Below are 68,851 nucleotides of genomic sequence, written 5' to 3'. Positions count from 1 at the left end.
TTTTAGCTCTGAAAAGCAGGGAGAAACCCATGTGAATACTTCTACTCCAATAACTATTAAACTGGTTAAAGCTGAGTAATACTATAGTGAAACCAAATACAGTATATCTTTAACTGCAGCAAGGCATTCTGGGTAAGTGCTATTTCTACTTACTATTGACAAAGAATGGGTGACCGTGACAGCTGAAAAATTCTCCTCACTCTCAATGATGTCTGGAGGTTCTAGAAAGTCTTGCATGGCTTTCTGGGGAAGAGCTGTTTGTGATACCAAAGTTACTTTCCGTCTTGTTAGTTAAAAGTAATTTAGAGGGTAATGAGCTTTTCTGGATGCTGCTACGAGACAACAGTAAAGCTGTCCTCGGGCCACAAGCAGCATTATCAGTGAGCAGTTATGGGGCAGACATGCTACAAATTTGGTTGTGGAAGCACTGGAAGAGAGTAATGTGGTGTGGCAGTATTCTTTACAGAAGAAAGATGGTCAAACAAAAGCTTCATACTTATTTTGTTTATGATTTATGAATAAAACCAGACATGTGCATTCACTTCTGCTCCATATGTAGTATGCAGCAGAACATTTATCAAATAAGCCATAATTTCATTTGAGATTAAGATGGTCCTTTTGTGAAATATGCAGCATTTACTCTGATTGTATGTACACCACTAGTATGATACTTAACTGTTCTGGAGAGACTGGAGGAGTCAATGGTTTTCTTGTCCATGTATTTATTTTCTCATTGTTCATGTTTATTCGAAAATCTGGCATTTTCACCATTCTCTACAAAGTCCCTTAGGCATAACAAAATGAAGCCATCCATCCATCCATCCATCCATCATCTGCCGCTTGTCCGGGGTTCGGGTCGCGGGGGTAGCAGCTTCAGTAGAGGCACCCAGACCTCCCTCTCCCCAGCTAACCCCACCAGCTCCTCGGGGGGTACACCGAGGTGTTCCCAGGCCAGCCGAGAGATATAATCCCTCCAGCGAGTCCTGGGCCTGCCCCGGGGCCTCCTCCCTGTAGGACAGGCACGGAAAACCTCTCCGGGTAGCCGCCCAGGAGGCATCCGCACCAGATGTCCAAACCACCTCAACTGGCTCCTTTCGACGTGAAGAAGCAGCGGTTCTACTCTGAGGCCCTCCCGGATATCCGAACTTCTCACCCTATCCCTAAGGGAGAGCCCAGACACCCTGCGGAGAAACCTCATTTCGGCCGCTTGTATTCGCGATCTCGTTCTTTCGGTCATTACCCATAACTCATGACCATAGGTGAGGGTAGGGACAAAGATGGACCAATAGATCGAGAGCTTGGCTTTTTGGCTCAGTTCTTTCTTAGCCACGACGGACCGGTTAAGCGCCTGCAGAACTGCAGACGCCGCTCCGATCCGTCTATCCAGCTCCCGATCTCGCCTACCCTCACTCGAGAACAAGACCCCGAGATACTTAAACTCCTCCACTTGAGGCAGTACGTCTTCCCCAACCCGAAGAGGGCAAACCACCCGTTTCCGGCTGAGAACCATGGTCTCGGACTTGGAGGTGCTAATCCTCATCCCTGCCGCTTCGCACTCGGCTGCGAACCGCCCCAGTGCCTGCTGGAGATCCCCAGCAGATGAAGCCAGCAGGACGACATCGTCTGCAAAAAGCAGCGAAATGAAGCCACAATTGTTTTTTCAAATGAAATAACACAGATTAGCTCTTCATTTTATTTGAACACAACCACCTGATTAGATCTGAAATTCAAATCAAACCACAAATGGATTCTCTATAGACAAAATAAATAAAAGGCTTGAATCAAATGAAAACACTGGCTGTATACCTAGTACATACATGCCATTGCTTTCTTCATTGTAGTGTTGCTCTTGTTTTCAAAAGATGGACACAACCAGAAATATATGTGTATACATAAGACTGCAGCAGAAGGGACTACGTGGTCATATTCCATATTCTGTTTGGAACTTCTAACAATTATAGTGGTGGAGTTGGGAAAACAACTGAACGAAAGAATAAATGGTAACGCTTTACATTAACTGCCCCTTCATAATGCCTTTATAATGCATTCATAGAACATTCAGCTCACCTTCATAATGCATTCATAATCCATTCATAAAATGTATTCATAGAACCTTCATAAGAAACATTATAATCGTATAATCATATAAGGTTTGTCATTAATTTCATGTATAATATACCTGTTACTTATGAATGTTCCATGAATGCAATATGAAGGTGATCTTAATGTTCTACAAATGCATTTTAAAAGCATTATGAATGTGCAGTTAATGTAAAGCATTACTGAATATACAGTCCGTGAGGTGCCCAGAACAAAGAATGGATAGAAATGAACTCTTAGAAGAAATCCATCCTTCAATCCATTTCCATACCCGCTTGTCATTTGCAGGGTCGTGGTTCTCCTCAGCTCTTCCCAGAAGTAATGGGCACAAGGCAGGAAATAATCTTAGAAAACATTCACCAGCAAATTAGAAAACATTCACCAATGAATTAACTTTTCACACCTATGAACCACTAACAGTGACTAGCTCGTATTAGAAATTGCTTGCATCAATGTCAGGTGTACAGTTGTGCTTAGATCACTGTTTTCCTCATTATTAAAGGTCCACTTTGTGTTACCCAATAAATGTTTTCAGAGAAGCGCCAAGTCAGTGTTAATGTTAGCTCACCTTGGCCTGACTTTTATATCTGCGCTTTTCTATTAATCTGAACTGAAACAAACAACCAGGGAATAATGCCTCCCTATCGCAAGATGGGACTAGGCTCAGCTGAAGGTACCACCTCGCCTTTAACGGTGGAAGTCCAGCGAAATGAGGAAATCGCCAACACTGATGTCAAAAGGGGGAGGCATGGTGGTGCAGTGCTTAACGCTGCTACCTCACATTCCTAGGACTCGGGTTTGAGTCTCTGCTCTAGCTCCATGTGTGATAGTGTTTGTTGCTTCCTGTGTCATTGTGGGGTTCCCCCCCCCCACAGTGAACTGGAGTTACCAAATTACCCAAAGGTGTGTGTGTGTGTGTGGGGGGGGGGTGCCCCCCATCCTGGGTTGTTCCCTGCCTTAAGCCCACAGCCTCTGAGTTCAGCTCCAGACTCCAAATGACCCTGAATAAGACAAGCAGTGATAGAAGATGGATGGATGAACTTTACCTGGATAGAAAAGACTGGATAAGTTTCAACATTACATGAAATGAAGCTTGTGTGCATAGTAGGTTGCAGTTTGTCAGACTCTCTTTGCCAGTGTTCACGTCTGGCACTGGAACTGCCGCCAGTGTGTTTTTCAGTGTGTTTTCCCTCCCTCTTCAGTTTTAGATAACAGCAGCAGAGAGGAGAGAGGAGAGAGGAGAGCCCAAGGAGGCGGAAGCATCGACGGGGCCGATGTTCATGGACCGCTGGAAGGAGGTAATCAATATCCCTCAAACGATGAGAAGTGCAGCCTGGGTAGCGCTGAAGTGTCTCACCCCCCCCCCCCTGCAATCTCCTGGTGTGTCACTCAGGCAACCTGCCTTCCCAGTACACCATACTATTTATATCTGGCCTTCTGGAAAGAGACGAAGGCAGATGAACAAGAGGGTCATTCCTCTTAGGGCAAAACCAGAGGTTTTCATTCTCCTGAAGGCTGTATCGTGGGGGCGTAATTAACTGGAGCTGTGGTATGCATGCAGGAGGGAAAATAAACGAAAATGAAATCATGTGGCCGGGACGAAGTGAGAGTAACATTGCTTCAGCTGCCCTAGAACTGCCATTTGACAGCATAGGTAGAGCTACACTTGGTTGTTCCCCATAAGCACATGAAACAATAGTTGCATATCTCTATATGGTTATTTTGGGCCATGATCCGCCACTGCAGTTATACCTACTGGTGGGACATCTACATGCTTTGGACACAAACTATATTCTGCATTTTTAATGAATCTCCATTTTACCACGCACACCGAGAGGTCTGAAGATGGTATATAATTTTATATGTAGACGTATATACAGTACATGCACATTTTTTTCCACTTTTACAATGATCATCAATAAAAGAAACAGTATTTTATAAAACTCACCATTTTTATTTCTGTGTACTGGAGCTCCGCCATTGCCAGTTGTTCTGAGAACATCTTATGGAAGGTTACAGAAATAGACATATTCTAGGTCTATGCACACTGGCAGGATGCAAACTCATGACTTTTGCAACTAACTGAAGGACTTTAAACACTACAGTCAGTGTTACTCTCAAAGCAGACTAGCAGTCTGCATAGCTTTAGTTAAAGAGGATGACACATGCAAGATCTATTTTAAGTAGGAAACTTAGATGCATTGAAATTTCTCTTAATAACCAGATTTCTATCAGACATATTAACACATTACTTATAGCAGTCATCATAATAATTATAGACACATTCATAATGCACAATAATGCATTCATAAAGTATTATGAACACAGCTATAACTATTTTTAATTTTATAACTATTTTTATAGATACATTCATAATGCACAATAATGCATTCATAAAGTATTATGAACACAGCTATAACTATTTTTAATTTTATAACTATTTTTATAGATACATTCATAATGCACAATAATGCATTCATAAAGTATTATGAACACAGCTATAACTATTTTTAATTTTATAACTATTTTTATAGATACATTCATAATGCACAATAATGCATTCATAAAGTATTATGAACACAGCTATAACTATTGTTAATTTTATAACTATTTTTATAGATACATTCATAATGCACAATAATGCATTCATAAAGTATTATGAACACAGCTATAACTATTGTTAATTTTATAACTATTTTTATAACTGTTTAGAAAAAGGCATAACACATTATAGCCGTGTTTATTATGCAGTATAAATGTTCTATGAAGCACTCATCTATGGTGCACTATAGATACCTTCATAATGCATTATCATGGTCAGTATAAGCCATTATATTGCATTATGAGGGTATCTATAGTGCATTATATATTAGAGCCTCATATAGCATTTATACTGTATAATAAACATGTCCATGATGTGTTATGGCTTTTTATAAATAGTTATAGCCGTGTTTATAATAAATTATGGATTATAATGCATTATGCAGGTGCTTTAAGTGTTACTGAAATATTTAAGGAAAATGTACTAAAAAAGAATCCCGCAAACCAACTCAGCACAAATGAGTCTTTGCAACTTGTCATTTTTGTGAATAAAAAGGAAACAGATTTGATTTCATACAACTGCTAAAATGAGACAGTATTGGGGAACAATGAGGGCATGCATTCTCATTGGTACAACTTGTGAAGAGAGTTGACCATATGGCCAGTATGCTCCTTCTGCCCTTCTATATCCAATAGTGCGTGATCACAGCATTTCCTGGAGAACACCCAAAACCTTTAAAATTCAGTCCTTGAGTCGGCACAGGACTCTGGAACCTTGACAATCAATGCAGGCGACTGTCAAATACATCTTCTGTCATGCGCTGGAAATATTTTCTCAGCCTTAATGCCCTGCAGAAAGGGACATTACTATCTGGCTGGGACAGGGGAGAGAATGCAGAGGAATTCGCAGAGCTTTACATCACTCCCGCTCGCGTAGATTCTTGTGTGCATGATATGTACAGTCTGAGATCCAGTGTTAGCTTTTGAGGAGGGGGGGGGGGCTGTAAAACCATAATGCTCCCCCAAAATTGGGCCACTCTGTTTGTAATGCATCAGTCAGTTCTCACATACCATATAAAATATTCCTAGAGACAGAAGAAAAACATATTCCCCTGGGGACAAGATTGAAAAAAAAATAACAAATTAAAAAACTGATTCCTGAGCTGCCTGGCTGTTGTATTGTGGTGGGAGTTAAAGCTCATAACTAGTCCCAATGCAACATAAATGAATGTATATTTGGCCCTTGGCTTGTGTGTTTATTTCATGCAGTGGTGCCTGGTGTCCCTAAGTCCTGATTTCGATTTGAAATCGATAAATCGTCCAGCCCTAGTATAGGTTATATCTGGGCTATTCAGATCCGAGCCCTGCTGGTTTTCCAGCCTTCCTTTACCAGTGAACTAGGTGTGAAGCCTCTGACCAATCAGAATCAGTAATTATTAAACTAACTACCTGGGAGAACTGAAAACACGGCCTGGATTTGGAACTGAGGGCCAGATTTGAACAGCCCTGGGGATGGAGAGAAAGGCCGGGTATACCATGATATGTGTTGGTAACAAGAAGGAGTCTGCAGACTAAAGGGAAATGATGGGGTTTCACCCAACCCCGGCTTGGTCTGGTGTGCTCCGTTAGACTGATTACTCACTTAATCTAGTGGGTGGTAAAGCAGGGGTGGTATGGTGGCACAGGGCTTAGCACTGTCGCCTTATACTTCTGGGAGCAGCGTTTGAGTGTTGGCCATGGCTCTGTGGGTGTAGAGTTTGTTTGGAGTTTGCATGTTCCCCCTGGGTACCCTGATTTCCTTACACAGTTCAAAAACATGCTGAGGTTCATTGGTGCTGCCACACTGAATAGGTGTGTGTGAGCGAGCCCTGTGAGGGGATGGTGTGTGAGCGCGCCCTGTGAGGGGATGGTGTGTGAGCGCGCCCTGTGAGGGGATGGTGTGTGAGCACGCCCTGTGAGGGGATGGTGTGTGAGCGAGCCCTGTGAGGGGATGGTGTGTGAGCGAGCCCTGTGAGGGGATGGTGTGTGAGCGAGCCCTGTGAGGGGATGGTGTGTGAGCGCGCCCTGTGAGGTGATGGTGTGTGAGCGCGCCCTGTGAGGGGATGGTGTGTGAGCAAGCCCTGTGAGGGGATGGTGTGTGAGCGAGCCCTGTGAGGTGATGGTGTGTGAGCGCGCCCTGTGAGGGGATGGTGCCCCATCCTGGGTTACACCTACAGCCCCTGGGAGAGGCTCCTTGTCCCGAGTAGGACAAGTGGCTACAGAAAATGGATGGATGGGTCTTAAAACAAGAGCCACCTGTGAATCATACCTTCCTTTACATAAAAGGAAAATGATACGAACAGATACCCCATTTGTTAAGCTGCTTCTTCAATGGGCTAATCTTTGCAGCTGTGAACGATTCTGATCACAACTCCTTTCGACATGTTGCAATTCTGCCCAGGATCATTTAACTGCTCCCTAAATAAAGGCTTAGAGGAAAAGCTGTTCAAATCTAAGATGTATTCTCTCTCGCTGCTCCCACAAGAGCATCGCTTAATGGCGCCGGTTTTGAGGTTTTCCGTCTGTTGCTGGCTATTTTTCTGACCATCATGGGAGTGACTCCTCAGAAACGTTGGAAAGCAGCAATATAACTCTCAGGTCGTTTTTAAACACTGCCGAAAGTGACGGGAAGCACAGCTCCACGGCTGTCACAGGGTAAATACTCACTTTCTGACCCGTGTCTCCTTATCAGACTAGCACAGCTGCATATTTCATGCATTAGTGAGGGCTACACCACCGTGACAACACAAAGAAAAAGTAATGGAATAAAGTAGCAGTCCAGACACTGTCCAGAAGCCTTCAGATACTGCATGTCAAATTTTATTGTTTAAAACAGTTATAAATTGTCATGTACGCTTCCTTTCAGGATCTGACCAGTTTGCATAGAAAAAGGATTCTTTACGAAGCTCAATTAAACCAAAATTGCTTTAATGGAGAGCAGAATCAAGTTGTGGCGTCCTACTTATTTAATCTTCTCAGCTAATGCACATTCATTATTATAGTTTTTTATGTCCTTAAAGCAGTTAAACTATGATCTTTGTCTCTCTGAAACTGACTAGCCGGGCTGTAGACAAGCTTTTTTAAATACCAGGGTCAGAAGTGTTGCTCCTTCCTATAAGTGTGCTCTGTAATGGATACTGGTTCTTGGACTTGCAAAGGAAATACTGAGGACTTGAGCTTGATGTCCTCAATTGTAGATATGGGCATGCTGACCAGGATAAGTGATTAGAAGAAGGATGAATGATGGATAATCCTTTCATGTTTACTACTGGATTTCCTTAGCAAAATGGCTTTTGCGGTCTGAGAAAATTTTTAACCAAAAATTTGTATTAGGTATAGTGTTTAATAGGGTAATGAAAGCAAGTACATTTCCATTTTAATATCCAGCCAATCTAACATGTCTTTTCATCTATTATCATGCTTTGTCATGATGCTTGAAAGGCCAAATTCTTGGGGTTTTTCCAACTGTGTTTGAGTAACCAGTTATACTAATAACAATTGATACTTTACTGATCCCTGTTGGGGTAATTGTCTTTATGCCTCCATCAACTTGCTCTTTTTTTTTTTTGTAGAGTAAGTTGTCCATGAAGGGCACCCACCTGTTGGGGTGCCCAGGGAGCTGAGGGTTAAAGGCTTTGCTGAAGGACCCACAGATATGCTGAGGCTGGGTTTAAACCAGCAACCTTCTGATTACAGACACACAGGCTTAGCCCACTGAGCCACACGCTGCCCCCTAATGGTGATACAGCACACCACTGGCGTCATTAGGTCCAATCACTCGGGGCTATAGCCCTAAGTATTTTAGCCGTGATGCCAATCCCCAAGCCCCAGGTAAACTTGACTGGTCCCTGAACGTTTCAATAGCTAGAAACTCCCCTGCGGTTTACCCCTATGAGTCCAGGCCCCAAACTCAAGCGGAGACCTTCACCTGGTCTGTTTGGTTAAATGCAATGACATAATAACAGTCCTGCTGGTTTGGCCAAGATGAAGCCCAGAGTTGCATGAACTTAAATGATTTCAAACTATTGTGCATAGGGTCAAAATATTTGCCTGATAAGCGTTTGGGGGTTAAACAGCTAATGACAACGGAAAAGCTGCAACAAACAGTCATTACGATAAAGGACTATATCAGTAACACTGAGCTGATGCCTCTCTGTCCTGTGAGGGAGGTGGCCACCTTCTGTGTTACCTAATCGCTATGCATTCAAAGCCCGGTGCCTTTGACCATGTTCCTAACTGACACAGTTGAGGTATAACAGCTTAAACATACAGTAACATAAACCCATTTAACCTGTTGCCTACGAATTCAATAACATTAGGGTAATTTTTCCAAATCTGCAGGCCCAACAGCCCATTTTACTGCAACTCAAAGATGCTGAGGCATCATTAACTAATTGGACTTTCAGGGCAGCACTTTCCATCCACAGCAACATTAAAAGGAAGGGTTAGCTGATTAGCTCTGCCTGAATGTATCTCATATTGGAAACTATATTTAGATGTTCTGGAAAATGACAATATAGACCCCATGTACAAAAACATATATTAAAGGTTTATATTAAATGCATGCTGAAGGTTAGGGCTGGGTAGGGGGTAAGGTCGTCATGTTGGGATTAGAGTTTTCCCCATAGAAATGAATGGAGAGTCCCCACAAAGATATAATTACAAGCCTGTGTGTGTGTGTGTGTGTGTGAGAGAGAGAGAGAGAGAGAGAGAGAGAGAGAGAGTATGTATTGGTGCTTATCAGTGAGTTGCAGTAGCCTTTTAATTGCCATTCCTGGCAGCACCAATCTCAGGTTATAAAATAATTACAAGAACAGCACTGACATCATTATTATTGTGCGCATTTTCTGGTTGTTTACATTTCCTATTTTGCGGCTGTAATAAAAGCAGTCAGTGTGGTAATCAGAGGAATAGCAGCTGTGTGCGCAATTCGGCGCTGATCTTCCGCCCTGTCCAATTAAACATCTGCTGTGCTGATGATCGGTTTAGTTTGTCTGGTTATTGATCATCCCACTCAATGATCTTTAAACAAAACGCGTATTAGTTCAGATCTTACAGCATACCAGCTACACAGGGCCAGATTAGGGGTGCCCCTCCGCAACAGCACACATGACGTCACATCAGAAGGAAACTGAGCTGGTTGGTGGGTCACAAAATTCAGAAATGCATCCAACACAGGGAAAATGTCACCTAGACCTTTCAGTGAGTGCCATATATAACATTAAATAAAGAATCCACTCTGGTTGATGCCCTTGAGGATGTGGTGCCCCTGGGCATGAGCCCAAATGCCCATATGGTTAATCCAGGCCAACAGATATAACATGCTCAGTTTCCGGCTCTCTGTAACTCTCTGCCACTCTTTCGCATATTTCGCCCACTTAGTCCCCATCATTGTTAGCAAACTAGCTAAAGAAACTCCATCAATCAGGCGATCAATGGATTTGTTTTGATCTGTATGGGGAAGCAGAGGGGTGGAGGGAACGGAAACCAGAAACAGGACAAACTTGGCGATTTCGCTTTATTAGACAGGTATAGTGGAGTGAGACAGGTGATAGGGAGTGAGACAGGCGATAGGGAGTGAGACAGGCAATAGGGAGTGAGACAGGCGATCGTGGAGTGAGACAGGCGATAGGGAGCGATTTCAAATAAGCAAATAAGTAAAAAAAAACTGCAACCTGCAGCTGCCAATATTTGCCCCCCCCTGTGGAGGCAGCCCCGACAGCACGTGTTACTGATACAGATGTAAACAAAAAAAGGCATCATGGAAGTGAAGAGAATGACCGGAACTTCAGTGAAATGAAAAGAGGGAGTGAGACGGATGATGCATCCAGCCCACAGTGTGTACGGCACATTAGGCTGGCTGACACTCAGTAACCATCAGAGCATAACCATCAAAACATGCCTGCTGCAGACGATACACTGGTCTGCAGCGCTTACTGACCCCATCTACCCATTGTGACACCTGGATTTAGCCCAGCACATGGGTGTTTGGCGAATTAGGAGTGTGAGACCAACACAAATGGAATATGAAAGCAGTGGCAGTTTAGGGAGCTGCTTGCATACACCAACAAACAAACAAATACATGCATACATATTGAAAATAAGGTGTGATATTTCGAAGAAACCAGAAAACATTACAATATAATATAATGAGGTTATAACGCAGTTGCCTGAAGGCCAAATACAGTGATGCAAACTGTCATTGTCATTTGCATTTTCACTGGGGACTTTGTGTGGAAAGAGGTGTCGCTTCAACCATCATTACCATATATGTAAAAGCGGCTTTACCCAACTAGTAAATTGGTTTTCTTTTTTCCCCAATGCTGTTTATCGTTTCAAATTGTGTTTCTCCTTACAGAAATCAAAAACATACCACCGTTCTGGGTGCAGTAACATGCCACTTGACGTCTGAAGTCCGATTTATACTTTTTTCCATTGGTAGCCACGTAGCGGGGCACCCTTGCCTTACCCTATGCTGTAACCCGACGTCTGTAATTACATCTCTGCAGAGGTCATGCTATAGCGTAGGCTAAGGCACAGGGTACGCAGCTACGCTGTACTGACGGCGTAGACTCTACACAGGACTATAAATTGGGCTTGAATTTACAGCCTCCTGCATCCAGTTTGACCTATGCTGCAGGGTACCGTGGCAAGAGCGATGGAACATTAACTTCTTCTCATAAGTGTCTAATTATCTGTAACACACAAATGTATAAGTGCACCAGTGTCAACTAGAAAAGGCAATACAATAAACAGGTGTGCTAACTCACTGTCTGCGATTTCCCACTTAATTCTTCACTGATCATCTGAGCATGAAACAGGACTTGGAAGTACATCACCCTCTTTGCTTAAGCAGTATACTCTGTTCCCTTGGTGAATTATTAAATTAGCGCAAATTCTTCAGACAGATGCACTATGTGGTTTTGGTGACTTATTATTATGGCACTGAAACTGACTCATCACCTGGGGAAAAAAACAAGCCTTTCATATATCTCATGGTGCAGGAAAGGATGTCAGACAGATTAGCTTTAGAAATGCCAGTGTGTTATAGGATCGTCTTGCTGGCATTTGTAATTATGGAGCTGCTGGACGCGCCTCGCACTGGCCAGGGTCAGACCTAAGAATGGGCACCTGCGGCTGGGCAACAGCCGTGGCGATGAAAAGGCTCAGCCGACACATCCTAATTAAAAGAGCTTGTTTATATAATAACACATCCCAGAGCTCATATGAGACACATCAAATGAGGAACATTAAATGTGAATGTGAATATAAAATTTGCATGAGAGTAAGGCGATATCCAGTAGCCAGTAACATCCATCCATCCAGCCATTGTCCAACCCGCTTATCCTACTGGGTCGCGGGGGGTCCGGAGCCTATCCCGGAAACAACGGGCACGAGGCAGGGAACAACCCTGGATGGGGGGCCAGCCCATCGCATGGCACACTCACACACCAGCCACCCACACATAGCCAGTAACGTCTTTTTTAAAAAAAAAAAAAAAAAACTATACAAATATACTGCATAAATCTGTTTTTTTTTTTCCATAGGGAAGCAGTGAAAAGCATACAGTTCATTTTACAGTAAATGCAGGTGTGGTGCGTCCAAGTCGCACATAACCAATTAACAAGAAACAAAAGGGCAGACAGTCGGCCATCAGAGCTCTCTAACTGCGGACTCTTGGGTGCCAGGCAGGCTAGTTGGCATGGAAACCATTCTCCTGCAGCTCCTAGACGGTTAGTCTGTGCACTGCAAGCTCTCTTGGCTCTTAATTATATGATATTATCAACAGTGGAGACCTTGAGCTCTTAGCAGTGACAGGCTTCACCTGAAGCTACTGAACTCTGTCACCGAAGCTTAACTAATTCACACTCTGTGCTTACATATGAAAGCCTCTCCTTGCCCATATTATCAGTACCGAAAGGAAAATTTAGCATGAAAGTGTGCTCATGGGAGTTTTACTTACACAATAATGTTCTGAGGGCAGAAAGAAAAATGATTGGTTTAGACAGGTAACCAGTCAGATTGTAGAGGAGGCGGGACCAAACAATGGGATGTCTTGGTCCCGCCTCCTCCAGTTGCTTGGACCCACCTCCTCTAAAATCTGACTGGTTATCTCTCTGATCCAGTCATTTTTTGTTCTGTCCTCAGAATATTTTTCTGTAAGTGAAACTCCCATGAGCTGAAAATGCACAAATTGCCATGGAATTTAAACCTTACCCTGTGACTTACTTTTTCTCTGCACATGACACAGTTTGATAATGGGGGGGGTACAAGTTAATCATTGAAATACAAAGGTCAGTTTATTCGGATGAATGAAGCCAAATTAAATATTGGGGGGGGGGGGCATCCCCTCGGTTCCTGTGCCATTTTGTAGGCCTCTTTGCCAGTTGCAGAACTTTTCTCTTCATTATCACTGTGCTCGTAAGGTTGTTTAAAAATAAATGTGATTTAGAGAAATAAGAAGTGACATTTCCACAGCACACTGGGGCTGTCGGCCCGCATGATTTCATAGTGATAGTTGGATGGCGGGGTACAGTGAGACAAATGTATTCAGACAGTCATCTGGTGCAAAGAGGCACGATCTGTGTTATTTGGCAGGAATCACACCTCTGCTGTGAGTGCTAAGACCTGAGGAATACCAAGTACTTTCATTCGTTCTTCACTTTCTGACAGAGAACTTCAACTCTAGTCGATTTTCAATTATAAATTTAGTAATTCTCCTTTTAGTCTGGACTCTCTCACAAAATAAGTTATTGACTGAAACATGGCGTATCTGTTCCAACTAGGAAAGCACATTTGCTAAATGTTCTAGGTTAGAGCTTGCAAACAATTTCAAGCAGCATCAGTCATTTCCTGCATCATCTGGGTGTTCAAATCAAGCTTACAGTGATGGATAAATGTGCTTTAAAGGACTGAATAAAATGTACAAATTTTCAGAAATCTATACACTAATGTTGATTTTGCCAATCATCCTCCAACCTCTTATCCTGCTCAGGCTTGGGGGGGGGGGGGGGGACTTAGGGAGCACAGGGCACAAGGATACACCTTGCATGGGGATGTCAGACTGATGCTGTTTTTTTCCACCATATTATTGACGTATCGGAAATGTTCGCTGGTTATTATGAAACCATTAATAAGTAACCATGAGGCTGCAAGAGTGGAACAATGTACAAGATGCTGATACAGGGAAGGGAAGGACAGGCTCATTTGGGGAGACCCCTTTAGGAGAACTGGGAACAGGGCAAGTAAGGGGTCATGACAGTGTGAAAAAATGTAACGAAAACAGTTAGGGAACACACTGTTAATACCTTGCAACATCTTACCATTTATTATTATGATTTTTAAAAAACACAGTTTACGTCAGTAACTCCCAACCCATGAGGACCAACCTAAACTTGTACAGTCTGTCTCTGACTGGATTATTTTAGACTGACGAACTCAAAACAGCCCAAACTCAGAAATAAAGAGTAACAGGCATGACCTCGTATGGAACTTGACGGTCTGATGGTCACTTTATGATGCTTGTATTCAATGAAGGTTGAATATTAGAGACAAGATCTGATTACATTATTTTCCTCTTTTTGATTCGGGAGTAGGTTCTCTAGGCATAACTGTCTCCAGTCAAACAGGGTCACCAGGAAGCATATGTTCTAGCTTACAGTCACATGGGTACACATCAGCTCACAAATTAGACCCTCTGAACACTGGTTTCTGATTTCTGATACAGATTCTCTGTTTTTAATAACACAGTGTTCAATATAATTTAATCTTTGGCTTTTCCCATCCATTTTCTAGCTGCTTATCCAGTACTAGGTCGCAAAAGCCCTGCAGCCTTTCACTTACAAAATAAGGCACCAGGCTGGGGGACACCCTTGATGGGATGCCAGTCCATCACAGGACACACACACAATCACACACTATGGACAATTTAGAGATGCCAATTCAGTGTGAGGAAACCAGGAGGACTTGATTGGAATAATTCCAAAGCTCCTATGAAAGTTGCAGTGAAATCCATATCTGATATCAAGGCATCTGACCTTGAAGTATAATTAAATTCCATCCAAGTCAATGGATTTTCTTGCCTGTAGTTTTGTCTATACTGACCATAATTATAATAGGTTTTGAAATAATGAATATGAGTTTTATGTCAACCAAGAAAGTCAAAAAATAGTTGTTAAAAGCTCCAAGAACTGTTGCTCCAGGATCTTTTCCGATGCCCTACCGGGGGCGCACTACCCAGGTGAGCAATTGGGGGTCACGTATTACCAGTGTGATGTCTCCCAACTAAGTGGTGGATAGTTAATCTTTCACAGCACCACCTGTGTCCTTGGCTTAATCTTAAACTTCAAAGTTATCTACTTTTCACCAACCAAGTCATTTCTGCACTGGTTTCCATGTCAGGAGGTTCCAGATGACAGATATCTAGACTGAAATATATGCACTTTTGTGTCATTATAAAATTGTCAGCGCTAAACGGCTTCAGGAAATAAAGCCATTCTGTTAATGACATACCAGAAGGCCCAAAACGAGACCTCTGCCCACAAAAGGAAACACGAGATTCACCCTAATGACTTTCCCCTGTCTTTCAGAATGTCTCACAGCCATATATAATGACAGATTTATTTTATATTAATAAAAACTGTATGGCTAGAGTCCAAAGCTCTAGGCAAATTTGACTCCCTTTAAAGGGATACACATATAAATACGGATAAATGTGATGTGAAATGCTGGCATTCAAGGTCACATTCAAACCTTCAGCACCATAGTTTCAGCTGCTTTCAGTTTCCTTCCTTCTGACCCGTGACTGGAATAAACCACTGTGCATGTAGCTGACCAAACTGTAGGGTAACAGTAAGGTCAGTTATAGGGTAATAACTAACCATGTTATAGTTGAGGTGATATTCAAGATACGATCTTCCGTCTATTGGTTACATTTGATCCACTACTGACACATCAAATAGTTGTGTTACTTCAAACATTATTAATTATCTGAGGTACTCAATAGTTCTGGGCAATTATAGATTAGCTCACAGACACCCGAAGGTTATTATGAACTTGAATTAGATTCTCTCAGTATCTAATGGAAAGTTAGCATGAAAATAGTATCCAGTGTGGATTTCAAAATTCCATTCCAAAGTCTAACTGCAACCCACTGCAACTTTCCACTGAACTGTACTTCATCTAGTTAGAGAAATTGGACACGTTATTACAAAAGCCTGGTTTCTGATTCAAAACTTGCTGCTGCCAGGCTGGATCCTAAAAGCGTCACACCAATTTCAGATGCACTCATCAGTCAGACAGCCGATGTCAACAGCCTTCCTAAAAGAGGAAAAAAGCTGAATCTAATGATAAATATACTGTTGTCAGCTCATCTTTGGACGTACAAGGGATCAAAGGGTCTGTACTCGCTAATCAAAACTGAAATGATAGAAGTGGCCAAGATGGACAATGTGGACACGTTGCTTTCTAATGGAAGGAAACATTGTAAATAAATCAATGAGTGGCCTCCTTTTGGAGGAGTCCTGATCTAATGGGACGTTCTGAGATGCCCTCTCAATGGCCCTCAAAGCCTTCACATTCACGGCGTGCTGATTTGGTCTTGCTTATCATGGTTTAATTGGCTGTAGTGAATGATGTCATCTCTATATCAGACAGTCTGTTTGTACTTCTGCACTAACCTTGCTGTCTTTTTGGTTTCTGCGCCCTCTTCATTTCATGTGACCCAGAAGCCTTGGAAGCAGTGCTGGTCCAGATGGCAGGTGCAGCATCACCACCAGCTAATCTGCTGGACGTCACTGCCTTAGCTAACAAGGGGGGGGGGGGGTGTTCCCTACTGTAGACATGTATGTAACATCTTTATATTTATGCTCTTTATTGCCATTTATATAATATGCGCATCTCTGGAAGTGTGAGGTGCCATTGTGCCACTGTCTGAACTTTGTTTACTTGCAAATTTACTTCTGCACAATGTGTACTGTCTTTGTGCTTTGTTTTGCATAATGCATTTGTTTATGTACACTTTATGCTGTATACACAAGAATTTCTTCCAGGGATCAATAAAGCTCGCTTATCTCATCTCATCTCATCTCATCTTAATTGTGGTGCTGCTGGTGAGTCATTTGTTGAATACTTCATGCAGACAAAAATTATTTTCTAAATGTTTCTGCACAATTGCAGAAAGAATTAAAATGTGATTATACGATCTTATCTTTTGGTTATCAGCCTATTTTTTCGTTAAGCACAAAACATTATCTCCAGAGGCACAATTAATCAATAAAGAGATTACTTTTGTTTTGAATTTTGCAGTAGGGATCAGATTTTTAACACTGCAAAGCAGTTCAAAGTGGCTTCCTCTAACTGCATCTAACAGCTTTTCACGGTTTCTGGCACATTTCTGGCAGGTTTAGATTTTGATTTATTATGCTGTATACTGCTATTTATTCTGCCTGTGACCGTCACCAGAATGAGTGGTTGGAATATGAATGAATTGATAGATGTTTTCTTCTGTTACAGCTTTCCTCCTGCAAACTTTGTACTGGGACACCTGGCCATCACACCTACAGAAACTTCTGTAACATCCCATTCTAAATCCACAGGCATCAATATGGAGCTGGTCTCCCCTTTGCAGCTATAACAGCTGCCACTCTTCTGGGAAGGTTTTCTACGAGATGTTGGAGTGTGTCTGTGGGAATATTTGCTCATTAATCCAGAGGAGCATTTGTGAGGTCAGGCACTGGTGTTGGACATGAAGGCCTGGTTCACAATCCCCATTTTTGTTCGATGGGGTTGAGGTCAGGGCTCTGTGTGGGCCAGTCAAGTCCTTCCACACCAAAATCACCTAACCATCTTTTTATGGAGTGTTGTTTTTGCATGTTAAAAGAATTGTTTTTTTTTGATGTGAGGCCTTCATGCAGTCGCTAGACCATGGAAGCCCGTTCCATGAAATTCCTAGTGCTCAGTTTTTGTGCTGGGATTAATGCCAGAGGATGTTTGGAACTCTGCAGTCATTGAGCCAACAGAGCGCGGCGACTTTTACGAACTGTGCACCTCAGCACTCGACGACCCGGCTCTGTTACTTTACGTGGTCTGCCACTTCATGGCTGAGTTTCTGTTGTTCCTAAACTCTTCTGTTTTGCAGTAATACCACTTACAGTTGACTGTGCAATATATAGCAGGGAAGATATTTCAAAATCTGACTTATTGCAATGGTGGCATCCTATGACAGTGCCAAGCTTGATTTCGCTAAACTCATCCGAATCACCAAGTTCTTTCACAAATGTTTGTAAACCTGACTGCATGGTTAAGTGCTTGATTTTATTCACCTGTGGCAATAGGTCTGAATGAAACACCTAAATTCAATGATTAATAGGTGTGTCCCAGTACTTTTCTCTACATAGTGTACATCATAATGAGGAACAAATTCCAGAAACATTCAAGAAAGACATATAAAATGAAGACAAAAATATTAAATATATCTTTTTCGTTTGATCTTGACAGCCTGCGTTGTGTGCAGGATTTGATTATAATGGAATTCATAATTCCATAACTCCAATCACTTTATTTATTCAATAAATACAGTGATACAATACAAATCACTGTATTTATTTGAAATGACCAGAAAATGTGCACTGAGCCGGCAAGAGTAAAGATGTATCAAGTACCAAATTAACTCACTAGCACCGATGAATGCAGGTGTCACCTCTTTCAAAAATTGAATTCATTTATTTTAAACCATTTTATTGCGGTAGAGACCATGATAACAATCCAAAGCAGGAGGTAAAAACAGTCCTGAGAGTCTGCATAGTGGAACAAGATCATACACTCCCTTTCTGTTTTGAAGATTAATTTAGTATATTTCTGATCACAGCTCGGCATAGTAATGTTATTCATAGCCTCGGCTGTCATTTTCGATGTGCGATGCGCCGTGGAACGGCGCGTACCCTACGTGCTGCAAATTGACTGGGGCATTTCTGTCACGGTGAGCATCACAGAAACCCACGCTTGTAAGATATAATGGCTTTTCTGCTGTGTAAATGTCCCATTGGGTGCTATATTATGATGATTAACAAGGCGAGGTGCCACAGGAAAACAGTAAATCATCAGGGGACTTAGCTAATGCACTATTAATGTTTATACAGAAGGTTGTTTGCAGTGGTCGAGTTGTAAAAATATTTGAAGGGAGGTGATGGGGGGCAAATCTCTGTGGGGGGGGGGGGCAGCCACATTGCTGGTGATAAAATTTGCTGGGGGGAGTTGTCTTGACATATTTGGCCATGAGTCTCACGTACTACAGCAGAAAAACTAGCTGGTCAAACGTGTTTAAACGTGTTTTGGTCGCATCCATCCCTTTACATTCCTGAGGCTCTGGCTACATCGGGGTTAAGCTTCTGCAGATTAGATCAGCAGATGAACATAATGTTTTAGAAGCAACATCAGCACCACCAGCAGTCGAGTTGTAAAATCACTGATGATAGAATTTGCTCAATGGGGGGGGGGGGGGGGGGGGATCGTGTGGTTCTCTAGTTGGGCGCTCCTGATACAGGGGAGTGAAATTATGCATAACAATATAGGGTGAATGGTGTATTTTCAAACATCACATTATATATAACTCAAGCCCTAGTTGTGTGACTGAATATAGAGCATCTGACTACAACATGACATATAGAACAAATAGAGTTATTCTGGTGTAATAATTCACATGGTGGATGAGAGAAAGTCAGATGGAGCACAACCCAGTGTGAGGCAGCCCTTCTCCTCTTTGATTTATCTGACCTCTCATCTCTGTCCTATACAGCGAGAGCCCAAGGGCTTATTTATTTTGGGAAAACACTGAGGATGTGTAAAATCCGTTCTATTATTAATGGAACAAGTCCTACGAGGATTCCTGGAACACTCTGTATGGTTAAATGTAGGGAGGCAGGGCTATTATGATGGGGGGGGGGGGGGGGGCGGGGGAGGGATGGGAACAGTGACAGTCTCCAAGGGTCTAATGAACAGAGATGGAAAAAACTTCTCTCACCAGTAGTATCTCCACCCATAAGCATTAAATAAAAATGAGAGAGAATAAGTGGCTGAGTATTTGGTAGCACTGTCACTTACATCTTTATGATTGGAGTTTGAAGGTTCTCACTGAACCCCTGTACTTGATAAGTGCTGGGAAGATGAATGGATACACTTGAAGGTTCCAGGGAAGCAAAAAAATAAGACAAAATCTCATCTTCTGAGGAGTACTGATTATATTACAATAAAATATTATTTTTCACTGTTTACACACATAAGCCACAAATCCTCCATTGTCACCTACATGATGCAGACATGTCTTAGAATACAAATAAATGGATATTCACGCACTTTCCTGCAGTATAAATTGATCCACTTCAATCAGGGCATCTCAAATATTTTTTTTAAATGCTACAGCCAAGATGTCTCAGCTACAATTTTCACTTCTCACATATCCAGTGGGATGACGAACAGCTTCCTCTTGTGAAAGTGGAAAATAGTGTCATCTTCTGGCTGAAACAGGTGTGCACAATTAGTATTTTTTGTCTGAATATATCGCATCACTCATCGATGTTAGCCAGTATTTGAAATCCATCCATCCATCCATCCATCCATCCATCATATGACCGCATATCCTGTCAATGGTAACTACAGCTTACCCTAGACAACATGGGGCAGTATCCATTCCTGAAACATAGATTGATTCAAACGTATAATTTTTAATTTTATATCAAATATAGTTTGCATGTTCTCCCCATGTTGTTGTGGGGTTTCCTCCAGGTTCTCATGCCCCCCTCCCCACTCCAAAAAACATGGTAAGGTGAATTGAAGTTACCAAATTCTCCATAGGTGTGAGTGTGTGTGCCTTGTGATGGGTTGGTGCCCCATCCTGGGTTATTCCTGGCCTTGCACCCATGGTTTCTGGGATAGGCTGCAGGTCCCCGAAACCCTGCATAGGATAATCTGGCATAGAGGATGGATGGATGGATGGATATAAAAATATCAACAGGTAATCAGCTATATTACACAAAATAAATTGCTAGCAAGCTTTCTAAGATCTTTTTTGTTTGATTATTTTATGATGGCCCATAGCCCTTTGGTAAGGACAGTGAAAAATCTCTTAAGTGATTCATTTTAGAAATCAAATGGAAAACACTAGTAATCTACTCCAAGAGGAAGGTAGCGATTGTCTGCAGCTTAGTTCTACAGGTGGAATAAGTAGCTAATTTCTATGAAGACGTAGATTTTACCAAAGGTCTGATTTTTAAAAGAAAAAAAAAAACAAAATAAGGAAGTACATCAGCCTGTATAGCAAATCCATGTGTCAAATTCATAATTAACAAATACATATATTTAGTAGCTAGCTGAGTGTCGGTGATATCTGTGATCTCTGTCTGGTGGAGTTTCTCATCTAGTTTTGCAGTGGTTTTGAAACTTCTCAAAATGCAGTGAGCTTATCTGAGCAAACTGCGAAGCGGCGGCAGCAGCACAGTAGCCACTGGGACTCGCATGCTCCTGTTTGTTAATGTTTTTATGAATGGTTTTACTTGTGGAAACTTTTGCTGGAAAGTCCCCTGTGAATTTCATATGTGTAAACACAAAGAAAAAGAACCTTCAGCCTGCTTCGTGATGTTAAATCATTTCAGAATGAGGTGGTAATAAGAAGACAATGAAACCAGTTTCACAAATGAAAAACAGTATAACCAAAATATTACCTGAACTATTATTAGATAAACAGTGAATGTCTTGTACTGATCCACTGAAATATACTGTGGTCACCTCACGGTTAGGAAACGTAATCTGGTTTTCCTAGCTATGTATTTTCCTGTAGCCTCTTGTCATAGTTACCCTTTGCTGACACTGTTCTGTTGAAAATAGCAACATAAATTACACTAGAATGAGGTAGATTTAAATTAGATTGTACTTTCAATGCAGAACCAAACAGAGAACTTTTCATCGAGCCTAAATTTATACCGCCACCTCACCTTGAACTGTGATCATTTGAGTTATCAGCGTTATGAGAACCGTACCAGAATATTATGTCATTGCCTAAACCAGGGGTGTCAAACTCATTTTAGGGTGAGGGCCGGATGAGAAGAAAATGTGACCATGTGCGGGCCGAATTTATTATTATTTTTTTTTAATCATAGTGCATCAAATTACAACAAATGCACTATATTCTGTAAAACTGCATTTAACAAGTCCTCAGGAACTGTTCATTAACACTCATTCCTTTTTAATACTACTACTACTAATAATAATGATGATAATAAAAAAGATTTGATATTTAATACTATTGTTCAAATCATCCCGCGGGCCGTATTGGACACCATAGTGGGCCGTATTCGGCCCGCGGGCCGTATGTTTGACACCCCTGGCCTAAACTAAGCTGCTGTGATTTTTACAATGATTGTGTGAAGTACTGTACTTCACCAACAGACTAAAGAAAAGCATTTTTTTCAGACCAATATGCAGCCCAGTTAACTGCAGTTAGGTCTATAATGATGTTTCAATGGACTGTATTGAAAGTAATGATTGATCTGTACTGACACTAAAGCCACATATTGGTGTCTGTTTTCAGTATGTAGAAGTCAGTCCTGCTACAATGCCACTGATGTGTTCCTGAAAAGGTCACATTCTCTACAATCGCGCACTAAAATACATATAGCCAATGGGAAAAATAGGGTGGGGGAATGCAACTCGAATGGAACAAAATTAATTAATAAAATCAGTGATACCGTTTGTCAATTAGGTAAGCTAATATATGAATTTTAAATAGGAAATAATAATAATAATAATAATAATGCTGCTTTAGTAAATTATATCACAAACATCTCCTATGGGTCTTGTGATTCACAGGAGAATTGCCTAGCAACGGGTGCCGAACTCGCCAACTTGTGATTGCCGAGACTCAGGAGTACTGATGGCCAAAACGACACTGAATCATTTGCTGTATATGACCACACTAGATGATGCTCTAGCTTTCCTTTGGGGGCATGCTTTAAGCATTTTTTAAACAGAGAGCACCATCTAGTGGGGTCAAAAAATACAGCAAATGGTTCACAAAGCGTCATTCGACCATCATGAGTCGGGAATAGTGCGCCACAGCCACCATGCAGTCGGGCATGCACGTAGCACAAATGCACTGGATTACGATATAACGTAGGGTCACTAAAGGTAAAATGGCTACAGACGGCCTATGAAAAGCAAATGTAAGTTAATTAAAAACGTTCCTGTGTTTCTGTATGATAATTTGTCATGTGCAATGCGTGGATGTATGAAAAGTTAGATCCTTTTAGATTTGGGAACAGGTTCCACTGATTCACTGTAAAGAAGTGGTTCAAAAGAAGAATTCATTCACAAATCGGACATCACTAGCCTATTCCTCACTTGCATAGCTGTTTCTGTGTGCAAGTACTGTTTCTCACTAACACCATAACGCCTTGTAGTTTGTGATGTGCTCTTCTCCGCCTGAAAATCGCGCAAGTACTGCTTTTTTTTTTGCGATTCTGCGTTATATTGGACTTGGGCACTAAATTCGCTGTGTAATACAATGCATTGTAGCAGGACTGGCTATACAAAGTGTTCAGCAAGCCAAGGAGTTTGATTTGAGTTTTCTGTACTAACATAACTGTAAGCACATCATTTTAAAAATCCCCAAATTTGTATTGGTTGCCTTTGTGTTGCGTAACATTAAACTGAGTCAAATCATGCAACATTTTAATATGCATTTGACGTCATTGCTGCCTTTTGCACAGAATTGTCCATGTTTATATATGACTTTTTGTAAATGTTTCAAAACTAAACCTAAGGAACGAGACAAAGGAAATTAATCAGTGCAAGTGATAAGCTTTGGTAAGCTAAAAAGAGAGGTATTTTTTTTCTTGATGGAGTTCATTGTGATTGTTCTTAGGCTGGTTTTCCCACTATGGGCAGTATTTCAGCTAACTTTTCTACATGCACAAAAACAGCGGTTCCATATATTATTTCCATTCATTTTAGTACCTTTTGCTTGAAAACAAGCTACAAAGTACATACATACTGCAACTTTGGCCAGATTTTTGGACCAGTGTTGCATTTTGCTACATTGTAAGGGCTTAAACTTATCTAGGATTAGTGTACTGAAGTAATCTCAGGGGAAGGTTTGCGTTTGATTAGTCGTTTTACTCTGATGAACTTGAGAATGCAGCTTATCTCGAAACATTTAGTTGCTGAAATGCCTTCTTCACACAGAGATTGGGACTTTTATATTACCAGAAGTTATCTTCACCAATTAAAATTTCCATCCATCTATCTTCTATCCTCTTTTCCTTTGCAGGGTCATGGGCCAATTCTTTTTTTTTCAGTCTAATTATCTGGACAACCATTTGTACTTCAGGACTGTGGAAAATGGGATGTCTGGTTACCTCTGTGTCACAATCAAAGATTTGTATTATCAAAGAGCTACCATCTTAGCACACATATTATAAGCTAAATGAGTCCCAAGAAGCCCTCAGAATCTGGCCCGTTGTCCCCAGTTTGCCTGTTGCAGGAAGTCTGCATTGTACTCAGGGTCAGGTGAATGGGTGACTCCAAACTATATGTCTATCCAGGGTCTGTCCCCACTTTACACACAACAAGACTAGCTCCGCGTGTCACAGTGACACTGTTCAGAGAAGCAGATGTTACATAGCTTATCATGGTTTGCTGGGACATGTGCAGTTACAGACGCTCCTCTACTTACGAACGAGTTCCGAACGGCCGATCGTAGCTTGAAATGTCCATAAGTCGTTATTCAACATCATTTTAAGGGTATATGCAAGTACAAAGAACTAGGATGCTGGGAGTACGCACGCTACGCTGCTGTGTGGCGGGAGTAGCGGCCAGAAGTCTTACTAGGCGGAATTGGCGCACAGAAAAAAAAATTGATGTTGTGGACAGGAAACGGGAGCCCAATGAACACAATCTGGACTTACAGTCCTCTTCGTTTGTATGTCTGAAAGTTCATAAGTTAAAAGTTTGTAAGTAGAGGAGCGTCTGTATTCTCATTTTTATGTATACTAAAAGACGGGCTTGTTGAACTAAAATGGTTACATTGGGTTTTATACATTTTATTTTAATTTTGTACAAAAATACACAAGTTTTTTTTCTATTGTAGACTGAATACAATACATGTAATCTGTGAATTTACTAAATTTATAACATAAACCGTAAACTGTCAAACAAGCAAATGCAAGTCATTTTGCTGGAAGACTTTTATGATATGCTGGATTCATTCATTCATGCTGATGTATACATCTTTCAGAACATCTCTTCAGTAATAACCCCATTTTTGCAACATCGCAACATAGGGTAATAATTTGCATAGTCAAAGGCAGATGAACTTCTGTGAGGTCAATCTATGTGTAATACTCGCTGTTGCCACAGAGGGGAGCCCTAACCAGGACACCGCTATTCATATTCCCTCTGATGTCTACGTCACAGGGTATGCTGAAAGTTCTAAATTTCCACTCCCACATTCACAAACACTTTTCACTGAGACCAAATGGCAGCAGTACCTATTTTAGAGATATTCCAAAACAAGGTAATTCAAAAAACAAACAACAACATAACTTTGTCGCATCTAGCTAAGAGTTGAAACAAAGCCATAAATACAAGAGCTAATATCATAGGTAACCATGACATTTGGCAGTTCAGTGAAGAGTGTCTACAGAAACTTCCAATACATGATCTCCACAATGCACCTATTTTTGACATGAATGAGTTGTGCAGTCATATATGGGGAGCAGAGTACTTTATCCATTGCTGAAAATTTTCATGCAAAACCTTTCATGCATTAGGTAATCTATATTTCCAAGTTAACTCATTGTACATCAGAAACACATCCAATGTCTAAATGGAAGCAATTTTTCAGCTAACAGTTTAAATTAAAATTTCATTTTTTGGAAACAGGGAGTATAAATTCATATTATTTTCTCACAGCCGCTCTCCATTGTTTCGCACTATGAAATGTAGTCCAATAATCCATTACGCAGAAAACAGTCCTGCTGTAGTGTATAGAGTTTGCAAGGATGAAATCATTTTTGTATTGTTCATATGATAACAAAGGTCATTGGAGACAATAGGAGACCTCATAAACAACACTAACATGGTCCTAATTCAACCAGTCATGTGCTTATGAGAGACATACTGGCCTACTGGATTAAAAAAAGGTGTAATTAATCAACAGTTCTTGCTATTATGAATAATTAGATGCTTATTTTGGCAAAAAGAGCTGCTCATTCACAATTTTCAAGTGTCCACTTCCCATATACTACATTGCATGTGTTCTCCAACTCTGAACACTGGTAAGAGGAATTCAGATCCTGAGTGAAATACTAATCTAAAACATTTGAGAATGTAACCACTGGAGATTATCTTGCAATGAGGTCTGTCATTTAAAAATGTTTTAGCCTATCACCAACCGGTGTGCTGAATCCACACCTGTAAACCCCCTAATGCTGAGACAACAGGCTAAATCAGGGCCTTTACTCTGGCTTCCGGCCAAACTGTGAGACCAGCCCTTGCATCTAGATGCCGGGGGACGGGGGGGTTAATCTGCATGGTGGAGCCCCCATCCCACCTCCGTCAGTCATGCAGGACACAGTCAAGACACAGCTGTAACTTGCGTCACAGCTTAGTGCTGGGGTACTGTGGATGTAGGCCAGCAATGGTGTACCCAGCTTGGGGTTGCCAGATTGGTAACGGGTAGGGATAGGGACGCACAGCTTCTAATGGAACAGAGTAGGCAGCTCCGGCCATGATGTGGCGATACATAGAATTTGGCTGGGTGGCGGGAAGTGTCAACTGGGCAGGTACAAACAAGGGGGGCAACTGCAGGCCTTTGAGTTGGTGGCCTGACATAGGTCTTGTCTTTTCATAGGATGGAAGGAGGTATGGTATTGTCATGCTGGCATGGGAATGGAAGAGGGGATGCTGGGTAGGGAGAGGTTTGGGCAGGCCTGGCTTGAACTTTTCCTTTAGATCTCCCTGATACAGTGAGGGGACCAGCTGCAGTTTCTTCCCATATGCAGTCATCTCATCCATGGCTGGTCTCTTGAGGTTTTGTGTAAATTTATAACCTGACTGAAATGGTATTGATGGTAGAGTCTTTGGATGAACTTTAGTGAAGTTAGACATGGTTGGGATCCAGTTAGGCTTGTATCCTGCAGAGCTGGAATTAGAAGATGATGTCTGGTGGGGTTTGAGGACAGGGTTCATGTCCTCCCCCTTGCAATTTGGAGTCCAGGCTGAATCAGGTCTTTGCCCCTTGACCCCTTCTGGCTCAACCTGCAGAAAGTCTCTGCGATGCCTAAGGTAGCCAGCTGCACCCTTAGCATTGGGATAGCAGGTCACAGGCTTGCAGACTCCACCGGAGTAGGAGACAGAGGTGAAATTACCCACATAGGACGACGGAGTTTGAGATACGAGGTTTTGCACACAAGTGGTACTGTCCAGGACGGCCTGGCAGTCGTCGGACGACACAGAGCAGGGTGAGGAGCTGCGAGATGTGGAGGGAGACGATCGGGGAACTGGGGATGCCTCAGAGGAGCCGTGGGCTCTGTCCGAGCGGGGAAGACCTGGGGACTGAGCACAGTGGATCACAGAGGGCCTCTCCCCGCTATCTTTCTCCGGACTTTGGCTTAGCTTGGAAAGGCCGAGGCTGGCTTGGGCCAAGCGTTTCTTCTTCTCTAGCGGAGAGATCACCTCGCCACCTGATGACTGAATGCTGGGAAACAGCCCATTTCCCAGCTGCGAGACTGGGCAGGCAGTAGCAGATTTGTCTTTCACTGTGGCCAGCCCCATCTGCGGGCCGCAGAGGTCAGGCTGCGGCCGGTCAGCCGGTAGGGTCCAGGCAACAGAATGGGTGCACATCCCTGTCTCGCAGTGCGCGTCATCCTCAGACTTCTCCTGGACATTTGGGGAGCATAGATGGAAGTTACTCCCATAATACTTGCGATTATCATTAGTAAGAGTGTGGCAGATACTCAGAACACCTTCTAGTAAAGAACTACAATATCATGCATCCTACCTCAGCACCCAGCCGACTCTCAGGCTCTAACTGGTTCCTCTTCTTCCTGCCCTCAGCTTTGCTGTTCTTGCTGTCTGGGCTCTTCTTGTACTGTTTCCGCGGCTTAGCTGGGGGCAGCGGCTTGTCCTCCTCCCCTCTCAGCTGTCTCTCAAAGGGCAGCACCAGTCTGTCAAGGACAAAAGATTTGAAACAACAGAATGAGAGGCATGCTGGGGAAGACCAGGGCTTAAACGTGTTGAACGTGGCATGCTGAAGGCCTTAAAAAATGATCATAACCTCAGAAAATGAAGAGACCAAAAAACACTTCAAGGCTAACAGTCCATGGTATGTTTGTTCAACCATGGTATTTGGAACAAGGGAAGGTGGGGCAGGCAGGGGTCGTGGGACTGGGGTGCGTACTTCTCATAGTGCCGGCGGGTGCAGGTGGCTGCGCTGGTACTGCCCGGGCTGCCCCCCAGCTCATCGTAGACATTTTTCCAAAGTCTCCGGGCGGTTACCTGGAGAGGCAAGGGGTGGTATCAGCCACATTCAGACTGAGAAACACAGGTACACGCTGCCCTAGTCAGCATGCTACACTTGCCTACGTTTAGACAGATATTAACGAACTGGGAACCTCGCATTTACGTCGTCAGCAGTTCCCCGTCTATGCTGCTGTACAACCCGTTATTCTTCCTGTGGTGTGGCTCCCTAAGCTAGCACAAGTCCTACGGTTTCCCTCCAAAAGGATTATAGTACATGGCGCACTAACTTGCTCTAGAGAAGCGATTTTATACCAGTTAAACTTCCCTCTTTGGCCTTCTTTTCACGCAAGACTCTACTTTGATTCTTAGTTGTTTTTGCAGCACATTTAGCTTCAAAGATAAAGGGGAAAAACTGTGAAAAAAGACACTCTGTTTGCGCTAATGCTTGGCCTACTAAACACGCCGAATTGACCTCTAATGAACGCCATTTTAAAGCCACTTCAGACACACAGCAGTCCCTGCCTATCTTCGAAAGAGCAATGAGGACGCAGGAAGTCGGCAGAGTGGAAATTGAAGATGGCTCCCCTCTCATTGTTGTGGTACAAGACTAACGGTCACTGTCAACAGGTTGGTTCGGCATATCGGCTTCTTTCTGTCGCTACGCTGCTTAGCCCAGCCGCCCCTCCCAAACACCTTCATAAATCATGCACATTTCCTGCTTTGCCACCTTAGATGTGGTGGTCAGTTGGGTGCATGTCTCGGACTACCACCTTAGGTGAGGCGTAAACATTTCTTTTCTCATGAACCTTTAGACATGGACACCCAGATGCCCTGTATAAAGTTTTCCATCTGCAAGCGCTGGTATATTTAGAACTGCGGTTTTTCTGCCACTCAGCAGAACTTCACCTTCACACATGAGCCGACTGACCTGCAAATTACTGTGGAACCAACCAGTTTACACTTGCCTGTCATCTTTTTTTGTTTATTTTCACTGTCCAGTATGACGCTTGAACAAGACGGGCCATTGTTTTAATTGAACATTTCCAGTCTGGCTGTGCGCCAAACCTAGCAATATAAAGCTGCTCTCTAGAAGAACCTGTGGAGAGGTCTGCAGGAAATTCTAGTTTTTCATATCAGTTTATGGGATAGTGGTACTCACAGAGTCGTAACCCCCGAGCTTGTCCACAGCTTTGTAGATCCTCCAGAGGTTAACTGCACAGAAGAGGCATAAGATAAGCTGAGGGACACCATCTGCTTTGAGTCATTATCTGATGACATTTGATTAGCACATGCAAAGCGTGTTTATAAACTCACTTTGTTTGAAGCCCAAATGCGGTATCCTCTCTATAGGCGTGCTTCTCTCCTCCATGAAGCGGTACAAACTGGCCAAAAATGTCTTCTCCTCCATCTCCAACTCCCCAGGGCTGGAGCCATCGTCCCCATCATTGACGGGACCAGACATCTCCGTTTCCATGCTGTGCTGTGGACGGAAACGGCCAAGGCATCAAACCTCCATCGCTTTCTGGGGGTTAGAAATGCCCGTGACGATGGTCCAACACAGAAGACTTACTGAAATGTGTCAGTTCTGTGTCACTGATTTTTTTTTTTCTTTTTTACTAATGCTCTTATTTTCACTGCATTTGAAACTCACTGCAAACGCCTAATCCCAAAGGTACAGTTCAGTTTTACATTGTGACTGTATCTTGAGCCTTATACGGCGCAAGCCCATCATCCGTCGGGCTCTTTCTGTACAAGTGGCGAATTTCCGACCCGGAGTACAATATGCCGACAGAAAATATGAGCCAATGAAACTCAGAGCAACCATGAGGGCTGCTGAAATTTGTCATCGAAAACCTCAATTTCAGTTTCACATCCAGATGAAATAGGAAAGAAATAAGACCTTGGTTCACACCAAATCTCTTACTTGCAGAATCACCTATGAGTTCTTTTTTTCCAGGCATTAAAACAGACCAGTCTGGGAAATTGTTGCTGGTCAACTTTGCCTTCGGTTTGATCCTAGAGACTCAAGCAGGTTCAGCACTCAGCTGCTCCAAGCTGCCCTTTCAAAAGGGCTGTAGGCCCTAAAGAACATTTTCAGTGAGTTATATTACACTGTCAGTCACCAGATAGTGTAAACCAGTAACATGACCTGAATTTTCCAAAATTTAAGGAATAAAAAAAGGCACAAATGACAGCCACACCTCCTTAGGCTGTCCTTAAACAAAATGTCCATTAAACCTTAACAGTGAGAACATTGCAGCAGTTTTATCATCTCCACCTGACAGGCAAGGTCACCTCCGCACAGCTAGGCTAATCAGCATTTAGGCAAACCTGTAAGTAACAGTGTAGGACAGATATTTGGCACAGCGGGTTCCTCCCTAGGGAATACTGCAGAATCTGCCCACAACATCCTTGACAACAACTTGTCTTATATCTGATCTAACAAAGAACATTTTAAAAAGTTTTTCTTTTTTTTTTTGCAGTAAATCTTGCTGACCGTGGCTGCAAGGCAAGCAAACCCGAATGTCAATCCCCTCCAAACGGACAGGTCCGACACGCAGCATCGCAACTTGCCGGAGAAATATTTCCAGATGTAAATACATACTGTGCCCAATTATTAGAAGATGAGAGAGATGCAGGACTGAAATGAAACTGGGAAACCCGTATGCTTCTCCTGCAAATTGCATGGCTATACTATACTATACAATACTAAATACATGGTCATTGAACTACACTGTGTGGGTAAAAATCGACCATAGCCTAACCACTACATTTTCTGAATCGATATTTTCACAAAAAGTAGACTGTTGGGAAAGCACGCTAACACCCCCCCCCCCCCAAACCTGGCACAGCTTTACATGTATGTGCTTGTGTGACACACCGTGTGCCTCACTCTTTTGTTCTTTGTCTCTTGGGGTTTTCGTCCGTCCCTGTTCACGGGGCTCAGCTTTAGCGGCAGCATCACCAGACGGCAGTTTCACACTGAATCGAGTTCCTCTCTGAGGCGATGGTTCCGAGAAGCGGAGCCCCTGCTCTGAATCATAGTGAAGCCACCAGCCTCAATGCTGGATCTGGCCTCGTCTGAGTCACCAGCGCGCATCTACTCAGCCATCTGCAGTGAATCTGCAGTGAACCTGCAGTGAACCTGCAGTGAACCCTCCATGTCTTTATTCCTTACGCTCCCCTCCATGGATGCTGATCCTCAACACACTTTCAGATCCTCAACAAGCCCAAGCCTCCTCCATCACCAGGCATTTGGAAAACAACTGGAAGAACTGAGGCCGTTCTCTCAAAATATTATAGTGAAATATATTTTATATACCCATACATGTGCCAGGCTGAAAGCTCAACCAAACCACACGAAGGGGAATGGGTGTGCTGATGGCGATGGAGAAAAGGCGCTTAAGCGTGAAAGACAAAATTCTAAGAAAGAAGAAAGTCAACACTGAAAGCTCACTTCAATATGGTGATTAAAAGTAAAACTCTGATAAAGCATGCAATCTCATTTCATTAGTGGTCTCAAAATGAGTGGGTTGTTGAGTGGTACTGGAATGTATACACAGGCAATATTACAAAACACACAATGACCTGGCAAGTGCTTCACACACACCTTGGACTGTTCTCAAAACACAAATCTATAAGGTTAAAAAAAAACAAAAAAAACTTCATTCTCAAAAATTAATAGTTTTAGATTCAAAGTGTGAAAATATTAGCTGTTTTGGCAGCCACAGATAATAACATATTTAAAGCATACTTTATCCCCAAATCATTGTAGTTGGTCTATAACGATGCAGTGATTAGTATACAAAGGAAAAACATAACCATGATTAACGCCGTCTGACGCCGGTCTTACGCACAAAAAGGCAGATGACATCCGAGTCAACCTGCACACCATTTTCCCAGACCACGCTCTCAGCTACTGTACGAGTTGTGTTGTGAAAAAAGCGTCAGTAAACATCCTATGTAAATTTCCACCATAGATGAATTTCGGAAAAGTGCGTAGGAGCATTCGTGTCAACATGTTGATAACGTGGTCTCACTATGATTGTCAGTGGCGTGCTGGGCTGATGCTATCGCTTGGCTAACTCTCACCACAGAAACCACTGGGCTTTCATATGACGGCTTGGTCTTGGAAATTTGATGCATCTCATCTCTGCTCTCTCTCTTTTTTCAATGCAAAATTACCAGAAGTCTGTTGGGGACTGGAACTCCATCACTTTCTGTTTATCTGAACATAGATACACATACATACTGAATTCAGAGGTAGACTTCTGTAGCTGGAGTTTTATGAGTCTGATATAACTGGAATTATAATAATAACATTAGTAATTAATAGTATCTCGAAAGACGTTAGATGTTGACATTTCTCCCTGAAACTTTCATTACAAATTAAAATTTCCAGTTAAGCCTTATGCAGGTCTGGAAAAAATTTATATGTAATAATTATATTTAATTAATGTTTATCTTTAAACTATGATTAAAAAATGCATATTTAATCTTGGTTCTGCTGGCAGAAGGCTATGCTGGGAGGCAGGTTCCTTCCAGGCTCAAAATCTCTAAGACAGCAGAAGATAAGAGCAGTATGAAGCAGAAGACAATGGCAATGACTAAAAAGCAGACAGGCAGAGGGAAGAAGTGACTTTCTAATATCAGAGGTGACCAGCAACTTATCCGACGATGCCTCGTGAATCGGAGGATGACAATGTTAAATGCAGGTGAGGTGCACTGCTAGGACAATTAGTAACAGGCTCCTAGAAGCAGGACTGAAGTCCCATAAAGCAAGAAAGAAGCCTTTCACCAATGAGATTGGACATTTTACACAGAAGCACACCCATAAATTGAGAAATGAGTGAAACTAAGAATTTTGCAGTGGTCTGTTAGTTTTTCCCAGAGTTGTATTTACACACCATTTTAATTTGCTGCCTTTCTGCATCTTCATTTAAAACCCTTTCTCACAGATTTCTGTATAAATAAGACATAACTTCCCTGCTACTTGGGCTGTTGTTAGGTGAACCGTGACCTGAAGTTCTTCATAATAAACCCATGCATGTGTGGCCTCCTACCTACACTCAGTTGTTGTGGAAAAACCTCCAACAGAAACCGTGTGCACCAAATAAGTCCATCATATGCAGGCCGCCTACAAATCAGAGAATAAAGCAAGGAGCAAATATAGCAATGCAGTCTGGGGCAACTTCTGTTCAGGCACCTAAGTGGTCAATTCACTTACAGCAGTTACAGCAAAGATACTTGTCTGGATGAAACAATCCCAGTTCAAGGGTCTTATATTGCTGATCCCACAATTTTTGGCACTTCAATGAAACTGACCCTCAGTGAACAATAAAAGAGGGATTCTGCTTATGTTAAGGTTTCACACTCTTTATGAGAATCATTAATCAAGCTATCAAAAATAAATGCCGAAGAAAATTAACACAATCATATTAATAACATAAAATAACTATAATTAATAAAAGACTTTAAATTGAAATGTCATTGATTAAAATTTGATATTGAAAAGAGTTTTTGTACAATGTGAAATTATCATACTGTACAAGGTGTCCTTTTTAGTTTTTTAAAATTCCTTGGGCCTCATGCAGTCTTGGTAATGTTGGAATGTGAGATAAATGTGCACCGATAAAAATAAAATGATAAATAAATAAACACATGAATGACACATATCACCAATCCTCACTGAATATTCAAACTATTCTTCATACTTCAACCAGTACCATGAAAAAATCTCCAATACGTTTGCTTTGCAAATAGCCAAACGGCAATAGATGTCAGCCACTGTATCCGTATCCGCACAATTATGCCAAATTTCAGTGTCACAAAGTTTCTCCCCAGAAAAATCTGTCAGTGCAAAGAAGCTGATGAGTGAAATCGCACGCGAGATTACTCAGCCACAAGAACAAAGGCATGGCAAATTACTGGAACAGATTACAGCAGTCAGGCATCCTGGAAACGCAATGTGTCAAACGGTGAGTGCTGTATGAAATATTTTACTCGGGTGGGGTTCAACAAGCGGCACCAGAGACAGGCCTGATGTTACCTGGCTCAGTGACATACTGCTCTTGATGTCTGCATCCATTTCAGCCTGGTCTTGTCTTTTCTCCTGCGCACTTCTGGGTGATGATACTGCACCAGGACCGAAAAATAAATAAATCACACAGGTATCAGTCAGGAGGCACAGGTGAGCTGGGAATCTTAGCTAAAGGTAGCTACACTTAGTGTCTTTAAAGTCATACATTAATCTGCTTATCCAGTGCAAAGTTGTGTTGGGCCAACAGCCCAAATTAAAGCGCATAGATTTCAGATCAAAAATTGCAATAAGATTATGTCTAGAAGCGAATGGAAATGTTAAGTGTCGCTGTTGATCATTTATCTCCCTTTCCCACATCACTCAGATATTGTTCTAGGGAGGTACACATTCTCGCAAAGAAAAAAAAAAACCTCTCCTCTCACAAACCTCTCAGGTACGCCTCAACACAAATACACCCACAAGAATTGCAATTTTTTGATGACAACAATACTGTAAATAAACTGCAAAATGCTTCCGGTTGACAGGTGTCAAACAGCTGAATAACTGTAATGGAGGAGCGCTTCTGATAAGATAACCAGGTCATTCCCAAAATAGAAATAAATGCATAAAATCCGATAAACTGCAGTTTTCTAAGAAATGAGTGTGTCTACCCCCAAAACTTTTATAAAAGCAGCTCTAATATAAAACCACAGTTAGCGTATGGCATCACCACGTACTTCCTCTGTGAAAGTCTACTGAAAGTTATGCGGTGTCCTTTTCTTACAAGAGGGGATTACAGTAAATACGAATGGCTCTAAAAAGAAGAAGCAGGAGCTTGAACAAAGTACTGCATTTTATGCAGTACGCATGAGGCCCCAGCGTTGCATGCAGAGTCTACCGATTTTCTCATCAGACTGCCTCTTGATAAAAGGGTCATCGGCTGTTTTTGTACAAAGCCTGAGATCATTAATGGTGATAGTGTTACAGATCAATGTGTGGGAATGGAAAGAAATAAAAGTTTTGGTTCATTAAACGCTAACACAAATTAAATTAATAATTCAGTTAGCCAAGTTAATTGTTCCTGAAAAATGCAATCTGTTCAATTACCACAGTGGGGTATTATTGCGCACATATACATTTGAAATATATAAAAAGAAAAAGAAACATTATTTAATATTCCTAACCATTACAAATACATATTAATAAATAGATTATATCGGGTAGAATTCCGTGCATAGCTCGTGAGTTCCTCACCTAATAATATTATAAGTTAACTACAACCTTTACATGTGAAGGACTATGAATACAACAGGTTGTTTTTATACTTTTCCCACTTCAAACCGACACCCTAACGCTGATCATCGTTTCGCTGTTAAACTGGACTTTTAGGAACACTAGCCAAATTTAGTTCAATACCAAATGGTCACCCTCCAACATGCAAAACGCACTTGCATTACATGCAGCTTTCTCAGTCTCCTTCACATTATGAAGAAGCAGTATTGTTCCGTTACATTTGATAAAGAGCAGAATTTGTGTACTCAGGAAGTCATATGTATTGCATCAATACCTCAAACACCCACTACATGTATTCCCGATTCGTCATCTGACAAACAATTTTGCTTTAAAAAAAAACACGTTTCGATTGTGATACATTTCTAATTAAAGCAAAGCCTCACGCCCAATTCGGGTTTCAAAACCTCAGTTTACCATGAAACCTTGGAGGTATTAGAAGATATAGATAGATTGCGATGATTGTGAAACTGACCCTGGGAATTATTTGAATGTGACAAGTAATATATATAGCTTGCAGCAACTGACAAGGAAATGTTTCAAATTTTATTTTTGTGACTAGACGAATCAAACCAATGGAAGAATTTTCTTGCAATAGATAGAGCAATGTGGAAAATGTAAAGAATAAAAGTTATCTTTGTTGTCGCTGTAAAATAATAACTCTCCAAATTACTTGGAAATGTGAGAAGTGTAAAACTGTATTTCAGGGTCACTGGAATCCTGCAGGAGGTAACAGAAAGCATCTGAAGGTGGTGCCCTAGAGCCATAGTGGGACGTCGGCAAAACTCATATATTTTCTAGGGCAAAGACAGACATTTTGCAGTACATTTTCTTCACCCCCCCCCCCTCCCCCCAAAGAAAAAAAAAATAAACACAGGCCGGACACAGTCAGTGAATGCATACCTTAAGGAGTGTTTTTATATTAATACACATAACTTAATATGTTTAAAAGGCCGCCTTTCGCCAAAGACTCAGAAATAACTCAGGGATTTATATTTCTAACAATTTTCACAGCTTAATATTCTGGTACTCTGTCGAACTTCATCTTACGGACACTTCACGTCTGAGGAATGCCATCATAATCATTAGAAACTTTAATCATGCCACCGCACATCATGCACCCCCATGAAAATAACAATGCACTTCCTTTTTGCAAACTTCACATTCACACTGCCACCAATAATGAGATCATTGACTGCAAACGCCAGAGGATCTACTCTTGAGATTAACCATTTCCTGTGTTGCGGCGAGTTGTTGAGGTCTTTGCTTCTTTGCTACATTCACTTTAAGACATGATGCTCTATTTTTAAGATATCAGTCGCAATGGTTTAATTTAAATTCATTCATTTAAACATTCATGAACACCGAATTACAATGAATAACAGAAGAATACTGTCTACAAATAATTACCCATACAGTAAAAACTACTTGAAGATCACAGGGCTGGATGCTCAGTTTCGACAATATGTGACTTATAACCGCAGGGCAACACATTGAAATTTGAATTGTTTCAGTAATTATCAATAATTTGCATTACAGAAATTGTAAAATGAGGAAACAATTTAAAATAATCTCGACCTATACAAATAAACTGTGTATGCTGTCAGCTATCATCATGTCGCGTTATGCACCGGGTGCATTATAATTAGGAGTATTTTCCCGGTATTTCGATCATTCTGAGAGTTAAGTCCCTGTGCATCACCCGCGATAATGCCACTGCTGCACACCAGTCCGCAAAACACATGCGGTGACATGCAGTGATCAGAAGCCAGTAAATTTAGCTGAACATGCTGTGCTTCGTAGCTTTTACCACTTCCTCTACACTCTTTGTGAGAAAAGCGATGCCACAGTGCAAATTCTGTGATGAAAAATAACTATTGCCACAGTGCATGAATTAATACTCTAGGCTATATCATGCTTATCACACGTCTGCGCTTGACACTCGAGTTAAGTTACCTAAAAACATTAAGCTACCTAAAAGATGAGATTATATCGACTAAAGTAACAATAATATGCGCCAGCCACAGAATTTAGAGCAATATGTATTACTAAAGCGTTGGCAGCGGCTACGATCAACGTTGTCTTCGTTAAGTCCAGAAAATATAATGTAATATAAATTATAAGGAAAACACGTACATCACAGCTTACAGACTTATTACTCACAAACGCAGTACAAAAACAAACACAATGAATGAACTCTGATTGCGTGACAGCCATTAATGGTGATATACACACCACTTAACTGAATAGGTTAATCAAACGTTAATATAGCAAATTAACAAGCAAAATACGTCATAACCTCCTGACACGGTTAACACCAAGGGCTAACTGCGATCTGTAAAATGTTTCCTATTGTATACAGGAACAATATGCAAAATATTTACTTGTTCCCGTTTCTTAGCTGGTTAGTAAAGAAACAGAACTTACCCATGGCACATATACTCGTGTTTAGTCGTCGATCGCTCTTATCGATATACTTTAGTTTTTATAATCTCAAATCTCCCATAACTTTACTGTTCCGATTACTCCATACAACGGTCTGATGTTAACTACATAAGAAGTGTCATTTTCGAAACCATACGGCTAGGGAGAGTCTCGTTGTCACGAGCGCATGTCATTGGACGACTGAAAAAGGCTACGCCCCTCCCGCGCGGTGAAGTACCGTGGGAATTCGAGTTCTCAAATTGTTTAACGTCACTTACTGAGTGCTGTACTGGACGTTTTCCCTCGAGCAGACAAATTCTGAATGTTCTGTTTTACACTGAACGATGTAATAACCTACAAACATGCAAAACAAATACGAGGAAAATTTATATTAAGATATTAAATTAATAAATTTACATCTGGACTAAATATTTGTCCAGTTAAATAAGTTTTAATTTCCTGAAAATGCAACTTTCCAAATATTCTTTCCAAAAGCAGTACAAATACAAAAAATTGCAAAACACCCCATCAGCAAAGGTGAAAGACATTACAGCAAATGAATTTTAAATTTGAGGAAGCATAACGAAATGTAATTAGCACGTTTACATAAGACATAAATATTACATCAAGGACAGCTTTTTAAACTCTCATGTGAATAACAGTAAAGCAATACTAATAAATATTTATCATAACTGCTCTTTTTTGACCAAAATATAAATTACATGCTAATATGCAGAAGTGTTTACAGTACGTCAGGCCTCGGGAACTACCTTTAAAAATAGACAAAAACATTCAAGTTTTCTGAGGCGCTCTGACTGGAAATTCCCAAAATCACATTTTCCTCATTTGATCGTGTGATGAAAAGAAATTAGATTCAAAGCTGTTGAGTCAATAAGGCCACAAGACAAATATGAGTAGGAAAAATTCTGGAAATCATCTACATATGTAACCTCTCAGTCAAAATATTACTGAAGGTTCACTTAAAACTACAATAGGTCTTATACAGTATGTATATAACAAGAGTTGTATTTGTGTTTATGAATATGATCTAGAAAATATGTAGCCCAAATACTCAGAAATTATTATTAAAATGTTATTTAAAGCATGATGTTTATTTTTTAAATACTTGTCTAAAATACTAATATAGCAGTTTTAAATTATACGTTCGTTCAAAGTAAATCTGAATTAACTGAATTAGCCTTATTACCCCGAAATAATCAAAATACAAACCATGCACATAAAGCCCAAGTGCAAATTGAAGCTCTCACCTGAACCCATTCTGGCCCAGACTAGCCCTCCACCAGGCTGTCATTTGCATATCTGGCCATATACAGTGTACAGAATTTTGCATTTGGATCATCTGCGTTTTTTTAAATTCATTTTTGTCATTCACCAAGTCATCGCAAGTAATATGGACTGGAGATCACCACCCTGAGCCTCATGAAATTTGCATGTATCACCTCCCATTTTGAATGGTGCAGAATTCCCCTGAAATATGCTGGTGGGGAAAACAAAGATTTTTTTTTAAATGAAAGGATATAATTTGAAATAGTACTTGCAGGCAAATGAACTGATTGTGTCACTTCCTGCCTACATCTCACTTAATAACGGCCGTGCATGTTCCAGTCCCATTGGGGTTATGTTACAATTCAGCACATTGCTTTGACTTTGCAGCAAAATGCTTTGTGCAGCCACTACATAAATTAAATAGGAATAGCTGGCATAGCAAAAAGACCAAGCCAAAACAAGCTAAAAACAAGTCACACAAGAGACCATCCATAGCTATTTATTTATTCAATTGTTGTTTAATTTCCCATAGGCCTTACATTTCCTGTTGGTGTAAATATGAATGTGTGTGTGCATATTTCATATATTATAACAATATGAGCAAAAGCGATTACAAAAGAGATATAGGTACTGAAACACAGAACTCCCGCATAACCATACAGGACAGCAGTCATTTACATGTCTTCAGAATTATTCAAAACATATATGAGTTCTATTTTGCACTGGGAGAGTGTATTTACATAGAATCAAATGAACATTTTTGGTGCACCATACATAACTGGCTTATGCGCCCCTGTGGTTTATATTTTATGTAAAGATGCTGATTCTGGATACATGTGACCACGAGCAAGAACTATAAGACAAGCAAATAACATATGACTCATGCTTTCAGTAAAAAAATTTGACCTACCTTCTTCACTTCTCAGTAATGTTAAATTGTACAATCATTAAAAAAAAACAAAAAAAAAAAAAAAACACCATTATCTGAAACATTCAGCAAAGACAGCTATCACCAGCATCTGTGCATTTGCATTTCATTATTTGAACTCAAGGTCCTGCATTTATCAGAGAAGCAACTGTTCTTTTACAGATTAGACCTCAAAGGATGTTACAAAATCACCCTCTATATCAGCCATCATGTACGGTGCAAAACAAGCAAGATATTTCTGCCTCTCCCCGGCTTTGAGGACCTCCTCTGTGATATTCAGTTGACACATAGTTGGGGATTCCCCCTGGCTGTCTGAGGCAAAACTGCAGTTGAGATTTCAGTAGTGAAAGTCCTTTATGCTCCAGCAAGCTGCCGATTGGACCTATAACCCACACATTACTGTCACGAACACACACTTTCCAATCTTTTTGGAAACTCAAAACTCACCAGCTTAGCAGCTAGTTGCTTGTTGCAGGTCTAATTTTTTAATAAAAATGAAAACACAAAATTCAGACGTGAATGAAATGCAGCTAGCAGCAAAAGTATTATGTTCCCGCAGAGAGAAAGGTGGATATTACACTTTCCAAATGTCATCCAGATACAACATGTTAAATAATTAAAAAAAAAAAAAAAAACAAGCAAAATTTAGAATAGGAACAACTTGATAAAATAGTAGTTCTGCATTTTTAAAGAGAACACGTGACATTTGAAAAGGGGCAGATCCACAGTATATATACCTTCCAAATTTCAGCCTGAAATGCATTATCAAAATGGAACTTCACTGCAACACTTTCTTCCTCCTGAAATATGTAGACAGTCTCATGGACTGCAGACACTCACAGGAAGTGCTGCCTTTTAATTACATGTTGACAAGGACTTGTGAAATGCTGAAATGGCTAAAATGTTATGCATAAAAAGCACTGTGCAAAAGTCATAGGCAGTAAAGGAAAAAGACGTTTAAAGACGGTCGCCCAGAGGATGGGGTCCCCTTCCGTGTCTAGGTTCCTCTCCAAGGTTTCTTCCTGCTAGAGGGAGTTTTTCCCTGCCACTGTCGCCTCAGGCTTGCTTGGTGGGGTTCTGGCCAGTTACATGTAAAGTGCTTTGTGACAATGACTGTTGTTAAAAGTCACAATATAAATAAAATTGAATTGAAACTAATATACTATGCCTGTCAAAGTGTGTCAGCTTAGCCATTTCAAAACCTCCCCTAAAATCACCTCAGTATTTACAGCAATTACCCATCATAGCCATATACTTTTTTTTCTACTCCACCAGTAGCATGCCATCTTTGGTTAATCAATCCCTAAATGAATGATTTAACCAATGAAGTTAAGAGAGCTGATGGTGACACAGAATGGAGAGGGAGGGGGTGGGGGGCGAAGAGAGGCTTGGGAACCGAAGGGACGTGCTCCCCTAAGGTGCTTTTGCACCACAGCTCCGGAGCCTGGTCCCAGTTTACAAGTTCCTGGGCGATCTGGACCTGAACTTTTGTGGCTCCTAGAAACTTTTGTGTAACTCAGCAGGAACTGGGAAACTTATGCCAAATAAGCATGAGATGCAAAACACTCGTAGGCTAAACTTCACACATAATTTCATATGAAAATATACATTGCCACGCCGAAACAATGGAGGATATATACATCGTTTTTTTTAGTTATTGATGCAACTTTTTATTAATATTTTACTTGTATGATCTGCAATATTATTCACGCTTCCTATTAAATCTGGCCAGCAGATTGATCTTCCGAACGTCACAAAATAAAAATGATGTAACGTTATCCCGCTAATAACCAATAGCAGGTTTCACCGGTGGCACTGGCCAGATTAAGTGTTGTGGTTTGCGATCGAATTTTCCGGTGCGGAGATATGGAAACGCAAGCAAAAATGTATTAAACGATTTATTAAATGCAAGTTAAAAACTAATTTTCTTTGCTCAGTTTTCCACCACTACTTCTATCTCTTTCACCTACATTACGTCAGTGGTGTTCCTCTGGCACCTCCACAGTATGTGTTCAAACAAAAGTATTGGAATAGGTACAAAAAAGGGTTCCGGAACGGCCTCGGAGGAACTACAAATTGGGCCAAGTTCCTGTGGTGTGAATACAAAAAGTTCTTTGTTCTGGAAAAATGTTCTGGTTCCAGAAAAAAGTTCCGGAGGTGTCAAGGTGCCTGTAGGCATCTAGCAAGATATCAGTAACTTTTTAGAGAACAGAAGAAATTCTTGTATATTTTTACTGTTAAGCAATTTGCATACATTCTAATGTTAAATTGAGTTTTTTTTTCTTTTTTCAAGGAGATATGACGCACTTACTGGATGCCTGCACTGGCCACCTGGCAATCCAGGTAATTTCCCAATGGGCTGATGTGTATGTGGGCTGGCAAAATGTACCAGGCATTCAACATAATATTACTTCCATAAAAAGTCTGGCTGCGCCCTTGTCATGGGGCCTTCGGAGACCCCAAACTCCAGGGCCAAAATTCCAGTCCAGCTCTGCCTTTAAACATCTTCTGTGATTGCCTAAGGCTTCTGCACAGTACTGCACACACACACACCTACACTCACCTAAAGGATTATTAGGAACACCATACTAATATGGTGTTTGACCCCCTTTCGCCTTCAGAACTGCTTTAATTCTACGTGGCATTGATTCAACAAGGTGCTGAAAGCATTCTTTAGAAATGTTGGCCCATATTGATAGGATAGCATCTTGCAGTTGATGGAGATTTGTGGGATGCACATCCAGGGCACGAAGCTCCCGTTCCACCACATCCCAAAGATGCTCTATTGGGTTGAGATCTGGTGACTGTGGGGGCCATTTTAGTACAGTGAACTCATTGTCATGTTCAAGAAACCAATTTGAAATGATTCGAGCTTTGTGACATGGTGCATTATCCTGCTGGAAGTAGCCATCAGAGGATGGGTACATGGTGGTCATAAAGGGATGGACATGGTCAGAAACAATGCTCAGGTAGGCTGTGGCATTTAAACGATGCCCAATTGGCACTAAGGGGCCTAAAGTGTGCCAAGAAAACATCCCCCACACCATTACACCACCACCACCAGCCTGCACAGTGGTAACAAGGCATGATGGATCCATGTTCTCATTCTGGTTACGCCAAATTCTGACTCTACCATTTGAATGTCTCAACAGAAATCGAGACTCATCAGACCAGGCAACATTTTTCCAGTCTTCAACTGTCCAATTTTGGTGAGCTCGTGCAAATTGTAGCCTCTTTTTCCTATTTGTAGTGGAGATGAGTGGTACCCGGTGGGGTCTTCTGCTGTTGTAGCCCATCCGCCTCAAGGTTGTGTGTGTTGTGGCTTCACAAATGCTTTGCTGCATACCTCGGTTGTAACGAGTGGTTATTTCAGTCAAAGTTGCTCTTCTATCAGCTTGAATCAGTCGGCCCATTCTCCTCTGACCTCTAGCATCAACAAGGCATTTTCGCCCACAGGACTGCGCATACTGGATGTTTTTCCCTTTGCACACCATTCTTTGTAAACCCTAGAAATGGTTGTGCGTGAAAATCCCAGTAACTGAGCAGATTGTGAAATACTCAGACCGGCCCGTCTGGCACCAACAACCATGCCACACTCAAAATTGCTTAAATCACCTTTCTTTCCCATTCTGACATTCAGTTTGGAGTTCAGGAGATTGTCTTGACCAGGACCACACCCCTAAATGCATTGAAGCAACTGCCATGTGATTGGTTGATTAGATAATTGCATTAATGAGAAATTGAACAGGTGTTCCTAATAATCCTTTAGGTGAGTGTATAATGTCTTATATTCTACACTGCGTACTAACATTTCATATAACCATCTACTCCTCCCTTCATTTGTATACAGCTTCCGGTCTCATGAACACTGACGACCCTCTTTCTTTTGGCATTACTGGTCACTGCAAAGTTAAGAAATGTCATACAATCATTAGTATAATTACAGTATTTCCCTTTTAAGTACAGAGTACATTCGCTGCATTAGCTAATTTCCACCAACTGGTTAAATAATTGCACTATTATCCATGCAGCCAGTTTTTAATCACCGATGTACAAAACACAAAGTACAAAATGTGCCCCAGGTCACCAAATTCAGAACATAATACGGGTCTTATATTGAGGTTCTATTTAGATAAACCACTGACCCGGTTTTCCGTTTCTTATCAGTCCTTTGAGTCATTTCTCAACCTCTTTTCCTGTGTTATTTTCAGCACCTGACGCTTTTTTTTATGTACAGGACATTTAATACATCAGGGTCCCATACAAGACAAGAGAACGGGCAGCTCTTTTGAAGAGGGGGGGGGGGCAATGAACACAAGCTAGTAGCATTTACAAGGTCAAAGACCGAAAACTATAACCATCAGCCTGCTTAGGTTGTATCCCTTCATATTGGTTTCAAAAGGGTCAATATCATTTAATATCATTTGTTTACTTATTCATTCATTGATTTTTCCCAAAAAAAAGGCCCTATAAATGAAACAGCAGTGGAAGCATCTGGAAAGATAATTTATACATATTATACTTATTTACTGTTTAACTCATTTCAGTAATATACTTTCCCTGAGATTAAGGATTTTAAAAACACAAAAATTAAATCATTTACGTCGAATAGGACGATATAATTCAATTGCAGTAAATTAATTTTATATTTCTCATTCCGCTCATATTTTCACATATTGGGCTCTTAAAGAAATTGTTACTGTGAAATTACCTGAGAAAATCCCCTTTACTTTTCTCAAACAACTGTCAAATATGTTTACAGTTAAAAAAAGGACAAAATATGTCACTATCTACGGTAGTTTCTGAGAGCATTTAATCTGGCTTTGCGATAGAAGTTTCGGATCACTATGATTTGGAGAGGCCCCGTGTGTTTGCCTGAAACGGATAGTGACTGACATTTAAGTACGGTTAACCTTTAAATGTCAAAATAACGAACTGCCAAACTGGCTGCCCGTCTTTCACAGGTACTTTCTAGTGCTAAATTAAACAAAAACATTAATCCCCTTGCGATTGATCATTTCGTCTGTTGAAGACATATTAGATACATACTGTATGGTAATATATTAACGCAATTCACCTTCCATTAGGTGTTCGAAAAAATTTAATTGGTGAAAATGTGGCAGTAAGCGTGCAGCAAATGCAAGGAGGCACAGGGCACAGGGCTGGGCCACTGTAGATCTCATTCTATCCCTTTGCAGAATCGATGCGCAGACACACTACAGGAAATTGAGGACTGACCCAACTGCATGCTTTTAGGCTGCAAGAGGAAAACTGGAGAACCCGAAGGAAACCTGCACTAATAGGGGATAATACACAAATTCCACAGCGACACAGAACGGAGGGCAGGAGTCGAACCAGCAACCCCAGACACATGAGGGCATAGCTCACCACTGAAAATCCGTGCTACCCTAAAGAGCTTTATTGGGTACATACCAAATTTTGGCTTTTAAGGACAAGGTGGAAATAGTCACTAAAAACCCTGTATTTTCCCCAAGAATAATATCCAGATGTTGTTGAGCATCATCTTTAATTTGGAATAATTCTACCATCTGACAGTCGTCTATGTGTCCATTGATAAGCCTCCAAAATAGCCTGAGTATAACACATACTGTAAAAACCCACATCTAATAAACTCCTTCAAGAAGGAGTTTAATTTGACCATCAAATAAGCCTTGAATTTATTTCCAAATAATAAACACATTCGCACTCTTTTCACGCATGTGTATGCTGCAGGCAGTTTGTGCTGCCTTTCATAAATGAAACATCTCACCTCCAGCCAGCACATCATCCGAATGAGTCAATATGTATCTTTGCGGTTAGTCAAAAGATTCCACACACCACACCAAAATGCAATATAACAGAAATTACGGCCTCTGCTTGCACTTTTGGAAACCTTTAAGAAAATTGAATCAAGCAATCAACATATCTAATAAAATAAGTGATTTATTGAACATATATTTAATTAATGATTTCATATTTGGCTTTGCGTGGTGTACGGCAAGAAATTTCAAGCTGTTCCTTTTGAAGTCATCTTCAACAAAATGATTCGGTTATCACTTTCTATCTTTTCACTATCTCCACTCTCTTACATTTTGCTTCCTTTAAACATCAGAGAGAAACAATCAGGTCCATAAAACAATGTTATGTGCCCAGAAAATACACTTTCATTAAGAAGATTTGATCATCTTGATGAAACACCATTTTAAATGGAAAAAAAAAGATTCTGTGTTTTCTCCTGATCACACTCATGATAAAGTGGATATGGTTCTTAAGGAATACACCCAGAAGATATGCTTTCTTTAAAATGATTCAATCATCTCGGTGAAACACCCTTTTATAACCAAAAAAAGAATGATTCTGCCTTTTCCCCTGATCACACTCATGACAGAGAATTTGACTTTGGAGAACACTGCAGCTCCAGCTCCCATAAGGGATGATTTGTGCTGTGGAAATGAAACCTGCACCCACAGGTCTGAGCATGATATTTTCCCACAAAACCAATTGAAGACCAATCCTTGTGAATCTGCCTAGCGTCTCTTCCAGTACTCTGCACTGGGCCAATAAGGCTGTAGATGTAGTGCAAACATTTTGAATTGCAGGACAAAATAAAACATTCTTATTAAATATTGATAGTGGGATCTTTTCTGTGGAATTTTTTTTTTGATAACACTGTATGATTGGGCACAAATAATATAGTATTATACTATTAGTTTGTGGTTAATTAATACGTAACTAAGTCTTAGTTACATATTGATCTCATGCAAATTCATCATTAATGAATCATGATCCATGTTTTAGCTCAAGCAGTTACTATACTGGTTACTATATCTGTTAATGCTGTAAACCTTTGTGAACAACTGAAAGAACCAATAAGGAATGGCTGAAGGAACAATTAATGAATGAGTACACAAATCCAGAAGATATAATTACTAGATCTTACGAAAGCCATATAAATATACTGCATATAAACACACCTTTAAAAGGGAAGAAATTGTAAGATTAGATTACTAAAAAAAACTAAAAATATTACCTTTCTTGATTGATTTCTTCTCAAACAAAAAGCTATTCATACGTTAGAGTGACTAGATTCAATATTATTTCATAATATATGTGAGTGGGCAGAGGAGATGTGGAGTACTGGTATTAGTCTGTATATTCCTGTTACTCAAAGAAGTCACATCTTCACTACCTATAGTTATTACATAAATCAGCAGAAAATGGCCTTTAAATTGAGAGAGCTGCATAAAATCACATTACAGAATTATAAAATTTTGCCAACCCCTAAATAAATAGAAAACTCATTCATCCATTTTTTTTTTTTTTTAAATCGCCTATCCAATTCATGGTGGCGGGGGGTCCGGATTCAACAGGCACAAAGCAGGGAACAATCCCGGATGGGGCACCAACCGACCACAGAGCACACTCACCCACCATTCACACCTGTGGTCAATTTGGTAACTCCAATTAACCTTTTGGATTTGGGGGGGGGGGGACTAGAGTACCTGGAGGAAACTGGAAAAAAAACACATGAAGTCATGTAACTCGAACCCTGGTCCGAGAGACACAAGGCAGCAGTGCTAACTACAGCACCACCGTGCCGCTCCTAAGCTGAAAAGGAAGAGGTATAATATAAAAACATTGAGATCATAGTAGAAAAATATCTTAAAATAAAAGCACCAAACATTAACATTTCGATCACATGAAGCTGTCAGTAAAGCGTTATGAAAGACTGATAATGGAAAGAAGAATGGAAATAATAATACAGACTGAATCACTGGGACTATTCTGGATTGTGAACATAAGCAGGGTGAAGTGTTAGGCTATCAGCCAGGGCTGAATGCGAGAATGACAATGAGTCACAACCAAGGTAGAAGCTAAGAGCACTGTGAAGGGACAAGCAGCAGAGAGGAGTTAAAAGCAGAGAAAATTCCCAGCTATTCATTTCAAGCTCGTGCTGAGGTCAGCAGCCTGCAGACATGAAATGGTTAACCAGAAATGAATCTGGTTTGTCATTCCAGGCAAACCGTCGTTTCTGGTTTTGAGTCAGAGGCCTGGGAGATGATCCACACTCGATTAGCACCTGGCCATGTTTCTCACTGCTCTTCATTCACGCGTTCTGCACTCACTGGTGTTTTCCAGTCATTAGAGTGAAACATGCCACTGCTGTGTAACATCTCCTCGCTCTCCATCCAAATCTGTCCTCCTCCATTCACATTCCAGTCACTTCTCATTTTTACCTTCAAAAGATCTTGTGATCAAAATACAGATCAAAGGGGAAATCAGAAAAAAAAAATATATACTGATAAAAACAATGATAGATGATCTGATTTACAGTTTGACTCATTTCATGACCTCTTCACTTACCAGGAAAGGGACCACATTTTCCTTTGTATGCTCTCTGGTGACAGTGTACATAATTTCCATGACATGCAGGAAGCCCTCTTCCACGGTACAGCGGGTGACCCCCACTTGCCACTGCTCAACACCCTCCTCGCTGTTCCTCGCAGTCATGAGCTGCAGGTCTTACTGGTCAGACTCGCTTTACTGGCAATTGTGACAAACCCAGAGCAATGGAGTGATTGAACCTGTATTAGTCAAACTGCTGAAGGACGACTAGCACAAGGCTTTTACAATTTGGGCCATGAAGAGCAGGAACTGCAAGAAGTTGTAGGAGTTTGAAGGCCACTCTTGGGAAGGGGTTGGCTGCATTCAGTTTGAGCTGCGACAGTTGTTAGGTAAACCTAAAATAATTGCTCACACATAGTGAAAATGGACAGATGTCAGCGATACTGTCCATCAACACCACTGACTGCTTTCCAGTCTTCTTTTAACTTGCACTATTCCAGGAAATATTGGGAATTTTGCTCATCTGTAGCACACAGCTATTCTTGTCTCCACCATCTGGGGTCTTGTGATATTGTGCGACTTCAGCTGATTTAGTTAAAATGCAGCCACTGCAATATGTGTAATGAGGAGGTCAACCACGCAGTTCCAAAACCATTTTTGCAGAAGTGAAATGGCAATATTTTCCAGCAAGTATTTCTTGGTTCTCCTTTCAAAAGAATGTTGATATTCTCAATAAATTGGCCTAAAAGAGAACCACATTCACCAGTTACATAAAGAGGGGATGTTGCAATAGGTCTGTGCAACATTCTTTACTTTTCCAGAATTCAACTGAATACATAAACGTCCCCATTCCTGTACTTGTGCAAAACACGTTACAACTGGCAGCGAGTCTCACTTTAAGTTTACATGGTAACAGCGAGCAGAATAATTACGGACAACCTGCATAAAAAAAAGACTTAAAACGTGTATTTTTTTTTTTCATGAAGGGGGAGACATGAATAATCTCACTTTTCTTTCGAAACTGAAACCTAGGTGAACAAAACAAAAATCCCCAGACTGCTGTTATCGCATTGACGTTGTTATTCCAGGAAATGTTCTGCTTATTGAGCACGTATAAAACATGAGGTTTAAGGACATGTTTGAGACTAAAAGCGATACTCTTAACTGTAAGCAACGTCCGAAAAAACCGCTGTCTGTCGAAGTCCCCCAGCGTGTATTCTCAGTATTTCAGAAAAGCGGAGATGGCGCACTGTTTCCTTTAAATTTCCAAGACGACCTCAATATTTTTCAAAATAAATGAATAAATTGAAGCCGAGTGTGGAACACTGACGACGGGATGTGAAGTAACCTAAGTGCCGTTTCACGCAACAAAGCCCGTATTTAGAGAGCCTAGTGAAAATACTTTAATTGCGTCTCATCCTTTGCATCGAGATTTTTCAGTTGGGTTCCCCTTGGCAGCCAGTAAAAATAAAACCATACTATCAAAAGCTAAAGTACAGTTTGCTGGGTGTCCTTCTCGTCTAATCCAAGCCCCACTCATTCTGCGTACTGAAAAATACAAATCCAGAACAAAAATACTTGCATTTGAAGGCAAGGTAAAGTAACTAATCGCAGTTACAAATGTTCTAAACAGAAGAAACTGCACTCAATGTAGGTGTTTTGACACGTTGCTATATGCAATATCGCACAAACCGAGCTATTAATGTTTATTGTTTCACAAGTGCTGGAGGGGGTATTTATAAATAGGCCACATTGCCCCCTTGTGTCCGAACCAAGGCACTACACTTGCAGAAAAGCAAAACCTGGAGCGCCTGGAATTTCACGGGATATAAGAGCCGGAATGCTATACATCGGCATCCTATTGCGCATGCCTGGCCGTGTGCACAAGAATGTAATAATTCGAAATGAAGATGAGTGAGGTCATGCCAACTGAAATTCAGAATCCATTTTCAGTTTCACCATCATTTATTCAAGTACAAGCAAATTTGTTCCCATTAACTTGTTACAACATATTCAAGTTAAAAGAATGGGGAGGTAAAGACAACGCTATTAGAAAAAGGAGCTGGTGCAGATTAATATATATTAAATTATAAAGTGAAAGCACCCTGAAAACATCTCTTCACTCCACCCCTGTTCCTTTGGCATTTTAATGCGATCAGCAGACCACTTGGTCCTTAAGTGATTTTTTTAAAAATCTCAACAGGAAGGCAGTGATGAAGAAACCTGTCTGAGGAACACAGTTAAGACCCCATAAAGCATATCAATAGCTTCACTAGCAGAAGGTGAATCCACACAAGCACCTTCCATCTGTTCTTCTATATGGCAATATTATCAAGTAAATTACTTTGAACTATATGTAAAAATAAAAAAATGCATGTTTGCCTTGATTATTGTGATCAGTTGCAAGAGCACTGGCTGATATGATTAACAAAACGTTCATTTATCCAAAATATTTTCTTATAGGCTTCACATTTTGTTCTTAAGGGAAAAGGTGCACAGTTACACCAGCAGTACATTTAGTATGAGAAATTTAAGGGACGAGTAAACTCTCCAAGTCCCACCCCTCGCTATATCTGTCCCCTCGATGGCGTTAGAAAAATCTGCATTAAAATGAGAATTCTTATATTTGCTGGGTGCTGGTTTTATTCCTGACAGGTTGTTTCGAAGAAGGGCAATCCTGATCTGCTCGATTCAGCTCCAGCCTTTCATATTCTGGCTTTGCACTTTTCACGCGTCACACTGTTCACAAACTGGAGACAAACCACATTCGATACCCAGTATAAAGAAAACAAGCTGCAGCGTAGAAAACATTCAGGTGGTGGATATGAGGGGAAAAAAAAAAAAAAAGTCATACCAAGCAAAGTCAGGTTTACTCTAAGAAAAATACATTCATAAATAAATACAGGGATTTCAAAGGGATAAAGCAAATAGCTGAACAAGTGCCTCCTGTACTGTAGTGTAAGGGACACAGAGTCCATCCTGCCCTCTCTGCCATCTAAATCTCTCAAAACCTCGAATAACATTAAGTCACGTTTGTGGTTATGACTTTCAGGGAGGAGCAAGGCTTACGAAAGGACGAGCAGGGCAAAAAGAAGGGTCACCACTATGGGACACGACAAGCACGATATGATTCACCGAAGACCCGGGCTGGAAATTTCCACAAGATTTCAAACTGCGCCCAATCACTCAGCCTCCGTAGCAGCTTTTAAATGTAGACATTAAATCAGTTTTTACGATAATTATAAAGAAAAACCCAAAACATTAAAGGAACCACTGTCATACTTTCGGCCTGTATTATCTAGTACTTTACAGACCTTTTGGAATGGAGAAGAAATCAAATATAAAGGCCCTCTTGATTATTATTACCACCATTTAGCTAGCTGAAGTTCCAGTCAGGACCACTGGGGGGCATAGCCCACCTGAAGCTTACGAATCCATTGAGAATGCTGGGGCTAGGGTTTTTACAGCAGCTCTACGTAATTGGCGGGAAACATCCCGAAACGCCCCTCAGGGCCGTACCCCCGCCACCAGCCTTCGTCGATCATCTCTATGCCTGTGATGATTTCATCAGGATCGAAGGAGATCTCTGTGTCGTCGGCTGTGGATGGGAAACAGAAAGCAACGGTCAGGCAGGAGGAATGACAATATGTTGCGAGTTACGCAGAGGCTGTCAACTAGCTATGTAATCCAGCCACCCCTGCCCCCGCTTCATTATGGGTGAATCTCAATACCAAGAACGAAAAGACCGTACACCTGGTGTTGACCAGCCCGGTCCCACCAATTTGCCTTCCAAGAACAAACTTGGGGCGCAATGAATCATGGGATTGGTCTCGTGTGGCGAGGATGCAACCGATGTATCCTTGATATTTGGGGCAGAGCAGGACCAGCATTCGGGGATTTTTAAAGTCCTCTGCAATTTCCGTTCTTAGTATTGTAACTGGTCATTGGCAATGGAAGATGATATAAAACGGGTACATGAGAACACAAGTATGGTCAAGTACGCATATTGAAATTCACCCAAGGGAAATATCCACCATCTATTTATGGAACTTCTTAAAAGAAAGAAAAAAAAAAAGCTTGTCTGGATTTCCTTGAACTCTAAATATAATTCGACTGAGAAACCCATAAAAAGATGTTGATCTATAACACAAAAGAAAAAGGGAACATCACTGCAAAATGAAATTGAGGCACAATATTTATGTTCTCAGTCTTTTTGTTTCAATAATCATTGGAAGCCAAAATCATAATTGAAATTAAAATTTCATTAATTGGCCATCCCTACTTGAAGCCATTTACAACCTTCCCAAAAGATTTTCAGGGATAGTCTATCCATTAGCTCAAGTTGTACCCAAATGGTTTTAGGTTTAGATCCCAAGATTTAAACTACTGTAAATTACTGCGTTACAGTGGGTCAGGACCAAGTTCAAAGCCAGGGCACAACTCTCAAACCCTGGAGAAAAGGACATTATAATATAATAATATGCAGTGGTTAGACTGGGCTCCAGTTGGCTCAGCAAGTTCATCAGCACGGCCTGGTTATGTCAGCGGCTGCTCCTGCAAAGACCACAGCGGCTTTCCGATAAAGCATGTCAGGGCAGATTCTCTCACCAGCCTGGTAGTCATAGAGAGCCCTGGCACAGATTCCCCGGTTGCCCCCCTCGTCGGCCTCGTAAGCGTACGAGTTCTGCACGTCCACCTGGGAAACGGATGGGGGCTCAGTGATTGACTAGTAAACCGTGGGCTGTAGCCTATCACTGCTCTCAGACACACAAATATACACACACATATATATACACACATACACACACACACTATATATTTTGTGTGTGTGTGTGTGTGTGTGTGTGTGTGTGTGTGTGTGTGTGTGTGTGTGTGTATATATGTCACAGGCACACACAAACACACGCGCAAACACTCACACCTGTGTGGTGTAACTTCACTCAGCATAAATATGAAAGGTCTTCATGCCTCATACACACATACACATAAGTACCCTAATTAAAGAAACGCAGCTATACTACAGGGGCTGACATACATTAGCTGGGCAGTGACGATAACCTACCAGAGAAGACTCCTCATAGAGCATCTCCTTTCCGGCAACGTCGTTGCACGGCTGCTGCGCGGGAGTGGCTGCCTGGTTGGAGCATTCCTCAGGGGGGGCACGGCGCTCCTCTGGCAGACCCAAACACAGAGACATGAAGAGCCCCTCCGCAGGCTTCACCCCGATGGGTGGCCTTCATGGAAGCGAGCACCAGTTCTGCTCTTGAAAGCCACACGACGACGGCCCAGATAAAGCGACTTCCACAATTTCAGGAAGTATTTTGTCAGCGCGGCGGCAGCGACACCGACTCCGTTACAAGGGACCGGCACAACGTACGAAAGTTTTGCACTGAGCAAGAAGGGTAATTAAAGCGGCAGAGCTCAAACCCAGGCAGACAGCCCCGGCCCTGCTCCTCTGCAGAGGAAATGAAGGCCAAACGGGCCATGCCTGTATAAGGAGACCCTCAAATAGGTGTGTGTGAGCGTGTGGCTCGGTTTACAGACCTGCAGAGTAAGCGGGGGAGGCTGAACGGACAGGGGAAGGAGACATCTGGCTGAGGGGTGAAGAGGGGGGCTCTGGGTCAGAAAACTGCCTGGACAGGAAGGGGCTCTGCACCCGGCCTGAGATGCCCAGGTGGTGGTGGGGGAGGGGGGGGGGATGGGGGTTATTTAGAGAAGGAGAGCAAATGACAGAGACAAATGTAAAGAGGTACAGAGATACTGTACAGCAGATACGGGGACACACTCACACGCACACATGTTGGTATACTTATCATTGTGGGGACTCTCCATTCATTGCTATGGCCTTACCCTAATCCCAACAATGACGACCTCAACCCACTACCCAGCCCTAACCTTAACCGTAAGTAACCAAATCAAAATAGAGTCTTTTTTGACTGCAGTAACAAGTTTTTATAAGATTGAGTGTCCCCTTCTGAGGACAATGTTTTTTTTATCACATTGTGGGGACTTTTGGTCTCCACAAGGTAATGTATATCTGACACCCCCCCTCCCAAATAAAGAATATTTATCCCCATGGGAAACATTTCCTGTTATGCAGCAGAATTTCAAAGAACCCCCAGCAGAAGGGTTTCCTCCCAAATAAATAAGCAGTGAGGGTGTAAATTACAGTGGCGGCTATAGCCAGATGCTGTCGGAATGACAACGATGTATTTCCCAGACATGGCCCATCTGCATGACGTGTCTCAGTGTAAGCAGGTTCACCAGACGTGCGTCTGTGGCTGTGTGCCCCCATTGTGTGTCAGAGCTCCAATTTGAGAGCAAATGAAATATGCTCCACATCACCACTACAACATAATATACAATAACAATAAAAGTATTTGATATATATACTGTTCACAAAATTAAGGGGTTTCTTCAGCTGTACTTTCCTTCCTTCACTGCCACTAAGTAGCATTCATTCATTTTTGGTGCAATTTGTGTTAAATTTTTGGGCAAAAATCTGGTGCTGATCAACAGCATGTCTGCAAAGTTTGAAAAAGACAAAAATACTTTGCGTTATCACACAATATCAAGGGTCTGAGGGTCGCTTTCACTAAATTACAGAAACTGGTCATTGTCCAGCTAAGCACCAAACATTCCAATTGAGAACTTAGGTTGTTCCTCACCTGGCTGAGGGCTGCTAGATGACTCTCTCTCACCGGGGGTCATGCCCCTCTCCTTCTGCCTGAACACCTCCCTGGGGTTCACTGCACGCTGGGAGATGACAGAGGCTGCTTCCTGTAAGAAACAGCCATTCAAGACCTGCACAAGGCCAACGGGAGTTTAAGTGTCACAGTGAGGACTTTGCCAAAGGTTAATGCCACAGGGATAAGAGGGATTTAAGAGAGAAACTAGCCACTGTGCAGAGCAGGGCCAAGGCGAGGAAAGAGCAGACAGTTTTGGAGAAGAGGAGCTAGCAGTGTATAAAACATACAGTGAAGAAAAGGACCAGAGGGAAAGAATTCAGATGGAGTCTCTGGTCGATACAACTGAAGCCAAAGCTGCTACGGGGGAGGATGTGTGAACATCAGCAGAAGATGAGAAAATGGAGACTGTCAACTTAAAGGAGGGTGGAGAAAGCAGGTCCGACAGGGAAGGCCAGAGTGGCTCCAGACCCCGACAGCGGAGGCCAGGGTGGGTCCGGACCCTGACAGCGGAGGCCAGGGTGGGTCCGGACCCCGACAGCGTAGAAGGAAGCTAGAATAGTTGTAGATACCAAACTGTTTGTAGGAGCACGTTTAAAAGAGGAATCAAAAGCAGCTGTAGACCCTACACAGTTGAAGTGAAGGTGGTCCAGACATTGCAGAGAAGAGGAGGCAAGGCAACCGACTTGAGTGAAAGAAACGTTCTTCTACTCCAAAGACAGATAGACAACAAATGAGAGAAGAGGAAGCGTGGAGGTACTAAAGCAGAGCGCTGGCCATAGCGAGGAGACTCACATGGGCCGTCTCCACCGACTGGCCGCGCCGCAGCACCTTCTCCTGTACAGCCGCATGCTCCGCCTCCTGCTGCTCCTAAAAGCATCGCTGCGGGTCAACAACGGCGCCTACAGGACGCACACGTGCGAGGGATGCACGTGCCTGGATGTGTCCAAGGGGTGCCCAGTATGACGATTAACAGATGCTGTTTGGCAACGTCCGGCTCTTCAGAGGTCTGGACAGCCCCACCAGAGACTCGCCCATCACATTCTCCATAAACGTAGGTGCAGACGGAGAACCACAAAGGGGTGCTGGCACGGCCAGCCACTCACCCATCGCTGTCTCTCCTTCTCTCGGCCTTCGGCTTCCTGCTGATGCTGGAACCTCCTGGCAGAACCAGAGGGAAGGATGAGCTCGGCTCTCTCCGGGCAACTTCACAAAAAACACTGAACCTATTAAGCGGACATTTATCCAAAGCAAAGCACATTTTTGAAGGAGCAAGGTCAGCAAGTCCCTGGAGCAAATTCACCCTGCTGACCACAGAACCAGAACCAGAGGCCGACCGATCATGGGTACAACATTCTAACACGCCAAGCCACAGACAGGTCCACTTCTCTTCTTTCCAATTGCTTGCTTCTTTTCCACACTTCCATGCCCTATCCAGCTTTAGTTTTGCTTTTAAGTCTGCTGCATTTAACGAACAACAGTGGTGCCCTCCTGAGATTACATCCTTTAAGTAGAATTCCTTACATCCCACAGATACAAAGAGGCAGAAATAAGAGGCACGCAGTTACATCCCAGAATTATTCTACACTACGTCTCTTATTCAACATCTTGGAAGCAGTAGCAATTGTTTTATTAGTGTGATTTATCATCAGCACGTCACTGGACTCCGGCAGAAAACAAGAGTACCTAGAGGAAACCTGTGTAAGCCGTGAAGAACGTACGACCTCCACACGCTCGGAGCCAGTGGTGGGAATCGAGCTCCCAGCTCAGACGGAGCTACCCAGTAAGCCACCATGCCATGCTGTACATTTCACCAAAATTACGACAAAAATGAAGTAATTAATTACCTAATTACATTTATAAGAGGTAGAAAACATGCAAGCAGTCATGCACACTGGTAGCACGAGGGCCTCTCTGGACCGGCGCCGACTCACTTCTTCTGGTCGATCTGCTGGGCCCTCTCCTTGTAATTCTGCTCCCTCTGGGCAGCCTCTTGGGCCTCCCTCTCCTTGCGCTCACGCTCCAGCCTTTGGCGCTCCTCCAGTGCCTTCCTGCGCTCCTCCTGGCGCCGGGACTCCTCGTCTCTCTGAAGAGCAGATGGTGGATGCCTCTTCTTTGACTCACAGCAAAAGGTGACTTGATTGCCTCATGCTATTTGTAGGCACAGTCTCTGGCATCCACCCCCACCCCCCCCCCCCTCCCCCGCCACACGCACATGTGTTATATCTGGAAAAGTGCTTCATGTACAACATGCATGCATAATCATTACACGCCTGCAAGCGAGCTGTTAAACTATCGTTGATAATGCACTCTTACCTCAGCCTGTGCCCAGAAATTGTCCTTGTTGGTCCTTTTGATCTCAGACAAGGCGTTGGTCTTCTGATAGACAGAACCCTGCAGGCATCAAATTTCTCATGAGTGACTTGAGTGTATCATCAACGTGCTCAGGTTTTGCCACAAGGTCAGGTTAACGATGCAGTCTGCAATGCAATACTAACCCTGTCAAGCATAACAGATACATTTACATTTATTTTTATTTCACAGATGCTTCTGTCCAAAGCAATGCACAACTGAGACAAACAGCACAATACAAACATACACGCTGTTCAGAAAGGCAGAAATGCAGCTAGGCTGAACTTCCAATGAAATGAAAAAGAAAATTAAATTAAATGTTTTATTTGCCAAATACAAGCACAGGTATGTAGGAATTGTTCAGTTTTCGTATATATCCTGTTTTGCTCTCCTTTGAGACATACACACTCAGATACAGCTGTAAGTACAGGGTCAGCCATCAATCTGGCAGCCATGAAGCATTTCTTGAATGTCCAGTTAAGTGTAATCAGTACTGGAGCAGGAGCTAAACAACGACTTTGAAACGCAGCAGGAACCTAATAAGACAAGCATTCAAGTCAGCAAAAATTGCAACACTGAGAGAATTCAGGAAACATGGGGTGGAATGGGCCGATAGAGGTATTTCTGGAGCAGATTTTTCTTGAGGCATTTCTTGAAAGCGGAATGGGAATGTGAACAGTTACGCTTTATATTTACCTTTTCTATATGAAATTCTTCTTGTATATGGACAGGAAAGCACAAGACCAAAGCCACGCCCCACACACGTGCACACAAACAACTGCAAAGTCACACTGGCACACAGTCACCGCACCCTCTGCCAAGGCAGAGCCAGCCCAGTAGCTGATAGCATTGTGTAAACAGGCCCGACTCTCCTCTGGACCTGCATTTTGCTGCCCGTTGAGTGCTGCCAGACAATAATTAGCCTCCTGCAAAGCCGGTGGATTCAACTCAGCTCCATTTTCAACGACGAGGACAAAACCGGCTGAAACCAGACGCCACGCGGATTTGTCTACAAAACAAACAGTGACCGATCATGAAAGGTTCCTTATCTGATTTCTGGAAAGTAAAAGGGGCCATTTCACCCAATCAGTGCCATTTGCGCCCCCAGGACATTATATGAATAAATATGCATGAAAACTAGTTTTATAATACATGTTACCAGGCAAAGTGTCCTCCACAATGTCCTCATTGCTAAATTAACATGCATAATGCAAAACATTAATGAAAACTATCTAAAACACTGTAAAAAAAAAAAAGCTTGTCACTGATCACTGCTCACTAATGCTACACTTCACCATGAAATATAATGATTAAAAACCTTCAGAAATCTTTTTTGTATAGTCGTGTGACAATATTTCCCATGTATGTTTTAAATACATTTTCCTTATAGCAAATCAATAACATGCTACTTAACTTGGACAAACTAAAATGTGTATTTTTTTCCACTCAGTCCTGTTACCCCAAACACATTTCTGCCCCTAAAATATCTGGCACATTCCGTAAGTGGTATGTTGAACTGGACCCTGCGCCATCTCAGTTGCCTGAAGACCACAGGAAAACCAAAAGTATGCTCTCTCACTTTCTTTCCTGCGTTTCTGATGACATTTTAAGTATGTCTGAGGCTTGTGAACTCAACGTTCAGTCCTGTCACCCAAATGATTTAATAGATTTCATTTATTTATTAAAAAAAAACGTTTGCTAAGTTACTTGAATGTACTCCGTTATCACACTTCGCTTTGATGACTTGTGGCTATGATTCATGAATTTGCTTATTTTAGATTAAAACTCAGTTCTGTTACTTTCTGTCCTGTTACTTATGGAAAAAAGTACAACTAGCATGCATACATAGTGATTTTTTGAACCACAAATACATTTTTTTGAACATGTAACCAATAATTTCTTTCAAATACACACTTTATTGAGGGGAACACAAAAGAACTAGTTGATATGATTTTCAAATTATATTTAAACAGTTGCTTGGGCCACATGCCGCGATTATTCACAGATGCACACCCATAAATTGAGAAATGAGTGAAACGAAAAATTGTGCTGTGGTTTCTTCATTTTTTACTTGGCTGTATATTTAACTATTCGAAATGTGGACTGGTCAGTTTGAGGTAACTTTTTAATTAGTTTTATAAGGTTTTTAAGTGGAAGATGGTTTTAAATGAAATTTAGTTTTGAAGATTTGTAACATGCAAATGGTACTGATGCAGTGGAATCACCCGAAAGGTACAACTGAAGGCATACTCAAAGTTAATGGGCTTTAAAATAGCTGAATGTGCATCGTTACGTATCCATCCATCCTAATTCCAAACATTTATGCACTAGAGGGTTGTGACGGGTCTGCAGTTTATCCCAAGAAGCAGAGGGTACAAAGCAGGAGTATACTGAGTATTCAATGAAGTGTCAGTCCATTGCAGGGCACACGCTCATGTACACAGACATACTCTGGGCAATTACTGGATCAATTCAGCTAAATTGTATGTTTTGGACTGTGGGAGGAAACCAGAGGAGTGTCTCAAGGGGGCGGCATTTGGCCCAGCTTCTGTGCCTGTGATCAGAAGGTCGCCGGTTTGAACCTGGCCTCAGCAGAATAATCACATCTGTGGTCCCGTGACAAAGCCCATAACCCCTTCGCTCTCACTGAGAACATAATGGAGTGGGCAAAGAGAGAATTTCCACATAGGGATCAATAAAGTATCATTATTGCTAGAGGAAACTTGCACTAACAGAGCAAAAACACAGGGAAATACAATCCGGGTAAAAGGGCAGCAATTTCAGCTCCCTAAACCAAACATTCACTCCGGAAGATAAGTTAATAAATGACAAAAGATTCATCCAGCCAGACGTACCACGGGTCCCTGGGGGCCGGCATCACGGAAGCGACTGGACTCCTTGTGGAAGCTGTAGTTGGCTCCTGAGGCCTTGCCCACCTTCTGCATGATGGCCTCGGGCTCCACGTCCTGCTCCGCTCGGGCGTTGATGGTCACGTGGGCCCCCTGGAACGATGTCGGGAAACAGTCACGTGGCCACAAAGTAGCAAAGTTCAGAACAGAGACTTTGACAATGCAACTAACTTCAGAGCAATTACTGTAAAAGGCAAACATTCTGTGCGCTCCTTGACAGGGTGATGGAAAGTAAAACAAATGGAGCCGCACAGGAGAAGGAATAAGCTAACAGGGTGTGTTACTTTAGTCTGACGTTCTCAGACCATCTCGTTCCCAGTCCCTCCTCAAGCAGGCCTCTTAGGCTAAGATCCAGCCACAGCATCCATGTGCATCAGACGCTGCTTCTGATGGTCTTAAAAGATGTAGCTTTGGCAAATTAGTTCCTGAATTTACAGGTCACACGTCACAGGCCACGACAAAAAGGCCCAAAAATTCCAGAGAAAAAACAATAACTGGACATTAAAGGTCACTTGGCAGACGTATGCAACACACTGCTTCAGCATAAAGCCATTCCGTTATCATGGCCTTTATCTCAGAACACAACTCAACGAACCATTTATCAACTGCAGGCAGAGTAATCGTATCACCACTGGGCCCTTGAGAAGGGCCCTTAATCAGATCAGCTGCAAGGACACTGTCTGGTCCTCCCCTCTGATCCTCACGTGTATATCCCTTAGGACATCCATTTGCTATAAACAAATGAATGTAATTCTTTTTTCATTTATTCTAAAAACTACAAATGGCAAAAAAGGTACAAAATAACATGTGAAATAGTGAGTTTGCCATATCCACGGGATGTGTAAAAAAAAAAAAAAAAAAAAAAAAAAAACAATAAAAAGGCACCGAAATCATTTGAGGAAGTGAAAGTAATGAACCAACACAGCAGCACTTGCCCTAGATGATAACTATGTACGCTTGTCATTTTCATGTAGATAAAGAGAGAGTGAGCTCAGGAGTAAAGGGCAAAGCCTCTAGATCAGAATCTGAATCTAGATCTGAATATCGATCCAAAACGTTTAATATTTACATTTATTTAGGTTCTCTGCCATAGGTTGCTGAAATTAGCTTGTACAACTTGGTCATTCACATTATTACTTTTATTTAAAATACAATGCAAGAATGGTGCCAACACACTCACAAAAAACTAGCGTGAGGGAAGCTGCTTATGAACTGAGATTGTACTGACGCAGTCAGCTTAGCGCGACCTTTCCAACACTTGACCATTTAAGGGTAAAAAAAAAAAGCAGCTCAGAGGAGCAGCCAGCACTCACCTTTAAAAAATTGGCCATGGAGCTGACGTGGTTGGCACACAGTCCCTTCCGAACATCACTAACCCCTTCCCCAGTCTGCAAGAAAAATCACAGAAGCAAGGGCCCTTTTTATTGAGTCAAATTTTTACATAAATGTTTCATACTTTTTCAAGATAAGGAAAAGGTAAAGTGAAAAGTTCTGAGCTCATGTTGCGTTCCATTTACCTCAGAGGTCGGAAATCGGAGCTGGGAATGATGTCACGCCCGAGGTAACTGCATTTCAGTACAAGTCGGAAAGGCATTTGGCAACACCAGGAACCCATTTCCAAAAGCAGGATTTCTTGCTTAGCCAGATAACTTGTCGGATTTAAGGTACCCCAGTTGAAATGGCCTTTATGTTTGTTCACTTACATTTAAGCCCAGACTACCTTAAATCAGACAGATTATACTGCTAAGCAAGAAATCCTGCTTTCTGAAACAGACCCCAGTTCTAGACAGGTTTATTGGCAGCCATTGTTAGCAATACCAGTTGATAACAAGGCATTAATTTAAATTAATTAAAGGCATGAAATTTCTGACTAGGAACTCGGACATTCCGGCTTCCCAGTTCAAATGGAATGCAGCATACTTTGTGCTAACGACATGCAACTCTAATTACCCACCCAGTTGATGAGCACATATTTGGGCAGACCGGAGTTGGGGTCCTGGACGCGGCAGAACGCGTACATCACCTTCCCACTGTTTAGCTCCTCAAACAGCTCCTCCAGACCCCCATCTACAACAGATCATGAGCTCTATCAACACAGAGGACACACATACACAAACGTATGTATGCTCACTAAAGTGAGGCCTTAAAGAACTCACACAGAGGGAGAAATGATGAAAACCAGACACCAGGTTCTGATCAACTAGGCATTGATTTTAAAAAAAGGGTCTGGAATGTTAAAACTACTGTGGTTAACTGGAAGGCAGCTGAATACTTCATATCACATAAAAGCTGATAAAAGTCCTTTGCAGGGCAAACCTGCCGACACAACAACACCCAGCTTCTAACGCCAGCGGTATTTTACACGTCTTTCTCAGATGGTTAATTCACAACTGAACCTGAATTACAGTCCAACTGCAGATAACTTTCTGATGATGAAACAGACTGAGCCCCTCCTGTCACGTCCAATGCTGCAAACATCTAACAAAAAAGCTGTGCATGGATGTGTTGACATGAGTAGTGTTGCCTTGGCAAACAACAATAGGATGTTCTGAAGGTCACCAATAATCAATGCAATTGCACCGCAACTTGCTCATGCATTCCTGTCCATGCAAAATTATGGTGAAAAGCAAAAGTTATCTATACCAGAATGTATTAAGCCAGTCCTCAGGAACCTCCAGCAGTCCACATTTTTCCTCTCTCCCCCGCCCCCAAAACACCTGTACCAAGTGTTCAGGGTTCTTGATTGCTAAACTGTCTGGTTAAGGCGTGCTGGGAGCTAGGGATGGGCAATATTGTATGATTTTCAATATACCGGGAAAAAAATTCCCCACTGTAATAATAATCCTGTGTTAATAACAATAAACTGTAGTTGATGAGGTATATGTGTGTGTGATGTACTCACAGCCTGGTCCACTGTAACGAGCATGGTGAAAGGTGGAGTAGTTTTAGTAGCCTAGGAAGAGTTAATTGCTAAAAAAAAGGAGCTACCTCGATCACCTGGAACTGGTTTGGTTACAGAAAATCTGACGCAGGGCAAAGGACTGAAATATGCAAAGTTTGCAAAAACAAAAGCCACCTCAAACACAAACCTGAATATGGGGAAAGTTAGAAGATGCGTGAGTAGGAGACCGCAAGGTCAAGTAATAAGAGTGCTGAACTGTAATGGTGTTTTTTATTGTCATTCATATCGCTATCACAATACCAGAAAATATCGTGATAAAATTTTAAGTCCATATTGCCCATCAATACTGAGAGCTGGGAAGGAGGAAAGGTGTAAATTGTCTGGGGATCCCTGCAGACTGGGTTGAGAAACACTAAACTATAGGAATGGAGACAAAGGTATGTAGTTCACTGAACAAATAAAACTTAACAGCAGAACCTCACCTGCATCCAGCCAATTGATCTCATTAAATTAGTCTAACCTCATCCTCAATAATCTGGGATAAGCAAAATCACTGCTACCGGGGTCCCTCATTAGCACAAAAAGAATTTAAAAAGTGTTATTGTCATCAGGCAGGAATGATATTAGCTTCACCACATCCAGTTTGCCAGCTAGTACCACTGCATGACTGGTAATGTTCAGGCGGCTTCCAAAAATGGTTGCGCCCCACAAGACTTTGGAAGAACAAACAAGGCAAAGAAGGGAAGGGGTAGTCAAAATGGGAGTCGGCCTTCTCATCAGTGTATATGGACATACAGTACATTCAATCACTGGGCTGGTGTGTAAAGATTCAATAGATTATACTTACAACCACAGTTTATGAATCACCAAAACTACTGTAACTCATTGGAATGAAACCAAAATATATACATTTTTACACAAACACAAGTTACAGTTCCACTAAGAGTCTCAAGGTAATTCTTGTCTCTGAACCATGATACTCACCACCCTTGTCAGCCAGTCGGATGTCATTGGTGTTCCCTTCATATGTAAACAAGGCCCTGGACAAAAAAAAAAGTCACATTAAACAAATCCACATACAAAAGTACTGGTGAACTCAGTCTGACAGTAATGCATAACTGCTTCTTTCTGAAGATTACAGCCTAGGTCAGGGGTGGTGAACCTGATCCATGGAGAGCTGCTGTGGGTGCAAGTTTTTTGGATGACATCTCAATCAGCCAATTATAAAGCAGTGGTTCTCAACTCCAGACCTGGGGACCCACTGTTATTGGCTGATTGAGAGGTCACCCCAAAAACCCGCGCCATCTCTCCATGGATCAGGTTCACCACCCCTGACCAAGGTAGAAGGTTTTGACTGTTAAGTTTCAAGTTTAAAATCTTTATTGTCACATCATGTTACTGGTACAGTACATATGAGTGAAATTCTTGTGTGCTAGCTTCACAAGCAGTAGTGGTGTGCAAAATCTATATATATATAAAAAAAAGTAAAAAAAGGATAAGTGTTATATGGAGACATCAGGGATCCATATGAAAAGGGGGGGGGACGACTTAATATCCAGCATTTGCTTTAGAGATATGAGAGGATATATCAGCTAACCTAAGTGAGAAACACTGTGAGGATGTACTTTGGGGGGAATGAAGCCAATTCAAACATGTAGGACTTATGAAACAGTGCAGAGGCATCACCAAAGTTCTTGAAAAATCATAAGAAAAAGAAAATGTGTTCTTGCCAGATGTATATTTTGCTCATTCAAGTAAATGGAGCCAGCAGATCATAGCATAGCTCAAATCTGCAAAATGACCATTGGTGATCATTAAAAAGCAAACTATATTTTTACATCTTTAAGTGTGAGAGGTATATTACGTTACTTTTAATCATCTTGCCTAGGTTGCCATTATGCTAGTAGTTTGTACTTGTGTGACCAGGAATTTGTACACTGCAGCAACCACATTATATTGGCAACGCACAGCGGTTAGTTAAATTCCTTTGCTAGTCAACCAGTTGAAAGCGGAATTGTTAGTCCCTGTGATTAGAATCTTCTCGATGTTGTAATTTTTCCACTGAAACACACCACGTCTGTCTAATACTAAAAGACTGTAGCTATCCATTGCAATTCAGGAGCCAAATATGAACCACTGTCTATGTCTGGTTTTGAGGCTTCCGTCCTTGAAGGAAAGATTTGAAGTTATTACAGGCAAGGACAGAAAATGCAAGGAGGGTGTTTTTGCTGCATTCCATTTTCCTCGGAGGTCGGAGCTGGGAATGACGTCACACCCAAGTTATCTGTGTTCCAGAACATGTGGGAAAGCCATTTAGCAATACCAAATCTAGCCAGATTCATTGTTAGCAATACCAGTTGATAACGATGCATTACAGGGTTTTTCAGGAATACAAGCAACGTAGCAACATGACCACAAAGGCTGGACAGTACTGTGTGTATGGCCGATTTAATGAGACACAAATGAGACTTAAGTGCTACTAAACAGTATATAACTACAACTTTCACTTCTGTTGACGAAGGGTGCAGCCATCTTGAATTCTCAGGTTGGGGTTGCAGAGGCTCCTCCGACTTTCCAAGTAGGAATTCCGACTTCAGGTGGAGTTCCAGTTCAAATTTCTGACTAGGAACTTGGAAATTCCAACTTCCCAGTTCAAATGGAACACACCATTACTTAGGACTCTATAATGAGTGTCAATTTCCTTTCTGCCCCCCAATTATGATTAACAAAAATGCAATATACAAAACAGAAATATAGCATGACAGCATGAACTGGATATGTGTCAGAGATTTAACACACTGTCTGTAACTTAACAGTGTCAATGGAAGGTAAAAGGAAGACAGGACTGTTCATACAGTTTGTTCGAATGCAGTACATTATTAGCACGTATATGTTGAAAAGATGTTAATTAACAGTACCATAGCAGGGAAGCAGCAAATCCCATGCTGTAAAACTTAGGTTAATTAATGCAGGTCACCATTAAACACCGTAATTAAAACGTTCCATTACGGACTGACATTTAACACCAAATCTATACGGGTGTTAACTTTTTGTAAAAGGGTTTATTTTCTGTGCATGCTTTCGCAATGCCTTATGCTTGTAAACTACGATTTCCATTTGGATTTCCCCCGCTCCTCTAACGCAGACATTCCTCCTTCATGCCATTTTCCTGACTCAGCCTCCCTGCTAACTACAGTTCACGCTGCTAGGAAAACGTATGAAATGCAATGCGTTTTCATGCTCCATCACACATATCTAGAATACACCTAGATTCGATGCCAATGTTAAGCCAAGTACTACTTCAAATAGCTAAGATCTTACTTACACTTTATATCACTCGATGTTTCTCAATCAACTATGTACAACACAGTGAACACAAACAAGTGCTTCTAAGGTCAGGATTTGATAGTTGTGTCAAAATGATTAGTTAAGTGATGTAAACTGATTTAAATATTATGAACGAGTTATATTCTGTTTGCTGTACTATAAGAAGAAATTCTATACACGGCGTGACGTAACAAGCCGAAAACAAACCGACTTAGCGCTGGAATGTCACACTAGCGGTCTTAACATATCTCAGAGAAGCAAAGTCAGCAGCACAGCTTAATGCTTAAATAAAAGCTTTATGTACTCAGTTTATTGGGAGGGTATTGTTTTAATGAGCACAACAAACTTAGACGGATGGGAGACACAGGCACTTTCCGTTTAACTATCGCCAGCCTCCTCCGCACTAAGGCCGTAATGTCCTGCTGTAATGTTCCAGGACTCGTTTCAGTTAACATCGGTATTTAAAAAATTAATTTAATGAAAACACTACAAAAAAATAAATACTGGTCTTTCGTGTTTTCTTCACGCAAACAGTTTAGAATAATTGTTGCAATTAATACGGTGACGTAAACTGCGTACGCATGGCAACAACACCGGACTGCATTGTGATATTAACAATTTATTATGAAAGCGGTTTGTAAAATGCACATGGATAGAGGTCGGGGTTTATTTTACTAAAAAAACTGTATTTCTGGGGAAATATGATGACACTTAAACACCGCGAGAAGTGCGAGGGGGAAAAATATTCTAACTTAAAACTTAAGGGGCAAAAATGAAGCTATAAGATAGGCAGATTTCTGTTGGGAGTGACGCAGATCTCCCAGCAGGACAACATTTATTTCAAGGCAGAGCGAATGAAGCGTATGCAGAAAATGACATTGGAATTACATATGGCCCTGTAATAGTAGCTATATGTCAATGGCTCGGCGTTGTTAAACACCGCGAGCCAATCAGAGAGTCTGTTACAAGTACAAACGCACCGTAACCTCAAAAAGACCTTAGTTACCGCTAGACAAACCGCCGGGAATAACATCACCGCGGCGCATACGCCTCCTTATCAGCGCAGGCATTAGCGTTTCAGCACAGAGGTAAAGGATTTCCGGCCATCGGGAGAAATTAATAAATAAATAAACGTTTATTCTGAACACAGATGTGTTTTAACACTTTATTTATGCAGAATTGGCTTGATAAGTTAGTTGACGTGAAGGAAGGTGCTTACTCAGGAATGCTTGCGGAGAAGTGAGAAATGAACAGCGAAACAAGCCATGAGGCGATATTAAAGTCTCTTACCAGTTAGTGCTCGATTTCTCGTCCACTACCTCTTTATAGGCAGCTGTGAGCGCCGGGCCGTTTTTGCTCAGGTTCACGGACATGGTGGCGCCGTGTGCCGGAGTGACAGGCGGTTAAGTGGAGCCTCCCTGCCTGCCTGCCTGCCACTGATCGCGATCCGAGTTTGTGCATCGACAGGAAGCGGAGCCAGATTCGTCACAGCGACGAGAGCAAGCCCCGCTCCGGCGGCTTCTCCCCATTGAAATCTGATTCAGAGTCATTTCATCCCCTGCCGATCACTGTTTCAAGCCATTGCGTGACAAATACACAAACTGATTTCGGGTCAGTTTGCAGTGCCTATAAACAATAGTTCACTATCTCCCAGAGAATGACCAAGGAGAGCTGGGTAACTTTGCGCCGATTTGCGGTGAATAGGGGCCCTCTGTAGGTTGGTGGTGTATCGGATGGAGAATCCAGACAACGCACGACGAAAAAAAGACATTTCTAAATTTCATTGATGTAACTTCTAATTACACGTCTAGTAGGCTACATTCAATTTACAAAGGGCTTTTCAAAACGGCATAATCTTGACAAATCCTAAGATTAATATAAATGATTATTTAACTTAAAATCAAGTAAGCTATAGCATTCAATGATATTATTAAAAGCATATTACACAAAATTTGTTGTGTTGTAATCTAACCGTACACTTAAAGTAACAGGTGGAGTGTTACCAAAATATTAGTTCAGGTTTGGACAGTAAAGTTACCCAGTCCTCCACATTACCTCACACCCAGCTTTCTGAATATGGGCAACGATATGTTTTTATTGCATTTTGTCTCTTAAATAATTTGCCCTTTAAATTCACCTTAACCCGCAATTAAATATTTTTGTAGGTAACCGCTTGCCCGTTTGAAATAC

At 41.7% G+C, this 68,851-nt stretch overlaps 2 protein-coding genes across 5 annotated transcripts; both read right to left on the bottom strand.

Annotated features, from left to right (window-relative positions):
- Positions 1 to 24,754: 24,754 nt before the first annotated feature.
- Positions 24,755 to 38,087, bottom strand: arid5a (AT-rich interactive domain 5A). Its single transcript, XM_023838372.2, has 7 exons — positions 37,928 to 38,087; positions 34,241 to 34,326; positions 29,506 to 29,671; positions 29,351 to 29,403; positions 28,130 to 28,227; positions 27,731 to 27,896; positions 24,755 to 27,609 (listed from the first exon to the last, which is right to left on the bottom strand). Exons 1-7 carry the CDS (start codon positions 37,929 to 37,931, stop codon positions 26,329 to 26,331), a joined length of 1,854 nt encoding a protein of 617 aa, XP_023694140.2. The 5' UTR covers positions 37,932 to 38,087; the 3' UTR covers positions 24,755 to 26,328.
- A 12,344-nt stretch (positions 38,088 to 50,431) lies between these two features.
- Positions 50,432 to 68,183, bottom strand: dbnlb (drebrin-like b). 4 transcript variants are annotated; one of them, XM_023838514.2, is made up of 14 exons: positions 67,952 to 68,182; positions 64,319 to 64,374; positions 62,387 to 62,499; positions 61,746 to 61,820; positions 60,379 to 60,525; positions 57,488 to 57,565; positions 57,106 to 57,257; positions 56,278 to 56,332; positions 55,967 to 56,041; positions 55,154 to 55,265; positions 54,030 to 54,146; positions 53,548 to 53,657; positions 53,094 to 53,181; positions 50,432 to 52,083 (listed from the first exon to the last, which is right to left on the bottom strand). In XM_023838514.2, the coding sequence occupies exons 1-14, from the start codon at positions 68,032 to 68,034 to the stop codon at positions 51,947 to 51,949; spliced, it is 1,398 nt and encodes a 465-aa protein (XP_023694282.1). In that variant the 5' UTR covers positions 68,035 to 68,182; the 3' UTR covers positions 50,432 to 51,946. The 4 variants fall into 4 exon arrangements, with proteins under 4 accessions (XP_023694282.1, XP_023694284.1, XP_023694285.1 ...); XM_023838516.2 differs by lacking the exon at positions 55,967 to 56,041 and having other exon boundaries at positions 67,952 to 68,183; XM_023838517.2 differs by lacking the exon at positions 54,030 to 54,146.
- Between the last annotated feature and the right edge of the window lie 668 nt (positions 68,184 to 68,851).

This window comes from Paramormyrops kingsleyae, chromosome 2 (genome assembly GCF_048594095.1).
Source record: "Paramormyrops kingsleyae isolate MSU_618 chromosome 2, PKINGS_0.4, whole genome shotgun sequence".
Lineage (NCBI taxonomy): Eukaryota > Metazoa > Chordata > Actinopteri > Osteoglossiformes > Mormyridae > Paramormyrops > Paramormyrops kingsleyae.
The sequence above is the reverse complement of the archived record's forward strand: the minus strand, read 5'-3'. Positions and strand labels throughout refer to the sequence as shown.

Coding starts and splice junctions, on each gene's coding strand:
- arid5a (XM_023838372.2), bottom strand. Junction 28,228..29,350: donor AGCTCGGGGGTTACGACTCT/GTGAGTACCACT, acceptor TTGCCTCTCCAG/GTAACCGCCCGGAGACTTTG. Junction 27,897..28,129: donor ACCCGCCGGCACTATGAGAA/GTACGCACCCCA, acceptor TGTCCTTGACAG/ACTGGTGCTGCCCTTTGAGA.
- dbnlb (XM_023838514.2), bottom strand. CDS start 68,034: ATGTCCGTGAACCTGAGCAAAAACGGCCCGGCGCTCACAGCTGCCTAT. Junction 64,375..67,951: donor GAGAAATCGAGCACTAACTG/GTAAGAGACTTT, acceptor TTTTTTGTCCAG/GGCCTTGTTTACATATGAAG. Junction 53,182..53,547: donor TCTATGAGGAGTCTTCTCTG/GTAGGTTATCGT, acceptor TCCGTTTCCCAG/GTGGACGTGCAGAACTCGTA.